The sequence below is a fragment of the Martes martes genome (assembly GCF_963455335.1).
Source record: "Martes martes genome assembly, chromosome: 11".
Taxonomy (NCBI): Eukaryota; Metazoa; Chordata; class Mammalia; order Carnivora; family Mustelidae; genus Martes; species Martes martes.
The window spans coordinates 15,459,598-15,526,782 of record NC_137899.1 but is presented as its reverse complement, the minus strand read 5'-3'; positions in this window follow the sequence as shown (position 1 = coordinate 15,526,782).

Below are 67,185 nucleotides of genomic sequence, written 5' to 3'. Positions count from 1 at the left end.
TGGCCTCACTTGCCCCAGCGCAATGCCAACGGCTCGGCTGCCCTGCCGGGGCGGCGTGCTGCGCTCTCCCCAGACATGCTCCTGGGGACCGAGGGGACAGGCGTGTCCCTTTTCTGAAGGCCGGTCCCCCAGGCGCGACCGGGCTCCTGTCTGGGGCAGGCGGGATGTCCCGGCAAGGAGGCGTTCACTCCGGGGTAGTTTCTGCCAGAGCGCTGCTGAGCACTCGGCTGCGGCACCCAGCAGCAGCTCACAGACATGACCCTGATTCCCCAGCGAAGGCAGAGCTTTCGCCTAGGTTTTTCGCACGAAGCGGACCGCGCCTCGCTGCTGCTTCCTCGCTCCGGCTTTGGGCGTTCGCTCTCTCGCTACAGGGGAGAAGTGTTGCGGGAGAGTCGGTGCTTCTGGGGCCTCGCTTCCCGGGGCCCAGGTGCGGACCCTGGGCTCCCAGGGCCTCGCCGATGTCGGGAGACGTGGCGTCCTCGTGCAGCAGCGTGTGTCGCCCGGGGTGGCCCCTCTGCGCAGACGGCCTTCTCCCGGGCTCGCCGGGGCCTGGCCTCTTCCTTTCGCGTTCAGGCCGACTCGGGAAGAGGCCTGCGGCTTCCCGCGCAGCGAGGAGAGGCTCCAGGAGCACTGCGCACCGCCCGGGCCCTGGGACGGGGAGCCTGTGGGGGGACTGTCCCCGCACCTTCCCCGGCCGCCCCTGCCACCCAGAACGCTGCCCCACCCTGGAGGGAGACGGGGGCCGACGGCCGGCTGCTCCAGGGAGCGGTTTCTGCGCGTTCAGGGGCTGGCGCCTGGGAGCCCCCCCAAGGCTGCCCCAGGGACTGGTGGCCGAGGCCCTGCTGTCGCCCTGGGCCTCGAAGCCCAGGACAGGCCGGCCTTCTGCCCAGACTGCTGGCTCAGACCGGGGCCCGCGCCCCTGCCCACGTCGTCCTCCCGTGTCTCCTTAGCAGGCAGGCTTCCGGCGCCGCGCCCCGTGAGTGGGTGACACTTGTCCCCACCCCCCGACCCACTCGGGCTCAGACGGCAGGCTCTCCTGCTTGGCCTCACTTGCCCCAGCGCAATGCCAACGGCTCGGCTGCCCTGCCGGGGCGGCGTGCTGCGCTCTCCCCGGACAGGCTCCTGGGGACCGAGGGGACAGGCGTGTCCCTTTTCTGAAGGCTGATACCCTAGGCGCGGCCGGGCTCCAGTCTGGGGCAGGCGGGATGTCCCGGCAAGGAGGCATTCACTCCGGGGTAGTTTCTGCCAGAGCGCTGCAGAGCGCTCGGCTGCGGCAACCAGCAGCAGACCACAGGCCCGACCCTGATTCCCCAGCGAAGGAAGAGCTTTCCCGGAGGTTTTCCGCACGAAGCGGACCGCGCCTCGCTGCTGCTTCCTCGCTCCGGCTTTGGGCGTTCGCTCTCTCGCGTCAGGGGAGAAGTGTTGCGGGAGAGTCGGTGCTTCTGGGGCCTCGCTTCCCGGGGCCCAGGTGCGGACCCTGGGCTCCCAGGGCCTCGCCGATGTCGGGAGACGCGGCCTCCTCCGTGCAGCAGCGTGTGTCGCCCGGGGTGGCCCCTCTGAGCAGACGGCCTTCTCCCGGGCTCGCCGGGGCCTGGCCTCTTCCTCTCGCGTTCAGGCCGACTCGGGAAGAGGCCCGCGTCTTCCCGTGCAGAGAGGAGAGGCTCCAGGAGCACTGCGCACCGCCCGGGCCCTGGGACGGGGAGCCTGTGGGGGGACTGTCCCCGCGCCTTCCCCGGCCGCCCCTGCCACCCAGAAAGCTGCCCCACCCTGGAGGGACACGGGGGCCGACGGCCCGCTGCTCCAAGGAGCGGTTTCTGCGCGTTCAGGGGCTGGCGCCTGGGAGCCCCCGCAAGGCTCCCCCAGGGACTGGTGGCCGAGGCCCTGCTGTCGCCCTGGGCCTCGAGGCCCAGGACAGACCTGCCTTCTGCCCAGACTGCTGGCTCAGACCGGAGCACGCGCCCCTGCCCTCGTCGTCCCCCCGTGTCTCCTTAGCAGCCAGGCTTCCGGCGCCGGGCCCCTTGAGTGGGTGACACTTGTCCCCACCCCCCGACCCACTCGGGCTCAGACGGCAGGCTCTCCTGCTTGGCTTCACTTGCCCCAGCGCCATGCCAACGGCTCGGCTGCCCTGCCGGGGCGGCGTGCTTCGCTCTCCCCAGACATGCTCCTGGGGACCGAGGGGACAGGCGTGTCCCTTTTCTGAAGGCCGGTCCCCCAGGCGCGACCGGGCTCCTGTCTGGGGCAGGCGGGATGTCCCGGCAAGGAGGCGTTCACTCCGGGGTAGTTTCTGCCAGAGCGCTGCAGAGCGCTCGGCTGCGGCAACCAGCAGCAGCCCACAGACCCGACCCTGATTCCCCAGCGAAGGCATAGCTTTCGCCTAGGTTTTCCGCACGAAGCGGACCGCGCCTCGCTGCTGCTTCCTCGCTCCGGCTTTGGGCGTTCGCTCTCTCGCGTCAGGGGAGATGTGTGGCGGGAGAGTCGGTGCTTCTGGGGCCTCGCTTCCCGGGGCCCCGGTGCGGACCCTGGGCTCCCAGGGCCTCGCCGATGTCGGGAGACGCGGCCTCCTCCGTGCAGCAGCGTGTGTCGCCCGGGGTGGCCCCTCTGCGCAGACGGCCTTCTCCCGGGCTCGCCGGGGCCTGGCGTCTTCCTCTCGCGTTCAGGCCGACTCGGGAAGAGGCCTGCGGCTTCCCGCGCAGCGAGGAGAGGCTCCAGGAGCACTGCGCACCGCCCGGGCCCTGGGACGGGGAGCCTGTGGGGGGACTGTCCCCGCGCCGTCCCCGGCCACGCCTGCCACCCAGAACGCTGCCCCACCATGGAGGGAGACGGGGGCCGACGGCCGGCTGCTCCAGGGAGCGGTTTCTGCGCGTTCAGGGGCTGGCGCCTGGGAGCCCCCCCAAGGCTGCCCCAGGGACTGCTGGCCGAGGCCCTGCTGTCGCCCTGGGCCTCGAGGCCCAGGACGGGCCTGCCTTCTGCCCAGACTGCTGGCTCAGACCGGAGCACGCGCCCCTGCCCTCGTCGTCCCCCCGTGTCTCCTTAGCAGCCAGGCTTCCGGCGCCGGGCCCCGTGAGTGGGTGACACTTGTCCCCACCCCCCGACCCACTCGGGCTCAGACGGCAGGCTCTCCTGCTTGGCCTCACTTGCCCCAGCGCAATGCCAACGGCTCGGCTGCCCTGCCGGGGCGGCGTGCTGCGCTCTCCCCAGACATGCTCCTGGGGACCGAGGGGACAGGCGTGTCCCTTTTCTGAAGGCCGGTCCCCCAGGCGCGACCGGGCTCCTGTCTGGGGCAGGCGGGATGTCCCGGCAAGGAGGCGTTCACTCCGGGGTAGTTTCTGCCAGAGCGCTGCTGAGCACTCGGCTGCGGCACCCAGCAGCAGCTCACAGACACGACCCTGATTCCCCAGCGAAGGCAGAGCTTTCGCCTAGGTTTTTCGCACGAAGCGGACCGCGCCTCGCTGCTGCTTCCTCGCTCCGGCTTTGGGCGTTCGCTCTCTCGCGACAGGGGAGAAGTGTTGCGGGAGAGTCGGTGCTTCTGGGGCCTCGCTTCCCGGGGCCCCGGTGCGGACCCTGGGCTCCCAGGGCCTCGCCGATGTCGGGAGACGCGGCCTCCTCCTTGCAGCAGCGTGTGTCGCCCGGGGTGGCCCCTCTGCGCAGACGGCCTTCTCCCGGGCTCGCCGGGGCCTGGCCTCTTCCTCTCGCGTTCAGGCCGACTCGGGAAGAGGCCCGCGTATTCCCGCGCAGAGAGGAGAGGCTCCAGGAGCACTGCGCACCGCCCGGGCCCTGGGACGGGGAGCCTGTGGGGGGACTGTCCCCGCGCCTTCCCCGGCCGCCCCTGCCACCCATAACGCTGCCCCACCCTGGAGGGAGACGGGGGCCGACGGCCCGCTGCTCCAGGGAGCGGTTTCTGCGCGTTCAGGGGCTGGCGCCTGGGAGCCCCCCCAAGGCTGCCCCAGGGACTGGTGGCCGAGGCCCTGCTGTCGCCCTGGGCCTCGAAGCCCAGGACAGGCCGGCCTTCTGCCCAGACTGCTGGCTCAGACCGGGGCCCGTGCCCCTGCCCACGTCGTCCTCCCGTGTCTCCTTAGCAGGCAGTCTTCCGGCGCCGCGCCCCGTGAGTGGGTGACACTTGTCCCCACCCCCCGACCCACTCGGGCTCAGACGGCAGGCTCTCCTGCTTGGCCTCACTTGCCCCAGCGCAATGCCAACGGCTCGGCTGCCCTGCCGGGGCGGCGTGCTGCGCTCTCCCCGGACAGGCTCCTGGGGACCGAGGGGACAGGCGTGTCCCTTTTCTGAAGGCTGATACCCTAGGCGCGGCCGGGCTCCAGTCTGGGGCAGGCGGGATGTCCCGGCAAGGAGGCATTCACTCCGGGGTAGTTTCTGCCAGAGCGCTGCAGAGCGCTCGGCTGCGGCAACCAGCAGCAGACCACAGGCCCGACCCTGATTCCCCAGCGAAGGAAGAGCTTTCCCCGAGGTTTTCGGCACGAAGCGGACCGCGCCTCGCTGCTGCTTCCTCGCTCCGGCTTTGGGCGTTCGCTCTCTCGCGTCAGGGGAGAAGTGCTGCGGGAGAGTCGGTGCTTCTGGGGCCTCGCTTCCCGGGGCCCAGGTGCGGACCCTGGGCTCCCAGGGCCTCGCCGATGTCGGGAGACGCGGCCTCCTCCGTGCAGCAGCGTGTGTCGCCCGGGGTGGCCCCTCTGCGCAGACGGCCTTCTCCCGGGCTCGCCGGGGCCTGGCCTCTTCCTCTCGCGTTCAGGCCGACTCGGGAAGAGGCCCGCGTCTTCCCGCGCAGAGAGGAGAGGCTCCAGGAGCACTGCGCACCGCCCGGGCCCTGGGACGGGGAGCCTGTGGGGGGACTGTCCCCGCGCCTTCCCCGGCCGCCCCTGCCACCCAGAAAGCTGCCCCACCCTGGAGGGAGACGGGGGCCGACGGCCCGCTGCTCCAAGGAGCGGTTTCTGCGCGTTCAGGGGCTGGCGCCTGGGAGCCCCCCCAAGGCTGCCCCAGGGACTGCTGGCCGAGCCCTGCTGTCGCCCTGGGCCTCGAGGCCCAGGACAGGCCTGCCTTCTGCCCAGACTGCTGGCTCAGACCGGAGCACGCGCCCCTGCCCTCGTCGTCCCCCCGTGTCTCCTTAGCAGCCAGGCTTCCGGCGCCGGGCCCCGTGAGTGGGTGACACTTGTCCCCACCGCCCGACCCACTCGGGCTCAGACGGCAGGCTCTCCTGCTTGGCCTCACTTGCACCAGCGCAATGCCAACGGCTCGGCTGCACTGCCGGGGCGGCGTGCTGCGCTCTCCCCAGACATGCTCCTGGGGACCGAGGGGACAGGCGTGTCCCTTTTCTGAAGGCCGGTCCCCCAGGCGCGACCGGGCTCCTGTCTGGGGCAGGCGGGATGTCCCGTCAAGGAGGCGTTCACTCCGGGGTAGTTTCTGCCAGAGCGCTGCAGAGCACTCGGCTGCGGCACCCAGCAGCAGCCCACAGACCCGACCCTGATTCCCCAGCGAAGGCAGAGCTTTCGCCTAGGTTTTCCGCACGAAGCGGACCGCGCCTCGCTGCTGCTTCCTCGCTCCGGCTTTGGGCGTTCGCTCTCTCGCGACAGGGGAGAAGTGTTGCGGGAGAGTCGGTGCTTCTGGGGCCTCGCTTCCCGGGGCCCAGGTGCGGACCCTGGGCTCCCAGGGCCTCGCCGATGTCGGGAGACGCGGCCTCCTCCTTGCAGCAGCGTGTGTCGCCCGGGGTGGCCCCTCTGCGCAGACGGCCTTCTCCCGGGCTCGCCGGGGCCTGGCCTCTTCCTCTCGCGTTCAGGCCGACTCGGGAAGAGGCCTGGGGCTTCCCGCGCAGAGAGGAGAGGCTCCAGGAGCACTGCGCACCGCCCGGGCCCTGGGACGGGGAGCCTGTGGGGGGACTGTCCCCGCGCCTTCCCCGGCCGCCCCTGCCACCCAGAACGCTGCCCCACCCTGGAGGGAGACGGGGGCCGACGGCCCGCTGCTCCAGGGAGTGGTTTCTGCGCTTTCAGGGGCTGGCGCCTGGGAGCCCCCCCAAGGCTGCCCCAGGGACTGCTGGCCGAGGCCCTGCTGTCGCCCTGGGCCTCGAGGCCCAGGACGGGCCTGCCTTCTGCCCAGACTGCTGGCTCAGACCGGAGCACGCGCCCCTGCCCTCATCATCCCCCCGTGTCTCCTTGGCAGCCAGGCTTCCGGCGCCGGGCCCCGTGAGTGGGTGACACTTGTCCCCACCCCCCGACCCACTCGGGCTCAGACGGCAGGCTCTCCTGCTTGGCCTCACTTGCCCCAGCGCAATGCCAACGGCTCTGCTGCCCTGCCGGGTTGGCGTGCTGCGCTCTCCCCAGACATGCTCCTGGGGACCGAGGGGACAGGCGTGTCCCTTTTCTGAAGGCCGGTCCCCCAGGCGCGACCGGGCTCCTGTCTGGGGCAGGCGGGATGTCCCGGCAAGGAGGCGTTCACTCCGGGGTAGTTTCTGCCAGAGCGCTGCTGAGCACTCGGCTGCGGCACCCAGCAGCAGCTCACAGACACGACCCTGATTCCCCAGCGAAGGCAGAGCTTTCGCCTAGGTTTTTCGCACGAAGCGGACCGCTCCTCGCTGCTGCTTCCTGGCTCCGGCTTTGGGCGTTCGCTCTCTCGCGACAGGGGAGAAGTGTTGCGGGAGAGTCGGTGCTTCTGGGGCCTCGCTTCCCGGGGCCCCGGTGCGGACCCTGGGCTCCCAGGGCCTCGCCGATGTCGGGAGACGCGGCCTCCTCCTTGCAGCAGCGTGTGTCGCCCGGGGTGGCCCCTCTGCGCAGACGGCCTTCTCCCGGGCTCGCCGGGGCCTGGCCTCTTCCTCTCGCGTTCAGGCCGACTCGGGAAGAGGCCCGCGTATTCCCGCGCAGAGAGGAGAGGCTCCAGGAGCACTGCGCACCGCCCGGGCCCTGGGACGGGGAGCCTGTGGGGGGACTGTCCCCGCGACTTCCCCGGCCGCCCCTGCCACCCATAACGCTGCCCCACCCTGGAGGGAGACGGGGGCCGACGGCCCGCTGCTCCAGGGAGCGGTTTCTGCGCGTTCAGGGGCTGGCGCCTGGGAGCCCCCCCAAGGCTGCCCCAGGGACTGGTGGCCGAGGCCCTGCTGTCGCCCTGGGCCTCGAAGCCCAGGACAGGCCGGCCTTCTGCCCAGACTGCTGGCTCAGACCGGGGCCCGTGCCCCTGCCCACGTCGCCCTCCCGTGTCTCCTTAGCAGGCAGGCTTCCGGCGCCGCGCCCCGTGAGTGGGTGACACTTGTCCACACCCCCCGACCCACTCGGGCTCAGACGGCAGGCTCTCCTGCTTGGCCTCACTTGCCCCAGCGCAATGCCAACGGCTCGGCTGCCCTGCCGGGGCGGCGTGCTGCTCTCTCCCCGGACAGGCTCCTGGGGACCGAGGGGACAGGCGTGTCCCTTTTCTGAAGGCTGATACCCTAGGCGCGGCCGGGCTCCAGTCTGGGGCAGGCGGGATGTCCCGGCAAGGAGGCGTTCACTCCGGGGTAGTTTCTGCCAGAGCGCTGCAGAGCGCTCGGCTGCGGCAACCAGCAGCAACCACAGGCCCGACCCTGATTCCCCAGCGAAGGAAGAGCTTTCCCCGAGGTTTTCGGCACGAAGCGGACCGCGCCTCGCTGCTGCTTCCTCGCTCCGGCTTTGGGCGTTCGCTCTCTCGCGTCAGGGGAGAAGTGCTGCGGGAGAGTCGGTGCTTCTGGGGCCTCGCTTCCCGGGGCCCAGGTGCGGACCCTGGGCTCCCAGGGCCTCGCCGATGTCGGGAGACGCGGCCTCCTCCATGCAGCAGCGTGTGTCGCCCGGGGTGGCCCCTCTGCGCAGACGGCCTTCTCCCGGGCTCGCCGGGGCCTGGCCTCTTCCTCTCGCGTTCAGGCCGACTCGGGAAGAGGCCCGCGTCTTCCCGCGCAGAGAGGAGAGGCTCCAGGAGCACTGCGCACCGCCCGGGCCCTGGGACGGGGAGCCTCTGGGGGGAATGTCCCCGCGCCTTCCCCGGCCGCCCCTGCCACCCAGAAAGCTGCCCCACCCTGGAGGGAGACGGGGGCCGACGGCCCGCTGCTCCAAGGAGCGGTTTCTGCGCGTTCAGGGGCTGGCGCCTGGGAGCCCCCCCAAGGCTGCCCCAGGGACTGGTGGCCGAGGCCTTGCTGTCGCCCTGGACCTCGAGGCCCAGGACAGGCCTGCCTTCTGCCCAGACTGCTGGCTCAGACCGGAGCACGCGCCCCTGCCCTCGTCGTCCCCCCGTGTCTCCTTAGCAGCCAGGCTTCCGGTGCCGGGCCCCGTGAGTGGGTGACACTTGTCCCCACCCCCCGACCCACTCGGGCTCAGACGGCAGGCTCTCCTGCTTGGCCTCACTTGCCCCAGTGCAATGCCAACGGCTCGGCTGCCCTGCCGGGGCGGCGTGCTGCGCTCTCCCCAGACATGCTCCTGGGGACCGAGGGGACAGGCGTGTCCCTTTTCTGAAGGCCGGTCCCCCAGGCGCGACCGGGCTCCTGTCTGGGGCAGGCGGGATGTCCCGGCAAGGAGGCGTTCACTCCGGGGTAGTTTCTGCCAGAGCGCTGCTGAGCACTCGGCTGCGGCACCCAGCAGCAGCTCACAGACACGACCCTGATTCCCCAGCGAAGGCAGAGCTTTCGCCTAGGTTTTCCGCACGAAGCGGACCGCGCCTCGCTGCTGCTTCCTCGCTCCGGCTTTGGGCGTTCGCTCTCTCGCGACAGGGGAGAAGTGTTGCGGGAGAGTCGGTGCTTCTGGGGCCTCGCTTCCCGGGGCCCAGGTGCGGACCCTGGGCTCCCAGGGCCTCGCCGATGTCGGGAGACGCGGCCTCCTCCTTGCAGCAGCGTGTGTCGCCCGGGGTGGCCCCTCTGCGCAGACGGCCTTCTCCCGGGCTCGCCGGGGCCTGGCCTCTTCCTCTCGCGTTCAGGCCGACTCGGGAAGAGGCCCGCGTATTCCCGCGCAGAGAGGAGAGGCTCCAGGAGCACTGCGCACCGCCCGGGCCCTGGGACGGGGAGCCTGTGGGGGGACTGTCCCCGCGCCGTCCCCGGCCGCCCCTGCCACCCAGAACGCTGCCCCACCCTGGAGGGAGACGGGGGCCGACGGCCCGCTGCTCCAGGGAGCGGTTTCTGCGCGTTCAGGCGTTGGCGCCTGGGAGCCCCCCCAAGGCTGCCCCAGGGACTGCTGGCCGAGGCCCTGCTGTCGCCCTGGGCCTCGAGGCCCAGGACGGGCCTGCCTTCTGCCCAGACTGCTGGCTCAGACCGGAGCACGCGCCCCTGCCCTCGTCGTCCCCCCGTGTCTCCTTAGCAGCCAGGCTTCCGGCGCCGGGCCCCGTGAGTGGGTGACACTTGTCCCCACCCCCCGACCCACTCGGGCTCAGACGGCAGGCTCTCCTGCTTGGCCTCACTTGCCCCAGCGCAATGCCAACGGCTCGGCTGCCCTGCCGGGGCGGCGTGCTGCGCTCTCCCCGGACAGGCTCCTGGGGACCGAGGGGACAGGCGTGTCCCTTTTCTGAAGGCTGATACCCTAGGCGCGGCCGGGCTCCAGTCTGGGGCAGGCGGGATGTCCCGGCAAGGAGGCATTCACTCCGGGGTAGTTTCTGCCAGAGCGCTGCAGAGCGCTCGGCTGCAGCAACCAGCAGCAGACCACAGGCCCGACCCTGATTCCCCAGCGAAGGAAGAGCTTTCCCCGAGGTTTTCGTCACGAAGCGGACCGCGCCTCGCTGCTGCTTCCTCGCTCCGGCTTTGGGCGTTCGCTCTCTCGCGTCAGAGGAGAAGTGCTGCGGGAGAGTCGGTGCTTCTGGGGCCTCGCTTCCCGGGGCCCAGGTGCGGACCCTGGGCTCCCAGGGCCTCGCCGATGTCGGGAGACGCGGCCTCCTCCGTGCAGCAGCGTGTGTCGCCCGGGGTGGCCCCTCTGCGCAGACGGCCTTCTCCCGGGCTCGCCGGGGCCTGGCCTCTTCCTCTCGCGTTCAGGCCGACTCGGGAAGAGGCCCGCGTCTTCCCGCGCAGAGAGGAGAGGCTCCAGGAGCACTGCGCACCGCCCGGGCCCTGGGACGGGGAGCCTCTGGGGGGAATGTCCCCGCGCCTTCCCCGGCCGCCCCTGCCACCCAGAAAGCTGCCCCACCCTGGAGGGAGACGGGGGCCGACGGCCCGCTGCTCCAAGGAGCGGTTTCTGCACGTTCAGGGGCTGGCGCCTGGGAGCCCCCCCAAGGCTGCCCCAGGGACTGCTGGCCGAGCCCTGCTGTCGCCCTGGGCCTCGAGGCCCAGGACAGGCCTGCCTTCTGAGCAGACTGCTGGCTCAGACCGGAGCACGCGCCCCTGCCCTCGTCGTCCCCCCGTGTCTCCTTAGCAGCCAGGCTTCCGGCGCCGGGCCCCGTGAGTGGGTGACACTTGTCCCCACCGCCCGACCCACTCGGGCTCAGACGGCAGGCTCTCCTGCTTGGCCTCACTTGCCCCAGCGCAATGCCAACGGCTCGGCTGCACTGCCGGGGCGGCGTGCTGCGCTCTCCCCAGACATGCTCCTGGGGACCGAGGGGACAGGCGTGTCCCTTTTCTGAAGGCCGGTCCCCCAGGCGCGACCGGGCTCCTGTCTGGGGCAGGCGGGATGTCCCGTCAAGGAGGCGTTCACTCCGGGGTAGTTTCTGCCAGAGCGCTGCAGAGCACTCGGCTGCGGCACCCAGCAGCAGCCCACAGACCCGACCCTGATTCCCCAGCGAAGGAAGAGCTTTCCCCGAGGTTTTCGGCACGAAGCGGACCGCGCCTCGCTGCTGCTTCCTCGCTCCGGCTTTGGGCGTTCGCTCTCTCGCGTCAGGGGAGAAGTGCTGCGGGAGAGTCGGTGCTTCTGGGGCCTCGCTTCCCGGGGCCCAGGTGCGGACCCTGGGCTCCCAGGGCCTCGCCGATGTCGGGAGACGCGGCCTCCTCCGTGCAGCAGCGTGTGTCGCCCGGGGTGGCCCCTCTGCGCAGACAGCCTTCTCCCGGGCTCGCCGGGGCCTGGCCTCTTCCTCTCGCGTTCAGGCCGACTCGGGAAGAGGCCCGCGTCTTCCCGCGCAGAGAGGAGAGGCTCCAGGAGCACTGCGCACCGCCCGGGCCCTGGGACGGGGAGCCTCTGGGGGGAATGTCCCCGCGCCTTCCCCGGCCGCCCCTGCCACCCAGAAAGCTGCCCCACCCTGGAGGGAGACGGGGGCCGACGGCCCGCTGCTCCAAGGAGCGGTTTCTGCGCGTTCAGGGGCTGGCGCCTGGGAGCCCCCCCAAGGCTGCCCCAGGGACTGGTGGCCGAGGCCCTGCTGTCGCCCTGGGCCTCGAGGCCCAGGACGGGCCTGCCTTCTGCCCAGACTGCTGGCTCAGACCGGAGCACGCGCCCCTGCCCTCGTCGCCCCCCGTGTCTCCTTAGCAGCCAGGCTTCTGGCGCCGGGCCCCGTGAGTGGGTGACACTTGTCCCCACCCCCCGACCCACTCGGGCTCAGACGGCAGGCTCTCCTGCTTGGCCTCACTTGCCCCAGCGCAATGCCAACGGCTCGGCTGCCCTGCCGGGGCGGCGTGCTGCGCTCTCCCCAGACAGGCTCCTGGGGACCGAGGGGACAGGCGTGTCCCTTTTCTGAAGGCCGGTCCCCCAGGCGCGACCGGGCTCCTGTCTGGGGCAGGCGGGATGTCCCGGCAAGGAGGCGTTCACTCCGGGGTAGTTTCTGCCAGAGCGCTGCTGAGCACTCGGCTGCGGCACCCAGCAGCAGCTCACAGACACGACCCTGATTCCCCAGCGAAGGCAGAGCTTTCGCCTAGGTTTTCCGCACGAAGCGGACCGCGCCTCGCTGCTGCTTCCTCGCTCCGGCTTTGGGCGTTCGCTCTCTCGCGACAGGGGAGAAGTGTTGCGGGAGAGTCGGTGCTTCTGGGGCCTCGCTTCCCGGGGCCCAGGTGCGGACCCTGGGCTCCCAGGGCCTCGCCGATGTCGGGAGACGCGGCCTCCTCCTTGCAGCAGCGTGTGTAGCCCGGGGTGGCCCCACTGCGCAGACGGCCTTCTCCCGGGCTCGCCGGGGCCTGGCCTCTTCCTCTCGCGTTCAGGCCGACTCGGGAAGAGGCCCGCGTCTTCCCGCGCAGAGAGGAGAGGCTCCAGGAGCACTGCGCACCGCCCGGGCCCTGGGACGGGGAGCGTGTGGGGGGACTGTCCCCGCGCCTTCCCCGGCCGCCCCTGCCACCCAGAAAGCTGCCCCACCCTGGAGGGAGACGGGGGCCGACGGCCCGCTGCTCCAGGGAGCGGTTTCTGCGCGTTCAGGTGCTGGCGCCTGGGAGCCCCCCCAAGGCTGCCCCAGGGACTGGTGGCTGAGGCCCTGCTGTCGCCCTGGGCCTCGAAGCCCAGGACAGGCCGGCCTTCTGCCCAGCCTGCTGGCTCAGACCGGGGCCCGCGCCCCTGCCCACGTCGTCCTCCCGTGTCTCCTTAGCAGGCAGGCTTCCGGCGCCGCGCCCCGTGAGTGGGTGACACTTGTCCCCACCCCCCGACCCACTCGGGCTCAGACGGCAGGCTCTCCTGCTTGGCCTCACTTGCCCCAGCGCAATGCCAACGGCTCGGCTGCCCTGCCGGGGCGGCGTGCTGCGCTCTCCCCAGACAGGCTCCTGGGGACCGAGGGGACAGGCGTGTCCCTTTTCTGAAGGCCGGTCCCCCAGGCGCAACCGGGCTCCTGTCTGGGGCAGGCGGGATGTCCCGGCAAGGAGGCGTTCACTCCGGGGTAGTTTCTGCCAGAGCGCTGCTGAGCACTCGGCTGCGGCACCCAGCAGCAGCTCACAGACACGACCCTGATTCCCCAGCGAAGGCAGAGCTTTCGCCTAGGTTTTCCGCACGAAGCGGACCGCGCCTCGCTGCTGCTTCCTCGCTCCGGCTTTGGGCGTTCGCTCTCTCGCGACAGGGGAGAAGTGTTGCGGGAGAGTCGGTGCTTCTGGGGCCTCGCTTCCCGGGGCCCAGGTGCGGACCCTGGGCTCCCAGGGCCTCGCCGATGTCGGGAGACGCGGCCTCCTCCTTGCAGCAGCGTGTGTCGCCCGGGGTGGCCCCACTGCGCAGACGGCCTTCTCCCGGGCTCGCCGGGGCCTGGCCTCTTCCTCTCGCGTTCAGGCCGACTCGGGAAGAGGCCCGCGTCTTCCCGCGCAGAGAGGAGAGGCTCCAGGAGCACTGCGCACCGCCCGGGCCCTGGGACGGGGAGCGTGTGGGGGGACTGTCCCCGCGCCTTCCCCGGCCGCCCCTGCCACCCAGAAAGCTGCCCCACCCTGGAGGGAGACGGGGGCCGACGGCCCGCTGCTCCAGGGAGCGGTTTCTGCGCGTTCAGGTGCTGGCGCCTGGGAGCCCCCCCAAGGCTGCCCCAGGGACTGGTGGCCGAGGCCCTGCTGTCGCCCTGGGCCTCGAAGCCCAGGACAGGCCGGCCTTCTGCCCAGCCTGCTGGCTCAGACCGGGGCCCGCGCCCCTGCCCACGTCGTCCTCCCGTGTCTCCTTAGCAGGCAGGCTTCCGGCGCCGCGCCCCGTGAGTGGGTGACACTTGTCCCCACCCCCCGACCCACTCGGGCTCAGACGGCAGGCTCTCCTGCTTGGCCTCACTTGCCCCAGCGCAATGCCAACGGCTCGGCTGCCCTGCCGGGGCGGCGTGCTGCGCTCTCCCCGGACAGGCTCCTGGGGACCGAGGGGACAGGCGTGTCCCGTTTCTGAAGGCTGATCCCCTAGGCGTGCCGGGCTCCAGTCTGGGGCAGGCGGGATGTCCCGGCAAGGAGGCGTTCACTCCGGGGTAGTTTCTGCCAGAGCGCTGCAGAGCGCTCGGCTGCGGCAACCAGCAGCAGACCACAGGCCCGACCCTGATTCCCCAGCGAAGGAAGAGCTTTCCCGGAGGTTTTCCGCACGAAGCGGACCGCGCCTCGCTGCTGCTTCCTCGCTCCGGCTTTGGGCGTTCGCTCTCTCGCGTCAGGGGAGAAGTGTTGCGGGAGAGTCGGTGCTTCTGGGGCCTCGCTTCCCGGGGCCCAGGTGCGGACCCTGGGCTCCCAGGGCCTCGCCGATATCGGGAGACGCGGCCTCCTCCGTGCAGCAGCGTGTGTCGCCCGGGGTGGCCCCTCTGAGCAGACGGCCTTCTCCCGGGCTCGCCGGGGCCTGGCCTCTTCCTCTCGCGTTCAGGCCGACTCGGGAAGAGGCCCGCGTCTTCCCGTGCAGAGAGGAGAGGCTCCAGGAGCACTGCGCACCGCCCGGGCCCTGGGACGGGGATCCTGTGGGGGGACTGTCCCCGCGCCTTCCCCGGCCGCCCCTGCCACCCAGAACGCTGCCCCACCCTGGAGGGACACGGGGGCCGACGGCCCGCTGCTCAAAGGAGCGGTTTCTGCGCGTTCAGGGGCTGGCGCCTGGGAGCCCCCGCAAGGCTCCCCCAGGGACTGGTGGCCGAGGCCCTGCTGTCGCCCTGGGCCTCGAGGCCCAGGACAGACCTGCCTTCTGCCCAGACTGCTGGCTCAGACCGGAGCACGCGCCCCTGCCCTCGTCGTCCCCCCGTGTCTCCTTAGCAGCCAGGCTTCCGGCGCCGGGCCCCGTGAGTGGGTGACACTTGTCCCCACCCCCCGACCCACTCGGGCTCAGACGGCAGGCTCTCCTGCTTGGCTTCACTTGCCCCAGCGCCATGCCAACGGCTCGGCTGCCCTGCCGGGGCAAGGTGCTGCGCTCTACCCAGACAGGCTCCTGGGGACCAAGGGGACAGGCGTGTCCCTTTTCTGCAGGCTGGTCCCCCAGGCGCGACCGGGCTCCAATCTGGGGGAGGCGGGATGTCCCGGCAAGGAGGCGTTCACTCCGGGGTAGTTTCTGCCAGAGCGCTGCAGAGCGCTCGGCTGCGGCAACCAGCAGCAGACCACAGGCCCGACCCTGATTCCCCAGTGAAGGCAGAGCTTTCCCCGAGGTTTTCGGCACGAAGCGGACCGCGCCTCGCTGCTGTTTCCTCGCTCTGACTTTGGGCGTTCGCTCTCTCGCGTCAGGGGAGATGTGTGGCGGGAGAGTCGGTGCTTCTGGGGCCTCGCTTCCCGGGGCCCCGGTGCGGACCCTGGGCTCCCAGGGCCTCGCCGATGTCGGGAGACGCGGCCTCCTCCTTGCAGCAGCGTGTGTCGCCCGGGGTGGCCCCTCTGCGCAGACGGCCTTCTCCCGGGCTCGCCGGGGCCTGGCCTCTTCCTCTCGCGTTCAGGCCGACTCGGGAAGAGGCCTGCGGCTTCCCGCGCAGCGAGGAGAGGCTCCAGGAGCACTGCGCACCGCCCGGGCCCTGGGACGGGGAGCCTGTGGGGGGACTGTCCCCGCGCCGTCCCCGGCCACGCCTGCCACCCAGAACGCTGCCCCACCCTGGAGGGAGACGGGGGCCGACGGCCGGCTGCTCCAGGGAGCGGTTTCTGCGCGTTCAGGGGCTGGCGCCTGGGAGCCCCCCCAAGGCTGCCCCAGGGACTGGTGGCCGAGGCCCTGCTGTCGCCCTGGGCCTCGAGGCCCAGGACGGGCCTGCCTTCTGCCCAGACTGCTGGCTCAGACCGGAGCACGCGCCCCTGCCCTCGTCGTCCCCCCGTGTCTCCTTAGCAGCCAGGCTTCTGGCGCCGGGCCCCGTGAGTGGGTGACACTTGTCCCCACCCCCCGACCCACTCGGGCTCAGACGGCAGGCTCTCCTGCTTGGCCTCACTTGCCCCAGCGCAATGCCAACGGCTCGGCTGCCCTGCCGGGGCGGCGTGCTGCGCTCTCCCCAGACATGCTCCTGGGGACCGAGGGGACAGGCGTGTCCCTTTTCTGAAGGCCGGTCCCCCAGGCGCGACCGGGCTCCTGTCTGGGGCAGGCGGGATGTCCCGGCAAGGAGGCGTTCACTCCGGGGTAGTTTCTGCCAGAGCGCTGCTGAGCACTCGGCTGCGGCACCCAGCAGCAGCTCACAGACACGACCCTGATTCCCCAGCGAAGGCAGAGCTTTCGCCTAGGTTTTCCGCACGAAGCGGACCGCGCCTCGCTGCTGCTTCCTCGCTCCGGCTTTGGGCGTTCGCTCTCTCGCGACAGGGGAGAAGTGTTGCGGGAGAGTCGGTGCTTCTGGGGCCTCGCTTCCCGGGGCCCAGGTGCGGACCCTGGGCTCCCAGGGCCTCGCCGATGTCGGGAGACGCGGCCTCCTCCTTGCAGCAGCGTGTGTCGCCCGGGGTGGCCCCTCTGCGCAGACGGCCTTCTCCCGGGCTCGCCGGGGCCTGGCCTCTTCCTCTCGCGTTCAGGCCGACTCGGGAAGAGGCCTGCGGCGTCCCGCGCAGAGAGGAGAGGCTCCAGGAGCACTGCGCACCGCCCGGGCCCTGGGACGGGGAGCCTGTGGGGGGACTGTCCCCGCGCCGTCCCCGGCCGCCCCTGCCACCCAGAACGCTGCCCACCCTGGAGGGAGACGGGGGCCGACGGCCCGCTGCTCCAGGGAGCGGTTTCTGCGCGTTCAGGCGTTGGCGCCTGGGAGCCCCCCCAAGGCTGCCCCAGGGACTGCTGGCCGAGGCCCTGCTGTCGCCCTGGGCCTCGAGGCCCAGGACGGGCCTGCCTTCTGCCCAGACTGCTGGCTCAGACCGGAGCACGCGCCCCTGCCCTCGTCGTCCCCCCGTGTCTCCTTAGCAGCCAGGCTTCCGGCGCCGGGCCCCGTGAGTGGGTGACACTTGTCCCCACCCCCCGACCCACTCGGGCTCAGACGGCAGGCTCTCCTGCTTGGCCTCACTTGCCCCAGCGCAATGCCAACGGCTCGGCTGCCCTGCCGGGGCGGCGTGCTGCGCTCTCCCCGGACAGGCTCCTGGGGACCGAGGGGACAGGCGTGTCCCTTTTCTGAAGGCTGATACCCTAGGCGCGGCCGGGCTCCAGTCTGGGGCAGGCGGGATGTCCCGGCAAGGAGGCATTCACTCCGGGGTAGTTTCTGCCAGAGCGCTGCAGAGCGCTCGGCTGCGGCAACCAGCAGCAGACCACAGGCCCGACCCTGATTCCCCAGCGAAGGAAGAGCATTCCCCGAGGTTTTCGGCACGAAGCGGACCGCGCCTCGCTGCTGCTTCCTCGCTCCGGCTTTGGGCGTTCGCTCTCTCGCGTCAGGGGAGAAGTGCTGCGGGAGAGTCGGTGCTTCTGGGGCCTCGCTTCCCGGGGCCCAGGTGCGGACCCTGGGCTCCCAGGGCCTCGCCGATGTCGGGAGACGCGGCCTCCTCCGTGCAGCAGCGTGTGTCGCCCGGGGTGGCCCCTCTGCGCAGACGGCCTTCTCCCGGGCTCGCCGGGGCCTGGCCTCTTCCTCTCGCGTTCAGGCCGACTCGGGAAGAGGCCTGGGGCTTCCCGCGCAGAGAGGAGAGGCTCCAGGAGCACTGCGCACCGCCCGGGCCCTGGGACGGGGAGCCTGTGGGGGGACTGTCCCCGCGCCTTCCCCGGCCGCCCCTGCCACCCAGAACGCTGCCCCACCCTGGAGGGAGACGGGGGCCGACGGCCCGCTGCTCCAGGGAGTGGTTTCTGCGCTTTCAGGGGCTGGCGCCTGGGAGCCCCCCCAAGGCTGCCCCAGGGACTGCTGGCCGAGGCCCTGCTGTCGCCCTGGGCCTCGAGGCCCAGGACGGGCCTGCCTTCTGCCCAGACTGCTGGCTCAGACCGGAGCACGCGCCCCTGCCCTCATCATCCCCCCGTGTCTCCTTGGCAGCCAGGCTTCCGGCGCCGGGCCCCGTGAGTGGGTGACACTTGTCCCCACCCCCCGACCCACTCGGGCTCAGACGGCAGGCTCTCCTGCTTGGCCTCACTTGCCCCAGCGCAATGCCAACGGCTCTGCTGCCCTGCCGGGTTGGCGTGCTGCGCTCTCCCCAGACATGCTCCTGGGGACCGAGGGGACAGGCGTGTCCCTTTTCTGAAGGCCGGTCCCCCAGGCGCGACCGGGCTCCTGTCTGGGGCAGGCGGGATGTCCCGGCAAGGAGGCGTTCACTCCGGGGTAGTTTCTGCCAGAGCGCTGCTGAGCACTCGGCTGCGGCACCCAGCAGCAGCTCACAGACACGACCCTGATTCCCCAGCGAAGGCAGAGCTTTCGCCTAGGTTTTTCGCACGAAGCGGACCGCGCCTCGCTGCTGCTTCCTGGCTCCGGCTTTGGGCGTTCGCTCTCTCGCGACAGGGGAGAAGTGTTGCGGGAGAGTCGGTGCTTCTGGGGCCTCGCTTCCCGGGGCCCCGGTGCGGACCCTGGGCTCCCAGGGCCTCGCCGATGTCGGGAGACGCGGCCTCCTCCTTGCAGCAGCGTGTGTCGCCCGGGGTGGCCCCTCTGCGCAGACGGCCTTCTCCCGGGCTCGCCGGGGCCTGGCCTCTTCCTCTCGCGTTCAGGCCGACTCGGGAAGAGGCCCGCGTATTCCCGCGCAGAGAGGAGAGGCTCCAGGAGCACTGCGCACCGCCCGGGCCCTGGGACGGGGAGCCTGTGGGGGGACTGTCCCCGCGACTTCCCCGGCCGCCCCTGCCACCCATAACGCTGCCCCACCCTGGAGGGAGACGGGGGCCGACGGCCCGCTGCTCCAGGGAGCGGTTTCTGCGCGTTCAGGGGCTGGCGCCTGGGAGCCCCCCCAAGGCTGCCCCAGGGACTGGTGGCCGAGGCCCTGCTGTCGCCCTGGGCCTCGAAGCCCAGGACAGGCCGGCCTTCTGCCCAGACTGCTGGCTCAGACCGGGGCCCGTGCCCCTGCCCACGTCGTCCTCCCGTGTCTCCTTAGCAGGCAGGCTTCCGGCGCCGCGCCCCGTGAGTGGGTGACACTTGTCCCCACCCCCCGACCCACTCGGGCTCAGACGGCAGGCTCTCCTGCTTGGCCTCACTTGCCCCAGCGCAATGCCAACGGCTCGGCTGCCCTGCCGGGGCGGCGTGCTGCGCTCTCCCCGGACAGGCTCCTGGGGACCGAGGGGACAGGCGTGTCCCTTTTCTGAAGGCTGATACCCTAGGCGCGGCCGGGCTCCAGTCTGGGGCAGGCGGGATGTCCCGGCAAGGAGGCGTTCACTCCGGGGTAGTTTCTGCCAGAGCGCTGCAGAGCGCTCGGCTGCGGCAACCAGCAGCAACCACAGGCCCGACCCTGATTCCCCAGCGAAGGAAGAGCTTTCCCCGAGGTTTTCCGCACGAAGCGGACCGCGCCTCGCTGCTGCTTCCTCGCTCCGGCTTTGGGCGTTCGCTCTCTCGCGTCAGGGGAGAAGTGCTGCGGGAGAGTCGGTGCTTCTGGGGCCTCGCTTCCCGGGGCCCAGGTGCGGACCCTGGGCTCCCAGGGCCTCGCCGATGTCGGGAGACGCGGCCTCCTCCTTGCAGCAGCGTGTGTCGCCCGGGGTGGCCCCTCTGCGCAGACGGCCTTCTCCCGGGCTCGCCGGGGCCTGGCCTCTTCCTCTCGCGTTCAGGCCGACTCGGGAAGAGGCCCGCGTCTTCCCGCGCAGAGAGGAGAGGCTCCAGGAGCACTGCGCACCGCCCGGGCCCTGGGACGGGGAGCCTCTGGGGGGAATGTCCCCGCGCCTTCCCCGGCCGCCCCTGCCACCCAGAAAGCTGCCCCACCCTGGAGGGAGACGGGGGCCGACGGCCCGCTGCTCCAAGGAGCGGTTTCTGCGCGTTCAGGGGCTGGCGCCTGGGAGCCCCCCCAAGGCTGCCCCAGGGACTGGTGGCCGAGGCCTTGCTGTCGCCCTGGGCCTCGAGGCCCAGGACAGGCCTGCCTTCTGCCCAGACTGCTGGCTCAGACCGGAGCACGCGCCCCTGCCCTCGTCGTCCCCCCGTGTCTCCTTAGCAGCCAGGCTTCCGGTGCCGGGCCCCGTGAGTGGGTGACACTTGTCCCCACCCCCCGACCCACTCGGGCTCAGACGGCAGGCTCTCCTGCTTGGCCTCACTTGCCCCAGTGCAATGCCAACGGCTCGGCTGCCCTGCCAGGGCGGCGTGCTGCGCCCTCCCCAGACATGCTTCTGGGGACCGAGGGGACAGGCGTGTCCCTTTTCTGAAGGCCGGTCCCCCAGGCGCGACCGGGCTCCTGTCTGGGGCAGGCGGGATGTCCCGGCAAGGAGGCGTTCACTCCGGGGTAGTTTCTGCCAGAGCGCTGCTGAGCACTCGGCTGCGGCACCCAGCAGCAGCTCACAGACACGACCCTGATTCCCCAGCGAAGGCAGAGCTTTCGCCTAGGTTTTCCGCACGAAGCGGACCGCGCCTCGCTGCTGCTTCCTCGCTCCGGCTTTGGGCGTTCGCTCTCTCGCGACAGGGGAGAAGTGTTGCGGGAGAGTCGGTGCTTCTGGGGCCTCGCTTCCCGGGGCCCAGGTGCGGACCCTGGGCTCCCAGGGCCTCGCCGATGTCGGGAGACGCGGCCTCCTCCTTGCAGCAGCGTGTGTCGCCCGGGGTGGCCCCTCTGCGCAGACGGCCTTCTCCCGGGCTCGCCGGGGCCTGGCCTCTTCCTCTCGCGTTCAGGCCGACTCGGGAAGAGGCCTGCGGCGTCCCGCGCAGAGAGGAGAGGCTCCAGGAGCACTGCGCACCGCCCGGGCCCTGGGACGGGGAGCCTGTGGGGGGACTGTCCCCGCGCCGTCCCCGGCCGCCCCTGCCACCCAGAACGCTGCCCCACCCTGGAGGGAGACGGGGGCCGACGGCCCGCTGCTCCAGGGAGCGGTTTCTGCGCGTTCAGGCGTTGGCGCCTGGGAGCCCCCCCAAGGCTGCCCCAGGGACTGCTGGCCGAGGCCCTGCTGTCGCCCTGGGCCTCGAGGCCCAGGACGGGCCTGCCTTCTGCCCAGACTGCTGGCTCAGACCGGAGCACGCGCCCCTGCCCTCGTCGTCCCCCCGTGTCTCCTTAGCAGCCAGGCTTCCGGCGCCGGGCCCCGTGAGTGGGTGACACTTGTCCCCACCCCCCGACCCACTCGGGCTCAGACGGCAGGCTCTCCTGCTTGGCCTCACTTGCCCAAGCGCAATGCCAACGGCTCGGCTGCCCTGCCAGGGCGGCGTGCTGCGCTCTCCCCGGACAGGCTCCTGGGGACCGAGGGGACAGGCGTGTCCCTTTTCTGAAGGCTGATACCCTAGGCGCGGCCTGGCTCCAGTCTGGGGCAGGCGGGATGTCCCGGCAAGGAGGCATTCACTCCGGGGTAGTTTCTGCCAGAGCGCTGCAGAGCGCTCGGCTGCGGCAACCAGCAGCAGACCACAGGCCCGACCCTGATTCCCCAGCGAAGGAAGAGCTTTCCCCGAGGTTTTCGGCACGAAGCGGACCGCGCCTCGCTGCTGCTTCCTCGCTCCGGCTTTGGGCGTTCGCTCTCTCGCGTCAGGGGAGAAGTGCTGCGGGAGAGTCGGTGCTTCTGGGGCCTCGCTTCCCGGGGCCCAGGTGCGGACCCTGGGCTCCCAGGGCCTCGCCGATGTCGGGAGACGCGGCCTCCTCCGTGCAGCAGCGTGTGTCGCCCGGGGTGGCCCCTCTGCGCAGACAGCCTTCTCCCGGGCTCGCCGGGGCCTGGCCTCTTCCTCTCGCGTTCAGGCCGACTCGGGAAGAGGCCCGCGTCTTCCCGCGCAGAGAGGAGAGGCTCCAGGAGCACTGCGCACCGCCCGGGCCCTGGGACGGGGAGCCTCTGGGGGGAATGTCCCCGCGCCTTCCCCGGCCGCCCCTGCCACCCAGAAAGCTGCCCCACCCTGGAGGGAGACGGGGGCCGACGGCCCGCTGCTCCAAGGAGCGGTTTCTGCGCGTTCAGGGGCTGGCGCCTGGGAGCCCCCCCAAGGCTGCCCCAGGGACTGGTGGCCGAGGCCCTGCTGTCGCCCTGGGCCTCGAGGCCCAGGACGGGCCTGCCTTCTGCCCAGACTGCTGGCTCAGACCGGAGCACGCGCCCCTGCCCTCGTCGCCCCCCGTGTCTCCTTAGCAGCCAGGCTTCTGGCGCCGGGCCCCGTGAGTGGGTGACACTTGTCCCCACCCCCCGACCCACTCGGGCTCAGACGGCAGGCTCTCCTGCTTGGCCTCACTTGCCCCAGCGCAATGCCAACGGCTCGGCTGCCCTGCCGGGGCGGCGTGCTGCGCTCTCCCCAGACAGGCTCCTGGGGACCGAGGGGACAGGCGTGTCCCTTTTCTGAAGGCCGGTCCCCCAGGCGCGACCGGGCTCCTGTCTGGGGCAGGCGGGATGTCCCGGCAAGGAGGCGTTCACTCCGGGGTAGTTTCTGCCAGAGCGCTGCTGAGCACTCGGCTGCGGCACCCAGCAGCAGCTCACAGACACGACCCTGATTCCCCAGCGAAGGCAGAGCTTTCGCCTAGGTTTTCCGCACGAAGCGGACCGCGCCTCGCTGCTGCTTCCTCGCTCCGGCTTTGGGCGTTCGCTCTCTCGCGACAGGGGAGAAGTGTTGCGGGAGAGTCGGTGCTTCTGGGGCCTCGCTTCCCGGGGCCCAGGTGCGGACCCTGGGCTCCCAGGGCCTCGCCGATGTCGGGAGACGCGGCCTCCTCCTTGCAGCAGCGTGTGTAGCCCGGGGTGGCCCCACTGCGCAGACGGCCTTCTCCCGGGCTCGCCGGGGCCTGGCCTCTTCCTCTCGCGTTCAGGCCGACTCGGGAAGAGGCCCGCGTCTTCCCGCGCAGAGAGGAGAGGCTCCAGGAGCACTGCGCACCGCCCGGGCCCTGGGACGGGGAGCGTGTGGGGGGACTGTCCCCGCGCCTTCCCCGGCCGCCCCTGCCACCCAGAAAGCTGCCCCACCCTGGAGGGAGACGGGGGCCGACGGCCCGCTGCTCCAGGGAGCGGTTTCTGCGCGTTCAGGTGCTGGCGCCTGGGAGCCCCCCCAAGGCTGCCCCAGGGACTGGTGGCTGAGGCCCTGCTGTCGCCCTGGGCCTCGAAGCCCAGGACAGGCCGGCCTTCTGCCCAGCCTGCTGGCTCAGACCGGGGCCCGCGCCCCTGCCCACGTCGTCCTCCCGTGTCTCCTTAGCAGGCAGGCTTCCGGCGCCGCGCCCCGTGAGTGGGTGACACTTGTCCCCACCCCCCGACCCACTCGGGCTCAGACGGCAGGCTCTCCTGCTTGGCCTCACTTGCCCCAGCGCAATGCCAACGGCTCGGCTGCCCTGCCGGGGCGGCGTGCTGCGCTCTCCCCAGACAGGCTCCTGGGGACCGAGGGGACAGGCGTGTCCCTTTTCTGAAGGCCGGTCCCCCAGGCGCGACCGGGCTCCTGTCTGGGGCAGGCGGGATGTCCCGGCAAGGAGGCGTTCACTCCGGGGTAGTTTCTGCCAGAGCGCTGCTGAGCACTCGGCTGCGGCACCCAGCAGCAGCTCACAGACACGACCCTGATTCCCCAGCGAAGGCAGAGCTTTCGCCTAGGTTTTCCGCACGAAGCGGACCGCGCCTCGCTGCTGCTTCCTCGCTCCGGCTTTGGGCGTTCGCTCTCTCGCGACAGGGGAGAAGTGTTGCGGGAGAGTCGGTGCTTCTGGGGCCTCGCTTCCCGGGGCCCAGGTGCGGACCCTGGGCTCCCAGGGCCTCGCCGATGTCGGGAGATGCGGCCTCCTCCTTGCAGCAGCGTGTGTCGCCCGGGGTGGCCCCACTGCGCAGACGGCCTTCTCCCGGGCTCGCCGGGGCCTGGCCTCTTCCTCTCGCGTTCAGGCCGACTCGGGAAGAGGCCCGCGTCTTCCCGCGCAGAGAGGAGAGGCTCCAGGAGCACTGCGCACCGCCCGGGCCCTGGGACGGGGAGCGTGTGGGGGGACTGTCCCCGCGCCTTCCCCGGCCGCCCCTGCCACCCAGAAAGCTGCCCCACCCTGGAGGGAGACGGGGGCCGACGGCCCGCTGCTCCAGGGAGCGGTTTCTGCGCGTTCAGGTGCTGGCGCCTGGGAGCCCCCCCAAGGCTGCCCCAGGGACTGGTGGCCGAGGCCCTGCTGTCGCCCTGGGCCTCGAAGCCCAGGACAGGCCGGCCTTCTGCCCAGCCTGCTGGCTCAGACCGGGGCCCGCGCCCCTGCCCACGTCGTCCTCCCGTGTCTCCTTAGCAGGCAGGCTTCCGGCGCCGCGCCCCGTGAGTGGGTGACACTTGTCCCCACCCCCCGACCCACTCGGGCTCAGACGGCAGGCTCTCCTGCTTGGCCTCACTTGCCCCAGCGCAATGCCAACGGCTCGGCTGCCCTGCCGGGGCGGCGTGCTGCGCTCTCCCCGGACAGGCTCCTGGGGACCGAGGGGACAGGCGTGTCCCGTTTCTGAAGGCTGATCCCCTAGGCGTGCCGGGCTCCAGTCTGGGGCAGGCGGGATGTCCCGGCAAGGAGGCGTTCACTCCGGGGTAGTTTCTGCCAGAGCGCTGCAGAGCGCTCGGCTGCGGCAACCAGCAGCAGACCACAGGCCCGACCCTGATTCCCCAGCGAAGGAAGAGCTTTCCCGGAGGTTTTCCGCACGAAGCGGACCGCGCCTCGCTGCTGCTTCCTCGCTCCGGCTTTGGGCGTTCGCTCTCTCGCGTCAGGGGAGAAGTGTTGCGGGAGAGTCGGTGCTTCTGGGGCCTCGCTTCCCGGGGCCCAGGTGCGGACCCTGGGCTCCCAGGGCCTCGCCGATATCGGGAGACGCGGCCTCCTCCGTGCAGCAGCGTGTGTCGCCCGGGGTGGCCCCTCTGAGCAGACGGCCTTCTCCCGGGCTCGCCGGGGCCTGGCCTCTTCCTCTCGCGTTCAGGCCGACTCGGGAAGAGGCCTGCGGCTTCCCGCGCAGCGAGGAGAGGCTCCAGGAGCACTGCGCACCGCCCGGGCCCTGGGACGGGGAGCCTGTGGGGGGACTGTCCCCGCGCCGTCCCCGGCCACGCCTGCCACCCAGAACGCTGCCCCACCCTGGAGGGAGACGGGGGCCGACGGCCGGCTGCTCCAGGGAGCGGTTTCTGCGCGTTCAGGGGCTGGCGCCTGGGAGCCCCCCCAAGGCTGCCCCAGGGACTGGTGGCCGAGGCCCTGCTGTCGCCCTGGGCCTCGAGGCCCAGGACGGGCCTGCCTTCTGCCCAGACTGCTGGCTCAGACCGGAGCACGCGCCCCTGCCCTCGTCGCCCCCCGTGTCTCCTTAGCAGCCAGGCTTCTGGCGCCGGGCCCCGTGAGTGGGTGACACTTGTCCCCACCCCCCGACCCACTCGGGCTCAGACGGCAGGCTCTCCTGCTTGGCCTCACTTGCCCCAGCGCAATGCCAACGGCTCGGCTGCCCTGCCGGGGCGGCGTGCTGCGCTCTCCCCAGACATGCTCCTGGGGACCGAGGGGACAGGCGTGTCCCTTTTCTGAAGGCCGGTCCCCCAGGCGCGACCGGGCTCCTGTCTGGGGCAGGCGGGATGTCCCGGCAAGGAGGCGTTCACTCCGGGGTAGTTTCTGCCAGAGCGCTGCTGAGCACTCGGCTGCGGCACCCAGCAGCAGCTCACAGACACGACCCTGATTCCCCAGCGAAGGCAGAGCTTTCGCCTAGGTTTTCCGCACGAAGCGGACCGCGCCTCGCTGCTGCTTCCTCGCTCCGGCTTTGGGCGTTCGCTCTCTCGCGACAGGGGAGAAGTGTTGCGGGAGAGTCGGTGCTTCTGGGGCCTCGCTTCCCGGGGCCCAGGTGCGGACCCTGGGCTCCCAGGGCCTCGCCGATGTCGGGAGACGCGGCCTCCTCCTTGCAGCAGCGTGTGTCGCCCGGGGTGGCCCCACTGCGCAGACGGCCTTCTCCCGGACTCGCCGGGGCCTGGCCTCTTCCTCTCGCGTTCAGGCCGACTCGGGAAGAGGCCCGCGTCTTCCCGCGCAGAGAGGAGAGGCTCCAGGAGCACTGCGCACCGCCCGGGCCCTGGGACGGGGAGCGTGTGGGGGGACTGTCCCCGCGCCTTCCCCGGCCGCCCCTGCCACCCAGAAAGCTGCCCCACCCTGGAGGGAGACGGGGGCCGACGGCCCGCTGCTCCAGGGAGCGGTTTCTGCGCGTTCAGGTGCTGGCGCCTGGGAGCCCCCCCAAGGCTGCCCCAGGGACTGGTGGCCGAGGCCCTGCTGTCGCCCTGGGCCTCGAAGCCCAGGACAGGCCGGCCTTCTGCCCAGCCTGCTGGCTCAGACCGGGGCCCGCGCCCCTGCCCACGTCGTCCTCCCGTGTCTCCTTAGCAGGCAGGCTTCCGGCGCCGCGCCCCGTGAGTGGGTGACACTTGTCCCCACCCCCCGACCCACTCGGGCTCAGACGGCAGGCTCTCCTGCTTGGCCTCACTTGCCCCAGCGCAATGCCAACGGCTCGGCTGCCCTGCCGGGGCGGCGTGCTGCGCTCTCCCCGGACAGGCTCCTGGGGACCGAGGGGACAGGCGTGTCCCGTTTCTGAAGGCTGATCCCCTAGGCGTGCCGGGCTCCAGTCTGGGGCAGGCGGGATGTCCCGGCAAGGAGGCGTTCACTCCGGGGTAGTTTCTGCCAGAGCGCTGCAGAGCGCTCGGCTGCGGCAACCAGCAGCAGACCACAGGCCCGACCCTGATTCCCCAGCGAAGGAAGAGCTTTCCCGGAGGTTTTCCGCACGAAGCGGACCGCGCCTCGCTGCTGCTTCCTCGCTCCGGCTTTGGGCGTTCGCTCTCTCGCGTCAGGGGAGAAGTGTTGCGGGAGAGTCGGTGCTTCTGGGGCCTCGCTTCCCGGGGCCCAGGTGCGGACCCTGGGCTCCCAGGGCCTCGCCGATATCGGGAGACGCGGCCTCCTCCGTGCAGCAGCGTGTGTCGCCCGGGGTGGCCCCTCTGAGCAGACGGCCTTCTCCCGGGCTCGCCGGGGCCTGGCCTCTTCCTCTCGCGTTCAGGCCGACTCGGGAAGAGGCCTGCGGCTTCCCGCGCAGCGAGGAGAGGCTCCAGGAGCACTGCGCACCGCCCGGGCCCTGGGACGGGGAGCCTGTGGGGGGACTGTCCCCGCGCCGTCCCCGGCCACGCCTGCCACCCAGAACGCTGCCCCACCCTGGAGGGAGACGGGGGCCGACGGCCGGCTGCTCCAGGGAGCGGTTTCTGCGCGTTCAGGGGCTGGCGCCTGGGAGCCCCCCCAAGGCTGCCCCAGGGACTGGTGGCCGAGGCCCTGCTGTCGCCCTGGGCCTCGAAGCCCAGGACAGGCCGGCCTTCTGCCCAGACTGCTGGCTCAGACCGGGGCCCGTGCCCCTGCCCACGTCGTCCTCCCGTGTCTCCTTAGCAGGCAGGCTTCCGGCGCCGCGCCCCGTGAGTGGGTGACACTTGTCCCCACCCCCCGACCCACTCGGGCTCAGACGGCAGGCTCTCCTGCTTGGCCTCACTTGCCCCAGCGCAATGCCAACGGCTCGGCTGCCCTGCCGGGGCGGCGTGCTGCGCTCTCCCCGGACAGGCTCCTGGGGACCGAGGGGACAGGCGTGTCCCTTTTCTGAAGGCTGATACCCTAGGCGCGGCCGGGCTCCAGTCTGGGGCAGGCGGGATGTCCCGGCAAGGAGGCGTTCACTCCGGGGTAGTTTCTGCCAGAGCGCTGCAGAGCGCTCGGCTGCGGCAACCAGCAGCAACCACAGGCCCGACCCTGATTCCCCAGCGAAGGAAGAGCTTTCCCCGAGGTTTTCCGCACGAAGCGGACCGCGCCTCGCTGCTGCTTCCTCGCTCCGGCTTTGGGCGTTCGCTCTCTCGCGTCAGGGGAGAAGTGCTGCGGGAGAGTCGGTGCTTCTGGGGCCTCGCTTCCCGGGGCCCAGGTGCGGACCCTGGGCTCCCAGGGCCTCGCCGATGTCGGGAGACGCGGCCTCCTCCTTGCAGCAGCGTGTGTCGCCCGGGGTGGCCCCTCTGCGCAGACGGCCTTCTCCCGGGCTCGCCGGGGCCTGGCCTCTTCCTCTCGCGTTCAGGCCGACTCGGGAAGAGGCCCGCGTCTTCCCGCGCAGAGAGGAGAGGCTCCAGGAGCACTGCGCACCGCCCGGGCCCTGGGACGGGGAGCCTCTGGGGGGAATGTCCCCGCGCCTTCCCCGGCCGCCCCTGCCACCCAGAAAGCTGCCCCACCCTGGAGGGAGACGGGGGCCGACGGCCCGCTGCTCCAAGGAGCGGTTTCTGCGCGTTCAGGGGCTGGCGCCTGGGAGCCCCCCCAAGGCTGCCCCAGGGACTGGTGGCCGAGGCCTTGCTGTCGCCCTGGGCCTCGAGGCCCAGGACAGGCCTGCCTTCTGCCCAGACTGCTGGCTCAGACCGGAGCACGCGCCCCTGCCCTCGTCGTCCCCCCGTGTCTCCTTAGCAGCCAGGCTTCCGGTGCCGGGCCCCGTGAGTGGGTGACACTTGTCCCCACCCCCCGACCCACTCGGGCTCAGACGGCAGGCTCTCCTGCTTGGCCTCACTTGCCCCAGTGCAATGCCAACGGCTCGGCTGCCCTGCCAGGGCGGCGTGCTGCGCCCTCCCCAGACATGCTTCTGGGGACCGAGGGGACAGGCGTGTCCCTTTTCTGAAGGCCGGTCCCCCAGGCGCGACCGGGCTCCTGTCTGGGGCAGGCGGGATGTCCCGGCAAGGAGGCGTTCACTCCGGGGTAGTTTCTGCCAGAGCGCTGCTGAGCACTCGGCTGCGGCACCCAGCAGCAGCTCACAGACACGACCCTGATTCCCCAGCGAAGGCAGAGCTTTCGCCTAGGTTTTCCGCACGAAGCGGACCGCGCCTCGCTGCTGCTTCCTCGCTCCGGCTTTGGGCGTTCGCTCTCTCGCGACAGGGGAGAAGTGTTGCGGGAGAGTCGGTGCTTCTGGGGCCTCGCTTCCCGGGGCCCAGGTGCGGACCCTGGGCTCCCAGGGCCTCGCCGATGTCGGGAGACGCGGCCTCCTCCTTGCAGCAGCGTGTGTCGCCCGGGGTGGCCCCTCTGCGCAGACGGCCTTCTCCCGGGCTCGCCGGGGCCTGGCCTCTTCCTCTCGCGTTCAGGCCGACTCGGGAAGAGGCCTGCGGCGTCCCGCGCAGAGAGGAGAGGCTCCAGGAGCACTGCGCACCGCCCGGGCCCTGGGACGGGGAGCCTGTGGGGGGACTGTCCTCGCGCCGTCCCCGGCCGCCCCTGCCACCCAGAACGCTGCCCCACCCTGGAGGGAGACGGGGGCCGACGGCCCGCTGCTCCAGGGAGCGGTTTCTGCGCGTTCAGGCGTTGGCGCCTGGGAGCCCCCCCAAGGCTGCCCCAGGGACTGCTGGCCGAGGCCCTGCTGTCGCCCTGGGCCTCGAGGCCCAGGACGGGCCTGCCTTCTGCCCAGACTGCTGGCTCAGACCGGAGCACGCGCCCCTGCCCTCGTCGTCCCCCCGTGTCTCCTTAGCAGCCAGGCTTCCGGCGCCGGGCCCCGTGAGTGGGTGACACTTGTCCCCACCCCCCGACCCACTCGGGCTCAGACGGCAGGCTCTCCTGCTTGGCCTCACTTGCCCAAGCGCAATGCCAACGGCTCGGCTGCCCTGCCGGGGCGGCGTGCTGCGCTCTCCCCGGACAGGCTCCTGGGGACCGAGGGGACAGGCGTGTCCCTTTTCTGAAGGCTGATACCCTAGGCGCGGCCTGGCTCCAGTCTGGGGCAGGCGGGATGTCCCGGCAAGGAGGCATTCACTCCGGGGTAGTTTCTGCCAGAGCGCTGCAGAGCGCTCGGCTGCGGCAACCAGCAGCAGACCACAGGCCCGACCCTGATTCCCCAGCGAAGGAAGAGCTTTCCCCGAGGTTTTCGGCACGAAGCGGACCGCGCCTCGCTGCTGCTTCCTCGCTCCGGCTTTGGGCGTTCGCTCTCTCGCGTCAGGGGAGAAGTGCTGCGGGAGAGTCGGTGCTTCTGGGGCCTCGCTTCCCGGGGCCCAGGTGCGGACCCTGGGCTCCCAGGGCCTCGCCGATGTCGGGAGACGCGGCCTCCTCCGTGCAGCAGCGTGTGTCGCCCGGGGTGGCCCCTCTGCGCAGACGGCCTTCTCCCGGGCTCGCCGCGGCCTGGCCTCTTCCTCTCGCGTTCAGGCCGACTCGGGAAGAGGCCTGGGGCTTCCCGCGCAGAGAGGAGAGGCTCCAGGAGCACTGCGCACCGCCCGGGCCCTGGGACGGGGAGCCTGTGGGGGGACTGTCCCCGCGCCTTCCCCGGCCGCCCCTGCCACCCAGAACGCTGCCCCACCCTGGAGGGAGACGGGGGCCGACGGCCCGCTGCTCCAGGGAGTGGTTTCTGCGCTTTCAGGGGCTGGCGCCTGGGAGCCCCCCCAAGGCTGCCCCAGGGACTGCTGGCCGAGGCCCTGCTGTCGCCCTGGGCCTCGAGGCCCAGGACGGGCCTGCCTTCTGCCCAGACTGCTGGCTCAGACCGGAGCACGCGCCCCTGCCCTCATCATCCCCCCGTGTCTCCTTGGCAGCCAGGCTTCCGGCGCCGGGCCCCGTGAGTGGGTGACACTTGTCCCCACCCCCCGACCCACTCGGGCTCAGACGGCAGGCTCTCCTGCTTGGCCTCACTTGCCCCAGCGCAATGCCAACGGCTCTGCTGCCCTGCCGGGTTGGCGTGCTGCGCTCTCCCCAGACATGCTCCTGGGGACCGAGGGGACAGGCGTGTCCCTTTTCTGAAGGCCGGTCCCCCAGGCGCGACCGGGCTCCTGTCTGGGGCAGGCGGGATGTCCCGGCAAGGAGGCGTTCACTCCGGGGTAGTTTCTGCCAGAGCGCTGCTGAGCACTCGGCTGCGGCACCCAGCAGCAGCTCACAGACACGACCCTGATTCCCCAGCGAAGGCAGAGCTTTCGCCTAGGTTTTTCGCACGAAGCGGACCGCGCCTCGCTGCTGCTTCCTGGCTCCGGCTTTGGGCGTTCGCTCTCTCGCGACAGGGGAGAAGTGTTGCGGGAGAGTCGGTGCTTCTGGGGCCTCGCTTCCCGGGGCCCCGGTGCGGACCCTGGGCTCCCAGGGCCTCGCCGATGTCGGGAGACGCGGCCTCCTCCTTGCAGCAGCGTGTGTCGCCCGGGGTGGCCCCTCTGCGCAGACGGCCTTCTCCCGGGCTCGCCGGGGCCTGGCCTCTTCCTCTCGCGTTCAGGCCGACTCGGGAAGAGGCCCGCGTATTCCCGCGCAGAGAGGAGAGGCTCCAGGAGCACTGCGCACCGCCCGGGCCCTGGGACGGGGAGCCTGTGGGGGGACTGTCCCCGCGACTTCCCCGGCCGCCCCTGCCACCCATAACGCTGCCCCACCCTGGAGGGAGACGGGGGCCGACGGCCCGCTGCTCCAGGGAGCGGTTTCTGCGCGTTCAGGGGCTGGCGCCTGGGAGCCCCCCCAAGGCTGCCCCAGGGACTGGTGGCCGAGGCCCTGCTGTCGCCCTGGGCCTCGAAGCCCAGGACAGGCCGGCCTTCTGCCCAGACTGCTGGCTCAGACCGGGGCCCGTGCCCCTGCCCACGTCGTCCTCCCGTGTCTCCTTAGCAGGCAGGCTTCCGGCGCCGCGCCCCGTGAGTGGGTGACACTTGTCCCCACCCCCCGACCCACTCGGGCTCAGACGGCAGGCTCTCCTGCTTGGCCTCACTTGCCCCAGCGCAATGCCAACGGCTCGGCTGCCCTGCCGGGGCGGCGTGCTGCGCTCTCCCCGGACAGGCTCCTGGGGACCGAGGGGACAGGCGTGTCCCTTTTCTGAAGGCTGATACCCTAGGCGCGGCCGGGCTCCAGTCTGGGGCAGGCGGGATGTCCCGGCAAGGAGGCGTTCACTCCGGGGTAGTTTCTGCCAGAGCGCTGCAGAGCGCTCGGCTGCGGCAACCAGCAGCAACCACAGGCCCGACCCTGATTCCCCAGCGAAGGAAGAGCTTTCCCCGAGGTTTTCCGCACGAAGCGGACCGCGCCTCGCTGCTGCTTCCTCGCTCCGGCTTTGGGCGTTCGCTCTCTCGCGTCAGGGGAGAAGTGCTGCGGGAGAGTCGGTGCTTCTGGGGCCTCGCTTCCCGGGGCCCAGGTGCGGACCCTGGGCTCCCAGGGCCTCGCCGATGTCGGGAGACGCGGCCTCCTCCTTGCAGCAGCGTGTGTCGCCCGGGGTGGCCCCTCTGCGCAGACGGCCTTCTCCCGGGCTCGCCGGGGCCTGGCCTCTTCCTCTCGCGTTCAGGCCGACTCGGGAAGAGGCCCGCGTCTTCCCGCGCAGAGAGGAGAGGCTCCAGGAGCACTGCGCACCGCCCGGGCCCTGGGACGGGGAGCCTCTGGGGGGAATGTCCCCGCGCCTTCCCCGGCCGCCCCTGCCACCCAGAAAGCTGCCCCACCCTGGAGGGAGACGGGGGCCGACGGCCCGCTGCTCCAAGGAGCGGTTTCTGCGCGTTCAGGGGCTGGCGCCTGGGAGCCCCCCCAAGGCTGCCCCAGGGACTGGTGGCCGAGGCCTTGCTGTCGCCCTGGGCCTCGAGGCCCAGGACAGGCCTGCCTTCTGCCCAGACTGCTGGCTCAGACCGGAGCACGCGCCCCTGCCCTCGTCGTCCCCCCGTGTCTCCTTAGCAGCCAGGCTTCCGGTGCCGGGCCCCGTGAGTGGGTGACACTTGTCCCCACCCCCCGACCCACTCGGGCTCAGACGGCAGGCTCTCCTGCTTGGCCTCACTTGCCCCAGTGCAATGCCAACGGCTCGGCTGCCCTGCCAGGGCGGCGTGCTGCGCCCTCCCCAGACATGCTTCTGGGGACCGAGGGGACAGGCGTGTCCCTTTTCTGAAGGCCGGTCCCCCAGGCGCGACCGGGCTCCTGTCTGGGGCAGGCGGGATGTCCCGGCAAGGAGGCGTTCACTCCGGGGTAGTTTCTGCCAGAGCGCTGCTGAGCACTCGGCTGCGGCACCCAGCAGCAGCTCACAGACACGACCCTGATTCCCCAGCGAAGGCAGAGCTTTCGCCTAGGTTTTCCGCACGAAGCGGACCGCGCCTCGCTGCTGCTTCCTCGCTCCGGCTTTGGGCGTTCGCTCTCTCGCGACAGGGGAGAAGTGTTGCGGGAGAGTCGGTGCTTCTGGGGCCTCGCTTCCCGGGGCCCAGGTGCGGACCCTGGGCTCCCAGGGCCTCGCCGATGTCGGGAGACGCGGCCTCCTCCTTGCAGCAGCGTGTGTCGCCCGGGGTGGCCCCTCTGCGCAGACGGCCTTCTCCCGGGCTCGCCGGGGCCTGGCCTCTTCCTCTCGCGTTCAGGCCGACTCGGGAAGAGGCCTGCGGCGTCCCGCGCAGAGAGGAGAGGCTCCAGGAGCACTGCGCACCGCCCGGGCCCTGGGACGGGGAGCCTGTGGGGGGACTGTCCCCGCGCCGTCCCCGGCCGCCCCTGCCACCCAGAACGCTGCCCCACCCTGGAGGGAGACGGGGGCCGACGGCCCGCTGCTCCAGGGAGCGGTTTCTGCGCGTTCAGGCGTTGGCGCCTGGGAGCCCCCCCAAGGCTGCCCCAGGGACTGCTGGCCGAGGCCCTGCTGTCGCCCTGGGCCTCGAGGCCCAGGACGGGCCTGCCTTCTGCCCAGACTGCTGGCTCAGACCGGAGCACGCGCCCCTGCCCTCGTCGTCCCCCCGTGTCTCCTTAGCAGCCAGGCTTCCGGCGCCGGGCCCCGTGAGTGGGTGACACTTGTCCCCACCCCCCGACCCACTCGGGCTCAGACGGCAGGCTCTCCTGCTTGGCCTCACTTGCCCAAGCGCAATGCCAACGGCTCGGCTGCCCTGCCAGGGCGGCGTGCTGCGCTCTCCCCGGACAGGCTCCTGGGGACCGAGGGGACAGGCGTGTCCCTTTTCTGAAGGCTGATACCCTAGGCGCGGCCTGGCTCCAGTCTGGGGCAGGCGGGATGTCCCGGCAAGGAGGCATTCACTCCGGGGTAGTTTCTGCCAGAGCGCTGCAGAGCGCTCGGCTGCGGCAACCAGCAGCAGACCACAGGCCCGACCCTGATTCCCCAGCGAAGGAAGAGCTTTCCCCGAGGTTTTCGGCACGAAGCGGACCGCGCCTCGCTGCTGCTTCCTCGCTCCGGCTTTGGGCGTTCGCTCTCTCGCGTCAGGGGAGAAGTGCTGCGGGAGAGTCGGTGCTTCTGGGGCCTCGCTTCCCGGGGCCCAGGTGCGGACCCTGGGCTCCCAGGGCCTCGCCGATGTCGGGAGACGCGGCCTCCTCCGTGCAGCAGCGTGTGTCGCCCGGGGTGGCCCCTCTGCGCAGACAGCCTTCTCCCGGGCTCGCCGGGGCCTGGCCTCTTCCTCTCGCGTTCAGGCCGACTCGGGAAGAGGCCCGCGTCTTCCCGCGCAGAGAGGAGAGGCTCCAGGAGCACTGCGCACCGCCCGGGCCCTGGGACGGGGAGCCTCTGGGGGGAATGTCCCCGGCCTTCCCCGGCCGCCCCTGCCACCCAGAAAGCTGCCCCACCCTGGAGGGAGACGGGGGCCGACGGCCCGCTGCTCCAAGGAGCGGTTTCTGCGCGTTCAGGGGCTGGCGCCTGGGAGCCCCCCCAAGGCTGCCCCAGGGACTGGTGGCCGAGGCCCTGCTGTCGCCCTGGGCCTCGAGGCCCAGGACGGGCCTGCCTTCTGCCCAGACTGCTGGCTCAGACCGGAGCACGCGCCCCTGCCCTCGTCGCCCCCCGTGTCTCCTTAGCAGCCAGGCTTCTGGCGCCGGGCCCCGTGAGTGGGTGACACTTGTCCCCACCCCCCGACCCACTCGGGCTCAGACGGCAGGCTCTCCTGCTTGGCCTCACTTGCCCCAGCGCAATGCCAACGGCTCGGCTGCCCTGCCGGGGCGGCGTGCTGCGCTCTCCCCAGACAGGCTCCTGGGGACCGAGGGGACAGGCGTGTCCCTTTTCTGAAGGCCGGTCCCCCAGGCGCGACCGGGCTCCTGTCTGGGGCAGGCGGGATGTCCCGGCAAGGAGGCGTTCACTCCGGGGTAGTTTCTGCCAGAGCGCTGCTGAGCACTCGGCTGCGGCACCCAGCAGCAGCTCACAGACACGACCCTGATTCCCCAGCGAAGGCAGAGCTTTCGCCTAGGTTTTCCGCACGAAGCGGACCGCGCCTCGCTGCTGCTTCCTCGCTCCGGCTTTGGGCGTTCGCTCTCTCGCGACAGGGGAGAAGTGTTGCGGGAGAGTCGGTGCTTCTGGGGCCTCGCTTCCCGGGGCCCAGGTGCGGACCCTGGGCTCCCAGGGCCTCGCCGATGTCGGGAGACGCGGCCTCCTCCTTGCAGCAGCGTGTGTAGCCCGGGGTGGCCCCACTGCGCAGACGGCCTTCTCCCGGGCTCGCCGGGGCCTGGCCTCTTCCTCTCGCGTTCAGGCCGACTCGGGAAGAGGCCCGCGTCTTCCCGCGCAGAGAGGAGAGGCTCCAGGAGCACTGCGCACCGCCCGGGCCCTGGGACGGGGAGCGTGTGGGGGGACTGTCCCCGCGCCTTCCCCGGCCGCCCCTGCCACCCAGAAAGCTGCCCCACCCTGGAGGGAGACGGGGGCCGACGGCCCGCTGCTCCAGGGAGCGGTTTCTGCGCGTTCAGGTGCTGGCGCCTGGGAGCCCCCCCAAGGCTGCCCCAGGGACTGGTGGCTGAGGCCCTGCTGTCGCCCTGGGCCTCGAAGCCCAGGACAGGCCGGCCTTCTGCCCAGCCTGCTGGCTCAGACCGGGGCCCGCGCCCCTGCCCACGTCGTCCTCCCGTGTCTCCTTAGCAGGCAGGCTTCCGGCGCCGCGCCCCGTGAGTGGGTGACACTTGTCCCCACCCCCCGACCCACTCGGGCTCAGACGGCAGGCTCTCCTGCTTGGCCTCACTTGCCCCAGCGCAATGCCAACGGCTCGGCTGCCCTGCCGGGGCGGCGTGCTGCGCTCTCCCCAGACAGGCTCCTGGGGACCGAGGGGACAGGCGTGTCCCTTTTCTGAAGGCCGGTCCCCCAGGCGCGACCGGGCTCCTGTCTGGGGCAGGCGGGATGTCCCGGCAAGGAGGCGTTCACTCCGGGGTAGTTTCTGCCAGAGCGCTGCTGAGCACTCGGCTGCGGCACCCAGCAGCAGCTCACAGACACGACCCTGATTCCCCAGCGAAGGCAGAGCTTTCGCCTAGGTTTTCCGCACGAAGCGGACCGCGCCTCGCTGCTGCTTCCTCGCTCCGGCTTTGGGCGTTCGCTCTCTCGCGACAGGGGAGAAGTGTTGCGGGAGAGTCGGTGCTTCTGGGGCCTCGCTTCCCGGGGCCCAGGTGCGGACCCTGGGCTCCCAGGGCCTCGCCGATGTCGGGAGACGCGGCCTCCTCCTTGCAGCAGCGTGTGTCGCCCGGGGTGGCCCCACTGCGCAGACGGCCTTCTCCCGGGCTCGCCGGGGCCTGGCCTCTTCCTCTCGCGTTCAGGCCGACTCGGGAAGAGGCCCGCGTCTTCCCGCGCAGAGAGGAGAGGCTCCAGGAGCACTGCGCACCGCCCGGGCCCTGGGACGGGGAGCGTGTGGGGGGACTGTCCCCGCGCCTTCCCCGGCCGCCCCTGCCACCCAGAAAGCTGCCCCACCCTGGAGGGAGACGGGGGCCGACGGCCCGCTGCTCCAGGGAGCGGTTTCTGCGCGTTCAGGTGCTGGCGCCTGGGAGCCCCCCCAAGGCTGCCCCAGGGACTGGTGGCCGAGGCCCTGCTGTCGCCCTGGGCCTCGAAGCCCAGGACAGGCCGGCCTTCTGCCCAGCCTGCTGGCTCAGACCGGGGCCCGCGCCCCTGCCCACGTCGTCCTCCCGTGTCTCCTTAGCAGGCAGGCTTCCGGCGCCGCGCCCCGTGAGTGGGTGACACTTGTCCCCACCCCCCGACCCACTCGGGCTCAGACGGCAGGCTCTCCTGCTTGGCCTCACTTGCCCCAGCGCAATGCCAACGGCTCGGCTGCCCTGCCGGGGCGGCGTGCTGCGCTCTCCCCGGACAGGCTCCTGGGGACCGAGGGGACAGGCGTGTCCCGTTTCTGAAGGCTGATCCCCTAGGCGTGCCGGGCTCCAGTCTGGGGCAGGCGGGATGTCCCGGCAAGGAGGCGTTCACTCCGGGGTAGTTTCTGCCAGAGCGCTGCAGAGCGCTCGGCTGCGGCAACCAGCAGCAGACCACAGGCCCGACCCTGATTCCCCAGCGAAGGAAGAGCTTTCCCGGAGGTTTTCCGCACGAAGCGGACCGCGCCTCGCTGCTGCTTCCTCGCTCCGGCTTTGGGCGTTCGCTCTCTCGCGTCAGGGGAGAAGTGTTGCGGGAGAGTCGGTGCTTCTGGGGCCTCGCTTCCCGGGGCCCAGGTGCGGACCCTGGGCTCCCAGGGCCTCGCCGATATCGGGAGACGCGGCCTCCTCCGTGCAGCAGCGTGTGTCGCCCGGGGTGGCCCCTCTGAGCAGACGGCCTTCTCCCGGGCTCGCCGGGGCCTGGCCTCTTCCTCTCGCGTTCAGGCCGACTCGGGAAGAGGCCTGCGGCTTCCCGCGCAGCGAGGAGAGGCTCCAGGAGCACTGCGCACCGCCCGGGCCCTGGGACGGGGAGCCTGTGGGGGGACTGTCCCCGCGCCGTCCCCGGCCACGCCTGCCACCCAGAACGCTGCCCCACCCTGGAGGGAGACGGGGGCCGACGGCCGGCTGCTCCAGGGAGCGGTTTCTGCGCGTTCAGGGGCTGGCGCCTGGGAGCCCCCCCAAGGCTGCCCCAGGGACTGGTGGCCGAGGCCCTGCTGTCGCCCTGGGCCTCGAGGCCCAGGACGGGCCTGCCTTCTGCCCAGACTGCTGGCTCAGACCGGAGCACGCGCCCCTGCCCTCGTCGCCCCCCGTGTCTCCTTAGCAGCCAGGCTTCTGGCGCCGGGCCCCGTGAGTGGGTGACACTTGTCCCCACCCCCCGACCCACTCGGGCTCAGACGGCAGGCTCTCCTGCTTGGCCTCACTTGCCCCAGCGCAATGCCAACGGCTCGGCTGCCCTGCCGGGGCGGCGTGCTGCGCTCTCCCCAGACATGCTCCTGGGGACCGAGGGGACAGGCGTGTCCCTTTTCTGAAGGCCGGTCCCCCAGGCGCGACCGGGCTCCTGTCTGGGGCAGGCGGGATGTCCCGGCAAGGAGGCGTTCACTCCGGGGTAGTTTCTGCCAGAGCGCTGCTGAGCACTCGGCTGCGGCACCCAGCAGCAGCTCACAGACACGACCCTGATTCCCCAGCGAAGGCAGAGCTTTCGCCTAGGTTTTCCGCACGAAGCGGACCGCGCCTCGCTGCTGCTTCCTCGCTCCGGCTTTGGGCGTTCGCTCTCTCGCGACAGGGGAGAAGTGTTGCGGGAGAGTCGGTGCTTCTGGGGCCTCGCTTCCCGGGGCCCAGGTGCGGACCCTGGGCTCCCAGGGCCTCGCCGATGTCGGGAGACGCGGCCTCCTCCTTGCAGCAGCGTGTGTCGCCCGGGGTGGCCCCACTGCGCAGACGGCCTTCTCCCGGACTCGCCGGGGCCTGGCCTCTTCCTCTCGCGTTCAGGCCGACTCGGGAAGAGGCCCGCGTCTTCCCGCGCAGAGAGGAGAGGCTCCAGGAGCACTGCGCACCGCCCGGGCCCTGGGACGGGGAGCGTGTGGGGGGACTGTCCCCGCGCCTTCCCCGGCCGCCCCTGCCACCCAGAAAGCTGCCCCACCCTGGAGGGAGACGGGGGCCGACGGCCCGCTGCTCCAGGGAGCGGTTTCTGCGCGTTCAGGTGCTGGCGCCTGGGAGCCCCCCCAAGGCTGCCCCAGGGACTGGTGGCCGAGGCCCTGCTGTCGCCCTGGGCCTCGAAGCCCAGGACAGGCCGGCCTTCTGCCCAGCCTGCTGGCTCAGACCGGGGCCCGCGCCCCTGCCCACGTCGTCCTCCCGTGTCTCCTTAGCAGGCAGGCTTCCGGCGCCGCGCCCCGTGAGTGGGTGACACTTGTCCCCACCCCCCGACCCACTCGGGCTCAGACGGCAGGCTCTCCTGCTTGGCCTCACTTGCCCCAGCGCAATGCCAACGGCTCGGCTGCCCTGCCGGGGCGGCGTGCTGCGCTCTCCCCGGACAGGCTCCTGGGGACCGAGGGGACAGGCGTGTCCCGTTTCTGAAGGCTGATCCCCTAGGCGTGCCGGGCTCCAGTCTGGGGCAGGCGGGATGTCCCGGCAAGGAGGCGTTCACTCCGGGGTAGTTTCTGCCAGAGCGCTGCAGAGCGCTCGGCTGCGGCAACCAGCAGCAGACCACAGGCCCGACCCTGATTCCCCAGCGAAGGAAGAGCTTTCCCGGAGGTTTTCCGCACGAAGCGGACCGCGCCTCGCTGCTGCTTCCTCGCTCCGGCTTTGGGCGTTCGCTCTCTCGCGTCAGGGGAGAAGTGTTGCGGGAGAGTCGGTGCTTCTGGGGCCTCGCTTCCCGGGGCCCAGGTGCGGACCCTGGGCTCCCAGGGCCTCGCCGATATCGGGAGACGCGGCCTCCTCCGTGCAGCAGCGTGTGTCGCCCGGGGTGGCCCCTCTGAGCAGACGGCCTTCTCCCGGGCTCGCCGGGGCCTGGCCTCTTCCTCTCGCGTTCAGGCCGACTCGGGAAGAGGCCTGCGGCTTCCCGCGCAGCGAGGAGAGGCTCCAGGAGCACTGCGCACCGCCCGGGCCCTGGGACGGGGAGCCTGTGGGGGGACTGTCCCCGCGCCGTCCCCGGCCACGCCTGCCACCCAGAACGCTGCCCCACCCTGGAGGGAGACGGGGGCCGACGGCCGGCTGCTCCAGGGAGCGGTTTCTGCGCGTTCAGGGGCTGGCGCCTGGGAGCCCCCCCAAGGCTGCCCCAGGGACTGGTGGCCGAGGCCCTGCTGTCGCCCTGGGCCTCGAGGCCCAGGACGGGCCTGCCTTCTGCCCAGACTGCTGGCTCAGACCGGAGCACGCGCCCCTGCCCTCGTCGCCCCCCGTGTCTCCTTAGCAGCCAGGCTTCTGGCGCCGGGCCCCGTGAGTGGGTGACACTTGTCCCCACCCCCCGACCCACTCGGGCTCAGACGGCAGGCTCTCCTGCTTGGCCTCACTTGCCCCAGCGCAATGCCAACGGCTCGGCTGCCCTGCCGGGGCGGCGTGCTGCGCTCTCCCCAGACATGCTCCTGGGGACCGAGGGGACAGGCGTGTCCCTTTTCTGAAGGCCGGTCCCCCAGGCGCGACCGGGCTCCTGTCTGGGGCAGGCGGGATGTCCCGGCAAGGAGGCGTTCACTCCGGGGTAGTTTCTGCCAGAGCGCTGCTGAGCACTCGGCTGCGGCACCCAGCAGCAGCTCACAGACACGACCCTGATTCCCCAGCGAAGGCAGAGCTTTCGCCTAGGTTTTCCGCACGAAGCGGACCGCGCCTCGCTGCTGCTTCCTCGCTCCGGCTTTGGGCGTTCGCTCTCTCGCGACAGGGGAGAAGTGTTGCGGGAGAGTCGGTGCTTCTGGGGCCTCGCTTCCCGGGGCCCAGGTGCGGACCCTGGGCTCCCAGGGCCTCGCCGATGTCGGGAGACGCGGCCTCCTCCTTGCAGCAGCGTGTGTCGCCCGGGGTGGCCCCACTGCGCAGACGGCCTTCTCCCGGGCTCGCCGGGGCCTGGCCTCTTCCTCTCGCGTTCAGGCCGACTCGGGAAGAGGCCCGCGTCTTCCCGCGCAGAGAGGAGAGGCTCCAGGAGCACTGCGCACCGCCCGGGCCCTGGGACGGGGAGCGTGTGGGGGGACTGTCCCCGCGCCTTCCCCGGCCGCCCCTGCCACCCAGAAAGCTGCCCCACCCTGGAGGGAGACGGGGGCCGACGGCCCGCTGCTCCAGGGAGCGGTTTCTGCGCGTTCAGGTGCTGGCGCCTGGGAGCCCCCCCAAGGCTGCCCCAGGGACTGGTGGCCGAGGCCCTGCTGTCGCCCTGGGCCTCGAAGCCCAGGACAGGCCGGCCTTCTGCCCAGCCTGCTGGCTCAGACCGGGGCCCGCGCCCCTGCCCACGTCGTCCTCCCGTGTCTCCTTAGCAGGCAGGCTTCCGGCGCCGCGCCCCGTGAGTGGGTGACACTTGTCCCCACCCCCCGACCCACTCGGGCTCAGACGGCAGGCTCTCCTGCTTGGCCTCACTTGCCCCAGCGCAATGCCAACGGCTCGGCTGCCCTGCCGGGGCGGCGTGCTGCGCTCTCCCCGGACAGGCTCCTGGGGACCGAGGGGACAGGCGTGTCCCGTTTCTGAAGGCTGATCCCCTAGGCGTGCCGGGCTCCAGTCTGGGGCAGGCGGGATGTCCCGGCAAGGAGGCGTTCACTCCGGGGTAGTTTCTGCCAGAGCGCTGCAGAGCGCTCGGCTGCGGCAACCAGCAGCAGACCACAGGCCCGACCCTGATTCCCCAGCGAAGGAAGAGCTTTCCCGGAGGTTTTCCGCACGAAGCGGACCGCGCCTCGCTGCTGCTTCCTCGCTCCGGCTTTGGGCGTTCGCTCTCTCGCGTCAGGGGAGAAGTGTTGCGGGAGAGTCGGTGCTTCTGGGGCCTCGCTTCCCGGGGCCCAGGTGCGGACCCTGGGCTCCCAGGGCCTCGCCGATATCGGGAGACGCGGCCTCCTCCGTGCAGCAGCGTGTGTCGCCCGGGGTGGCCCCTCTGAGCAGACGGCCTTCTCCCGGGCTCGCCGGGGCCTGGCCTCTTCCTCTCGCGTTCAGGCCGACTCGGGAAGAGGCCCGCGTCTTCCCGTGCAGAGAGGAGAGGCTCCAGGAGCACTGCGCACCGCCCGGGCCCTGGGACGGGGATCCTGTGGGGGGACTGTCCCCGCGCCTTCCCCGGCCGCCCCTGCCACCCAGAAAGCTGCCCCACCCTGGAGGGACACGGGGGCCGACGGCCCGCTGCTCAAAGGAGCGGTTTCTGCGCGTTCAGGGGCTGGCGCCTGGGAGCCCCCGCAAGGCTCCCCCAGGGACTGGTGGCCGAGGCCCTGCTGTCGCCCTGGGCCTCGAGGCCCAGGACAGACCTGCCTTCTGCCCAGACTGCTGGCTCAGACCAGAGCACGCGCCCCTGCCCTCGTCGTCCCCCCGTGTCTCCTTAGCAGCCAGGCTTCCGGCGCCGGGCCCCGTGAGTGGGTGACACTTGTCCCCACCCCCCGACCCACTCGGGCTCAGACGGCAGGCTCTCCTGCTTGGCTTCACTTGCCCCAGCGCCATGCCAACGGCTCGGCTGCCCTGCCGGGGCAAGGTGCTGCGCTCTACCCAGACAGGCTCCTGGGGACCAAGGGGACAGGCGTGTCCCTTTTCTGCAGGCTGGTCCCCCAGGCGCGACCGGGCTCCAGTCTGGGGGAGGCGGGATGTCCCGGCAAGGAGGCGTTCACTCCGGGGTAGTTTCTGCCAGAGCGCTGCAGAGCGCTCGGCTGCGGCAACCAGCAGCAGACCACAGGCCCGACCCTGATTCCCCAGTGAAGGCAGAGCTTTCCCCGAGGTTTTCGGCACGAAGCGGACCGCGCCTCGCTGCTGTTTCCTCGCTCTGACTTTGGGCGTTCGCTCTCTCGCGTCAGGGGAGAAGTGCTGCGGGAGAGTCGGTGCTTCTGGGGCCTCGCTTCCCGGGGCCCAGGTGCGGACCCTGGGCTCCCAGGGCCTCGCCATGTCGGGAGACGCGGCCTCCCCCATGCAGCAGCGTGTGTCGCCCGGGGTGGCCCCTCTGCGCAGACGGCCTTCTCCCAGGCTCGCCGGGGCCTGGCCTCTTCCTCTCGCGTTCAGGCCGACTCGGGAAGAGGCCCGCGTCTTCCCGCGCAGAGAGGAGAGGCTCCAGGAGCACTGCGCACCGCCCGGGCCCTGGGACGGGGAGCCTGTGGGGGGACTGTCCCCGTGTCTTCCCCGGCCGCCCCTGCCACCCAGAATGCTGCCCCACCCTGGAGGGAGACAGGGGCCGACGGCCCGCTGCTCCAAGGAGCGGTTTCTGCGCGTTCAGGGGCTGGCGCCTGGGAGCCCCCCCAAGGCTGCCCCAGGGACTGGTGGCCGAGGCCCTGCTGTCGTCCTGGGCCTCGAGGCCCAGGACAGGCCTGCCTTCTTCCCAGACTGCTGGCTCAGACCGGGGCCCGCGCCCCTGCCCACGTCGTCCTCCCGTGTCTCCTTAGCAGCCAGGCTTCTGGCGCCGGGCCCCGTGAGTGGGTGACACTTGTCCCCACCCCCCGACCCACTCGGGCTCAGACGGCAGGCTCTCCTGCTTGGCCTCACTTGCCCCAGCGCAATGCCAACGGCTCGGCTGCCCTGCCGGGGCGGCGTGCTGCGCTCTCCCCAGACATGCTCCTGGGGACCGAGGGGACAGGCGTGTCCCTTTTCTGAAGGCCGGTCCCCCAGGCGCGACCGGGCTCCTGTCTGGGGCAGGCGGGATGTCCCGGCAAGGAGGCGTTCACTCCGGGGTAGTTTCTGCCAGAGCGCTGCAGAGCGCTCGGCTGCGGCAACCAGCAGCAGCCCACAGACCCGACCCTGATTCCCCAGCGAAGGCATAGCTTTCGCCTAGGTTTTCCGCACGAAGCGGACCGCGCCTCGCTGCTGCTTCCTCGCTCCGGCTTTGGGCGTTCGCTCTCTCGCGTCAGGGGAGATGTGTGGCGGGAGAGTCGGTGCTTCTGGGGCCTCGCTTCCCGGGGCCCCGGTGCGGACCCTGGGCTCCCAGGGCCTCGCCGATGTCGGGAGACGCGGCCTCCTCCTTGCAGCAGCGTGTGTCGCCCGGGGTGGCCCCTCTGCGCAGACGGCCTTCTCCCGGGCTCGCCGGGGCCTGGCCTCTTCCTCTCGCGTTCAGGCCGACTCGGGAAGAGGCCTGCGGCTTCCCGCGCAGCGAGGAGAGGCTCCAGGAGCACTGCGCACCGCCCGGGCCCTGGGACGGGGAGCCTGTGGGGGGACTGTCCCCGCGCCGTCCCCGGCCACGCCTGCCACCCAGAACGCTGCCCCACCCTGGAGGGAGACGGGGGCCGACGGCCGGCTGCTCCAGGGAGCGGTTTCTGCGCGTTCAGGGGCTGGCGCCTGGGAGCCCCCCCAAGGCTGCCCCAGGGACTGGTGGCCGAGGCCCTGCTGTCGCCCTGGGCCTCGAGGCCCAGGACGGGCCTGCCTTCTGCCCAGACTGCTGGCTCAGACCGGAGCACGCGCCCCTGCCCTCGTCGTCCCCCCGTGTCTCCTTAGCAGCCAGGCTTCTGGCGCCGGGCCCCGTGAGTGGGTGACACTTGTCCCCACCCCCCGACCCACTCGGGCTCAGACGGCAGGCTCTCCTGCTTGGCCTCACTTGCCCCAGCGCAATGCCAACGGCTCGGCTGCCCTGCCGGGGCGGCGTGCTGCGCTCTCCCCAGACATGCTCCTGGGGACCGAGGGGACAGGCGTGTCCCTTTTCTGAAGGCCGGTCCCCCAGGCGCGACCGGGCTCCTGTCTGGGGCAGGCGGGATGTCCCGGCAAGGAGGCGTTCACTCCGGGGTAGTTTCTGCCAGAGCGCTGCTGAGCACTCGGCTGCGGCACCCAGCAGCAGCTCACAGACACGACCCTGATTCCCCAGCGAAGGCAGAGCTTTCGCCTAGGTTTTCCGCACGAAGCGGACCGCGCCTCGCTGCTGCTTCCTCGCTCCGGCTTTGGGCGTTCGCTCTCTCGCGACAGGGGAGAAGTGTTGCGGGAGAGTCGGTGCTTCTGGGGCCTCGCTTCCCGGGGCCCAGGTGCGGACCCTGGGCTCCCAGGGCCTCGCCGATGTCGGGAGACGCGGCCTCCTCCTTGCAGCAGCGTGTGTCGCCCGGGGTGGCCCCTCTGCGCAGACGGCCTTCTCCCGGGCTCGCCGGGGCCTGGCCTCTTCCTCTCGCGTTCAGGCCGACTCGGGAAGAGGCCTGCGGCGTCCCGCGCAGAGAGGAGAGGCTCCAGGAGCACTGCGCACCGCCCGGGCCCTGGGACGGGGAGCCTGTGGGGGGACTGTCCCCGCGCCGTCCCCGGCCGCCCCTGCCACCCAGAACGCTGCCCCACCCTGGAGGGAGACGGGGGCCGACGGCCCGCTGCTCCAGGGAGCGGTTTCTGCGCGTTCAGGCGTTGGCGCCTAGGAGCCCCCCCAAGGCTGCCCCAGGGACTGCTGGCCGAGGCCCTGCTGTCGCCCTGGGCCTCGAGGCCCAGGACGGGCCTGCCTTCTGCCCAGACTGCTGGCTCAGACCGGAGCACGCGCCCCTGCCCTCGTCGTCCCCCCGTGTCTCCTTAGCAGCCAGGCTTCCGGCGCCGGGCCCCGTGAGTGGGTGACACTTGTCCCCACCCCCCGACCCACTCGGGCTCAGACGGCAGGCTCTCCTGCTTGGCCTCACTTGCCCCAGCGCAATGCCAACGGCTCGGCTGCCCTGCCGGGGCGGCGTGCTGCGCTCTCCCCGGACAGGCTCCTGGGGACCGAGGGGACAGGCGTGTCCCTTTTCTGAAGGCTGATACCCTAGGCGCGGCCGGGCTCCAGTCTGGGGCAGGCGGGATGTCCCGGCAAGGAGGCATTCACTCCGGGGTAGTTTCTGCCAGAGCGCTGCAGAGCGCTCGGCTGCGGCAACCAGCAGCAGACCACAGGCCCGACCCTGATTCCCCAGCGAAGGAAGAGCTTTCCCCGAGGTTTTCGGCACGAAGCGGACCGCGCCTCGCTGCTGCTTCCTCGCTCCGGCTTTGGGCGTTCGCTCTCTCGCGTCAGGGGAGAAGTGCTGCGGGAGAGTCGGTGCTTCTGGGGCCTCGCTTCCCGGGGCCCAGGTGCGGACCCTGGGCTCCCAGGGCCTCGCCGATGTCGGGAGACGCGGCCTCCTCCGTGCAGCAGCGTGTGTCGCCCGGGGTGGCCCCTCTGCGCAGACGGCCTTCTCCCGGGCTCGCCGGGGCCTGGCCTCTTCCTCTCGCGTTCAGGCCGACTCGGGAAGAGGCCTGGGGCTTCCCGCGCAGAGAGGAGAGGCTCCAGGAGCACTGCGCACCGCCCGGGCCCTGGGACGGGGAGCCTGTGGGGGGACTGTCCCCGCGCCTTCCCCGGCCGCCCCTGCCACCCAGAACGCTGCCCCACCCTGGAGGGAGACGGGGGCCGACGGCCCGCTGCTCCAGGGAGTGGTTTCTGCGCTTTCAGGGGCTGGCGCCTGGGAGCCCCCCCAAGGCTGCCCCAGGGACTGCTGGCCGAGGCCCTGCTGTCGCCCTGGGCCTCGAGGCCCAGGACGGGCCTGCCTTCTGCCCAGACTGCTGGCTCAGACCGGAGCACGCGCCCCTGCCCTCATCATCCCCCCGTGTCTCCTTGGCAGCCAGGCTTCCGGCGCTGGGCCCCGTGAGTGGGTGACACTTGTCCCCACCCCCCGACCCACTCGGGCTCAGACGGCAGGCTCTCCTGCTTGGCCTCACTTGCCCCAGCGCAATGCCAACGGCTCGGCTGCCCTGCCGGGGCGGCGTGCTGCGCTCTCCCCAGACATGCTCCTGGGGACCGAGGGGACAGGCGTGTCCCTTTTCTGAAGGCCGGTCCCCCAGGCGCGACCGGGCTCCTGTCTGGGGCAGGCGGGATGTCCCGGCAAGGAGGCGTTCACTCCGGGGTAGTTTCTGCCAGAGCGCTGCTGAGCACTCGGCTGCGGCACCCAGCAGCAGCTCACAGACACGACCCTGATTCCCCAGCGAAGGCAGAGCTTTCGCCTAGGTTTTCCGCACGAAGCGGACCGCGCCTCGCTGCTGCTTCCTCGCTCCGGCTTTGGGCGTTCGCTCTCTCGCGACAGGGGAGAAGTGTTGCGGGAGAGTCGGTGCTTCTGGGGCCTCGCTTCCCGGGGCCCAGGTGCGGACCCTGGGCTCCCAGGGCCTCGCCGATGTCGGGAGACGCGGCCTCCTCCTTGCAGCAGCGTGTGTCGCCCGGGGTGGCCCCTCTGCGCAGACGGCCTTCTCCCGGGCTCGCCGGGGCCTGGCCTCTTCCTCTCGCGTTCAGGCCGACTCGGGAAGAGGCCTGCGGCGTCCCGCGCAGAGAGGAGAGGCTCCAGGAGCACTGCGCACCGCCCGGGCCCTGGGACGGGGAGCCTGTGGGGGGACTGTCCCCGCGCCGTCCCCGGCCGCCCCTGCCACCCAGAACGCTGCCCCACCCTGGAGGGAGACGGGGGCCGACGGCCCGCTGCTCCAGGGAGCGGTTTCTGCGCGTTCAGGCGTTGGCGCCTAGGAGCCCCCCCAAGGCTGCCCCAGGGACTGCTGGCCGAGGCCCTGCTGTCGCCCTGGGCCTCGAGGCCCAGGACGGGCCTGCCTTCTGCCCAGACTGCTGGCTCAGACCGGAGCACGCGCCCCTGCCCTCGTCGTCCCCCCGTGTCTCCTTAGCAGCCAGGCTTCCGGCGCCGGGCCCCGTGAGTGGGTGACACTTGTCCCCACCCCCCGACCCACTCGGGCTCAGACGGCAGGCTCTCCTGCTTGGCCTCACTTGCCCCAGCGCAATGCCAACGGCTCGGCTGCCCTGCCGGGGCGGCGTGCTGCGCTCTCCCCGGACAGGCTCCTGGGGACCGAGGGGACAGGCGTGTCCCTTTTCTGAAGGCTGATACCCTAGGCGCGGCCGGGCTCCAGTCTGGGGCAGGCGGGATGTCCCGGCAAGGAGGCATTCACTCCGGGGTAGTTTCTGCCAGAGCGCTGCAGAGCGCTCGGCTGCGGCAACCAGCAGCAGACCACAGGCCCGACCCTGATTCCCCAGCGAAGGAAGAGCTTTCCCCGAGGTTTTCGGCACGAAGCGGACCGCGCCTCGCTGCTGCTTCCTCGCTCCGGCTTTGGGCGTTCGCTCTCTCGCGTCAGGGGAGAAGTGCTGCGGGAGAGTCGGTGCTTCTGGGGCCTCGCTTCCCGGGGCCCAGGTGCGGACCCTGGGCTCCCAGGGCCTCGCCGATGTCGGGAGACGCGGCCTCCTCCGTGCAGCAGCGTGTGTCGCCCGGGGTGGCCCCTCTGCGCAGACGGCCTTCTCCCGGGCTCGCCGGGGCCTGGCCTCTTCCTCTCGCGTTCAGGCCGACTCGGGAAGAGGCCTGGGGCTTCCCGCGCAGAGAGGAGAGGCTCCAGGAGCACTGCGCACCGCCCGGGCCCTGGGACGGGGAGCCTGTGGGGGGACTGTCCCCGCGCCTTCCCCGGCCGCCCCTGCCACCCAGAACGCTGCCCCACCCTGGAGGGAGACGGGGGCCGACGGCCCGCTGCTCCAGGGAGTGGTTTCTGCGCTTTCAGGGGCTGGCGCCTGGGAGCCCCCCCAAGGCTGCCCCAGGGACTGCTGGCCGAGGCCCTGCTGTCGCCCTGGGCCTCGAGGCCCAGGACGGGCCTGCCTTCTGCCCAGACTGCTGGCTCAGACCGGAGCACGCGCCCCTGCCCTCATCATCCCCCCGTGTCTCCTTGGCAGCCAGGCTTCCGGCGCTGGGCCCCGTGAGTGGGTGACACTTGTCCCCACCCCCCGACCCACTCGGGCTCAGACGGCAGGCTCTCCTGCTTGGCCTCACTTGCCCCAGCGCAATGCCAACGGCTCGGCTGCCCTGCCGGGGCGGCGTGCTGCGCTCTCCCCAGACATGCTCCTGGGGACCGAGGGGACAGGCGTGTCCCTTTTCTGAAGGCCGGTCCCCCAGGCGCGACCGGGCTCCTGTCTGGGGCAGGCGGGATGTCCCGGCAAGGAGGCGTTCACTCCGGGGTAGTTTCTGCCAGAGCGCTGCTGAGCACTCGGCTGCGGCACCCAGCAGCAGCTCACAGACACGACCCTGATTCCCCAGCGAAGGCAGAGCTTTCGCCTAGGTTTTCCGCACGAAGCGGACCGCGCCTCGCTGCTGCTTCCTCGCTCCGGCTTTGGGCGTTCGCTCTCTCGCGACAGGGGAGAAGTGTTGCGGGAGAGTCGGTGCTTCTGGGGCCTCGCTTCCCGGGGCCCAGGTGCGGACCCTGGGCTCCCAGGGCCTCGCCGATGTCGGGAGACGCGGCCTCCTCCTTGCAGCAGCGTGTGTCGCCCGGGGTGGCCCCTCTGCGCAGACGGCCTTCTCCCGGGCTCGCCGGGGCCTGGCCTCTTCCTCTCGCGTTCAGGCCGACTCGGGAAGAGGCCTGCGGCGTCCCGCGCAGAGAGGAGAGGCTCCAGGAGCACTGCGCACCGCCCGGGCCCTGGGACGGGGAGCCTGTGGGGGGACTGTCCCCGCGCCGTCCCCGGCCGCCCCTGCCACCCAGAACGCTGCCCCACCCTGGAGGGAGACGGGGGCCGACGGCCCGCTGCTCCAGGGAGCGGTTTCTGCGCGTTCAGGCGTTGGCGCCTAGGAGCCCCCCCAAGGCTGCCCCAGGGACTGCTGGCCGAGGCCCTGCTGTCGCCCTGGGCCTCGAGGCCCAGGACGGGCCTGCCTTCTGCCCAGACTGCTGGCTCAGACCGGAGCACGCGCCCCTGCCCTCGTCGTCCCCCCGTGTCTCCTTAGCAGCCAGGCTTCCGGCGCCGGGCCCCGTGAGTGGGTGACACTTGTCCCCACCCCCCGACCCACTCGGGCTCAGACGGCAGGCTCTCCTGCTTGGCCTCACTTGCCCCAGCGCAATGCCAACGGCTCGGCTGCCCTGCCGGGGCGGCGTGCTGCGCTCTCCCCGGACAGGCTCCTGGGGACCGAGGGGACAGGCGTGTCCCTTTTCTGAAGGCTGATACCCTAGGCGCGGCCGGGCTCCAGTCTGGGGCAGGCGGGATGTCCCGGCAAGGAGGCATTCACTCCGGGGTAGTTTCTGCCAGAGCGCTGCAGAGCGCTCGGCTGCGGCAACCAGCAGCAGACCACAGGCCCGACCCTGATTCCCCAGCGAAGGAAGAGCTTTCCCCGAGGTTTTCGGCACGAAGCGGACCGCGCCTCGCTGCTGCTTCCTCGCTCCGGCTTTGGGCGTTCGCTCTCTCGCGTCAGGGGAGAAGTGCTGCGGGAGAGTCGGTGCTTCTGGGGCCTCGCTTCCCGGGGCCCAGGTGCGGACCCTGGGCTCCCAGGGCCTCGCCGATGTCGGGAGACGCGGCCTCCTCCGTGCAGCAGCGTGTGTCGCCCGGGGTGGCCCCTCTGCGCAGACGGCCTTCTCCCGGGCTCGCCGGGGCCTGGCCTCTTCCTCTCGCGTTCAGGCCGACTCGGGAAGAGGCCTGGGGCTTCCCGCGCAGAGAGGAGAGGCTCCAGGAGCACTGCGCACCGCCCGGGCCCTGGGACGGGGAGCCTGTGGGGGGACTGTCCCCGCGCCTTCCCCGGCCGCCCCTGCCACCCAGAACGCTGCCCCACCCTGGAGGGAGACGGGGGCCGACGGCCCGCTGCTCCAGGGAGTGGTTTCTGCGCTTTCAGGGGCTGGCGCCTGGGAGCCCCCCCAAGGCTGCCCCAGGGACTGCTGGCCGAGGCCCTGCTGTCGCCCTGGGCCTCGAGGCCCAGGACGGGCCTGCCTTCTGCCCAGACTGCTGGCTCAGACCGGAGCACGCGCCCCTGCCCTCATCATCCCCCCGTGTCTCCTTGGCAGCCAGGCTTCCGGCGCTGGGCCCCGTGAGTGGGTGACACTTGTCCCCACCCCCCGACCCACTCGGGCTCAGACGGCAGGCTCTCCTGCTTGGCCTCACTTGCCCCAGCGCAATGCCAACGGCTCTGCTGCCCTGCCGGGTTGGCGTGCTGCGCTCTCCCCAGACATGCTCCTGGGGACCGAGGGGACAGGCGTGTCCCTTTTCTGAAGGCCGGTCCCCCAGGCGCGACCGGGCTCCTGTCTGGGGCAGGCGGGATGTCCCGGCAAGGAGGCGTTCACTCCGGGGTAGTTTCTGCCAGAGCGCTGCTGAGCACTCGGCTGCGGCACCCAGCAGCAGCTCACAGACACGACCCTGATTCCCCAGCGAAGGCAGAGCTTTCGCCTAGGTTTTTCGCACGAAGCGGACCGCGCCTCGCTGCTGCTTCCTGGCTCCGGCTTTGGGCGTTCGCTCTCTCGCGTCAGGGGAGAAGTGCTGCGGGAGAGTCGGTGCTTCTGGGGCCTCGCTTCCCGGGGCCCAGGTGCGGACCCTGGGCTCCCAGGGCCTCGCCATGTCGGGAGACGCGGCCTCCCCCATGCAGCAGCGTGTGTCGCCCGGGGTGGCCCCTCTGCGCAGACGGCCTTCTCCCAGGCTCGCCGGGGCCTGGCCTCTTCCTCTCGCGTTCAGGCCGACTCGGGAAGAGGCCCGCGTCTTCCCGCGCAGAGAGGAGAGGCTCCAGGAGCACTGCGCACCGCCCGGGCCCTGGGACGGGGAGCCTGTGGGGGGACTGTCCCCGTGTCTTCCCCGGCCGCCCCTGCCACCCAGAATGCTGCCCCACCCTGGAGGGAGACAGGGGCCGACGGCCCGCTGCTCCAAGTAGCGGTTTCTGCGCGTTCAGGGGCTGGCGCCTGGGAGCCCTCCCAAGGCTGCCCCAGGGACTGGTGGCCGAGGCCCTGCTGTCGTCCTGGGCCTCGAGGCCCAGGACAGGCCTGCCTTCTTCCCAGACTGCTGGCTCAGACCGGAGCACGCGCCCCTGCCCACGTCGTCCTCCCGTGTCTCCTTAGCAGCCAGGCTTCTGGCGCCGGGCCCCGTGAGTGGGTGACACTTGTCCCCACCCCCCGACCCACTCGGGCTCAGACGGCAGGCTCTCCTGCTTGGCCTCACTTGCCCCAGCGCAATGCCAACGGCTCGGCTGCCCTGCCGGGGCGGCGTGCTGCGCTCTCCCCAGACATGCTCCTGGGGACCGAGGGGACAGGCGTGTCCCTTTTCTGAAGGCCGGTCCCCCAGGCGCGACCGGGCTCCTGTCTGGGGCAGGCGGGATGTCCCGGCAAGGAGGCGTTCACTCCGGGGTAGTTTCTGCCAGAGCGCTGCAGAGCGCTCGGCTGCGGCAACCAGCAGCAGCCCACAGACCCGACCCTGATTCCCCAGCGAAGGCATAGCTTTCGCCTAGGTTTTCCGCACGAAGCGGACCGCGCCTCGCTGCTGCTTCCTCGCTCCGGCTTTGGGCGTTCGCTCTCTCGCGTCAGGGGAGATGTGTGGCGGGAGAGTCGGTGCTTCTGGGGCCTCGCTTCCCGGGGCCCCGGTGCGGACCCTGGGCTCCCAGGGCCTCGCCGATGTCGGGAGACGCGGCCTCCTCCTTGCAGCAGCGTGTGTCGCCCGGGGTGGCCCCTCTGCGCAGACGGCCTTCTCCCGGGCTCGCCGGGGCCTGGCCTCTTCCTCTCGCGTTCAGGCCGACTCGGGAAGAGGCCTGCGGCTTCCCGCGCAGCGAGGAGAGGCTCCAGGAGCACTGCGCACCGCCCGGGCCCTGGGACGGGGAGCCTGTGGGGGGACTGTCCCCGCGCCGTCCCCGGCCACGCCTGCCACCCAGAACGCTGCCCCACCCTGGAGGGAGACGGGGGCCGACGGCCGGCTGCTCCAGGGAGCGGTTTCTGCGCGTTCAGGGGCTGGCGCCTGGGAGCCCCCCCAAGGCTGCCCCAGGGACTGGTGGCCGAGGCCCTGCTGTCGCCCTGGGCCTCGAGGCCCAGGACGGGCCTGCCTTCTGCCCAGACTGCTGGCTCAGACCGGAGCACGCGCCCCTGCCCTCGTCGTCCCCCCGTGTCTCCTTAGCAGCCAGGCTTCTGGCGCCGGGCCCCGTGAGTGGGTGACACTTGTCCCCACCCCCCGACCCACTCGGGCTCAGACGGCAGGCTCTCCTGCTTGGCCTCACTTGCCCCAGCGCAATGCCAACGGCTCGGCTGCCCTGCCGGGGCGGCGTGCTGCGCTCTCCCCAGACATGCTCCTGGGGACCGAGGGGACAGGCGTGTCCCTTTTCTGAAGGCCGGTCCCCCAGGCGCGACCGGGCTCCTGTCTGGGGCAGGCGGGATGTCCCGGCAAGGAGGCGTTCACTCCGGGGTAGTTTCTGCCAGAGCGCTGCTGAGCACTCGGCTGCGGCACCCAGCAGCAGCTCACAGACACGACCCTGATTCCCCAGCGAAGGCAGAGCTTTCGCCTAGGTTTTCCGCACGAAGCGGACCGCGCCTCGCTGCTGCTTCCTCGCTCCGGCTTTGGGCGTTCGCTCTCTCGCGACAGGGGAGAAGTGTTGCGGGAGAGTCGGTGCTTCTGGGGCCTCGCTTCCCGGGGCCCAGGTGCGGACCCTGGGCTCCCAGGGCCTCGCCGATGTCGGGAGACGCGGCCTCCTCCTTGCAGCAGCGTGTGTCGCCCGGGGTGGCCCCTCTGCGCAGACGGCCTTCTCCCGGGCTCGCCGGGGCCTGGCCTCTTCCTCTCGCGTTCAGGCCGACTCGGGAAGAGGCCTGCGGCGTCCCGCGCAGAGAGGAGAGGCTCCAGGAGCACTGCGCACCGCCCGGGCCCTGGGACGGGGAGCCTGTGGGGGGACTGTCCCCGCGCCGTCCCCGGCCGCCCCTGCCACCCAGAACGCTGCCCCACCCTGGAGGGAGACGGGGGCCGACGGCCCGCTGCTCCAGGGAGCGGTTTCTGCGCGTTCAGGCGTTGGCGCCTAGGAGCCCCCCCAAGGCTGCCCCAGGGACTGCTGGCCGAGGCCCTGCTGTCGCCCTGGGCCTCGAGGCCCAGGACGGGCCTGCCTTCTGCCCAGACTGCTGGCTCAGACCGGAGCACGCGCCCCTGCCCTCGTCGTCCCCCCGTGTCTCCTTAGCAGCCAGGCTTCCGGCGCCGGGCCCCGTGAGTGGGTGACACTTGTCCCCACCCCCCGACCCACTCGGGCTCAGACGGCAGGCTCTCCTGCTTGGCCTCACTTGCCCCAGCGCAATGCCAACGGCTCGGCTGCCCTGCCGGGGCGGCGTGCTGCGCTCTCCCCGGACAGGCTCCTGGGGACCGAGGGGACAGGCGTGTCCCTTTTCTGAAGGCTGATACCCTAGGCGCGGCCGGGCTCCAGTCTGGGGCAGGCGGGATGTCCCGGCAAGGAGGCATTCACTCCGGGGTAGTTTCTGCCAGAGCGCTGCAGAGCGCTCGGCTGCGGCAACCAGCAGCAGACCACAGGCCCGACCCTGATTCCCCAGCGAAGGAAGAGCTTTCCCCGAGGTTTTCGGCACGAAGCGGACCGCGCCTCGCTGCTGCTTCCTCGCTCCGGCTTTGGGCGTTCGCTCTCTCGCGTCAGGGGAGAAGTGCTGCGGGAGAGTCGGTGCTTCTGGGGCCTCGCTTCCCGGGGCCCAGGTGCGGACCCTGGGCTCCCAGGGCCTCGCCGATGTCGGGAGACGCGGCCTCCTCCGTGCAGCAGCGTGTGTCGCCCGGGGTGGCCCCTCTGCGCAGACGGCCTTCTCCCGGGCTCGCCGGGGCCTGGCCTCTTCCTCTCGCGTTCAGGCCGACTCGGGAAGAGGCCTGGGGCTTCCCGCGCAGAGAGGAGAGTCTCCAGGAGCACTGCGCACCGCCCGGGCCCTGGGACGGGGAGCCTGTGGGGGGACTGTCCCCGCGCCTTCCCCGGCCGCCCCTGCCACCCAGAACGCTGCCCCACCCTGGAGGGAGACGGGGGCCGACGGCCCGCTGCTCCAGGGAGTGGTTTCTGCGCTTTCAGGGGCTGGCGCCTGGGAGCCCCCCCAAGGCTGCCCCAGGGACTGCTGGCCGAGGCCCTGCTGTCGCCCTGGGCCTCGAGGCCCAGGACGGGCCTGCCTTCTGCCCAGACTGCTGGCTCAGACCGGAGCACGCGCCCCTGCCCTCATCATCCCCCCGTGTCTCCTTGGCAGCCAGGCTTCCGGCGCCGGGCCCCGTGAGTGGGTGACACTTGTCCCCACCCCCCGACCCACTCGGGCTCAGACGGCAGGCTCTCCTGCTTGGCCTCACTTGCCCCAGCGCAATGCCAACGGCTCTGCTGCCCTGCCGGGTTGGCGTGCTGCGCTCTCCCCAGACATGCTCCTGGGGACCGAGGGGACAGGCGTGTCCCTTTTCTGAAGGCCGGTCCCCCAGGCGCGACCGGGCTCCTGTCTGGGGCAGGCGGGATGTCCCGGCAAGGAGGCGTTCACTCCGGGGTAGTTTCTGCCAGAGCGCTGCTGAGCACTCGGCTGCGGCACCCAGCAGCAGCTCACAGACACGACCCTGATTCCCCAGCGAAGGCAGAGCTTTCGCCTAGGTTTTCCGCACGAAGCGGACCGCGCCTCGCTGCTGCTTCCTCGCTCCGGCTTTGGGCGTTCGCTCTCTCGCGACAGGGGAGAAGTGTTGCGGGAGAGTCGGTGCTTCTGGGGCCTCGCTTCCCGGGGCCCAGGTGCGGACCCTGGGCTCCCAGGGCCTCGCCGATGTCGGGAGACGCGGCCTCCTCCTTGCAGCAGCGTGTGTCGCCCGGGGTGGCCCCTCTGCGCAGACGGCCTTCTCCCGGGCTCGCCGGGGCCTGGCCTCTTCCTCTCGCGTTCAGGCCGACTCGGGAAGAGGCCTGCGGCGTCCCGCGCAGAGAGGAGAGGCTCCAGGAGCACTGCGCACCGCCCGGGCCCTGGGACGGGGAGCCTGTGGGGGGACTGTCCCCGCGCCGTCCCCGGCCGCCCCTGCCACCCAGAACGCTGCCCCACCCTGGAGGGAGACGGGGGCCGACGGCCCGCTGCTCCAGGGAGCGGTTTCTGCGCGTTCAGGCGTTGGCGCCTAGGAGCCCCCCCAAGGCTGCCCCAGGGACTGCTGGCCGAGGCCCTGCTGTCGCCCTGGGCCTCGAGGCCCAGGACGGGCCTGCCTTCTGCCCAGACTGCTGGCTCAGACCGGAGCACGCGCCCCTGCCCTCGTCGTCCCCCCGTGTCTCCTTAGCAGCCAGGCTTCCGGCGCCGGGCCCCGTGAGTGGGTGACACTTGTCCCCACCCCCCGACCCACTCGGGCTCAGACGGCAGGCTCTCCTGCTTGGCCTCACTTGCCCCAGCGCAATGCCAACGGCTCGGCTGCCCTGCCGGGGCGGCGTGCTGCGCTCTCCCCGGACAGGCTCCTCGGGACCGAGGGGACAGGCGTGTCCCTTTTCTGAAGGCTGATACCCTAGGCGCGGCCGGGCTCCAGTCTGGGGCAGGCGGGATGTCCCGGCAAGGAGGCATTCACTCCGGGGTAGTTTCTGCCAGAGCGCTGCAGAGCGCTCGGCTGCGGCAACCAGCAGCAGACCACAGGCCCGACCCTGATTCCCCAGCGAAGGAAGAGCTTTCCCCGAGGTTTTCGGCACGAAGCGGACCGCGCCTCGCTGCTGCTTCCTCGCTCCGGCTTTGGGCGTTCGCTCTCTCGCGTCAGGGGAGAAGTGCTGCGGGAGAGTCGGTGCTTCTGGGGCCTCGCTTCCCGGGGCCCAGGTGCGGACCCTGGGCTCCCAGGGCCTCGCCGATGTCGGGAGACGCGGCCTCCTCCGTGCAGCAGCGTGTGTCGCCCGGGGTGGCCCCTCTGCGCAGACGGCCTTCTCCCGGGCTCGCCGGGGCCTGGCCTCTTCCTCTCGCGTTCAGGCCGACTCGGGAAGAGGCCTGGGGCTTCCCGCGCAGAGAGGAGAGGCTCCAGGAGCACTGCGCACCGCCCGGGCCCTGGGACGGGGAGCCTGTGGGGGGACTGTCCCCGCGCCTTCCCCGGCCGCCCCTGCCACCCAGAACGCTGCCCCACCCTGGAGGGAGACGGGGGCCGACGGCCCGCTGCTCCAGGGAGTGGTTTCTGCGCTTTCAGGGGCTGGCGCCTGGGAGCCCCCCCAAGGCTGCCCCAGGGACTGCTGGCCGAGGCCCTGCTGTCGCCCTGGGCCTCGAGGCCCAGGACGGGCCTGCCTTCTGCCCAGACTGCTGGCTCAGACCGGAGCACGCGCCCCTGCCCTCATCATCCCCCCGTGTCTCCTTGGCAGCCAGGCTTCCGGCGCCGGGCCCCGTGAGTGGGTGACACTTGTCCCCACCCCCCGACCCACTCGGGCTCAGACGGCAGGCTCTCCTGCTTGGCCTCACTTGCCCCAGCGCAATGCCAACGGCTCTGCTGCCCTGCCGGGTTGGCGTGCTGCGCTCTCCCCAGACATGCTCCTGGGGACCGAGGGGACAGGCGTGTCCCTTTTCTGAAGGCCGGTCCCCCAGGCGCGACCGGGCTCCTGTCTGGGGCAGGCGGGATGTCCCGGCAAGGAGGCGTTCACTCCGGGGTAGTTTCTGCCAGAGCGCTGCTGAGAACTCGGCTGCGGCACCCAGCAGCAGCTCACAGACACGACCCTGATTCCCCAGCGAAGGCAGAGCTTTCGCCTAGGTTTTTCGCACGAAGCGGACCGCGCCTCGCTGCTGCTTCCTGGCTCCGGCTTTGGGCGTTCGCTCTCTCGCGACAGGGGAGAAGTGTTGCGGGAGAGTCGGTGCTTCTGGGGCCTCGCTTCCCGGGGCCCCGGTGCGGACCCTGGGCTCCCAGGGCCTCGCCGATGTCGGGAGACGCGGCCTCCTCCTTGCAGCAGCGTGTGTCGCCCGGGGTGGCCCCTCTGCGCAGACGGCCTTCTCCCGGGCTCGCCGGGGCCTGGCCTCTTCCTCTCGCGTTCAGGCCGACTCGGGAAGAGGCCCGCGTATTCCCGCGCAGAGAGGAGAGGCTCCAGGAGCACTGCGCACCGCCCGGGCCCTGGGACGGGGAGCCTGTGGGGGGACTGTCCCCGCGACTTCCCCGGCCGCCCCTGCCACCCATAACGCTGCCCCACCCTGGAGGGAGACGGGGGCCGACGGCCCGCTGCTCCAGGGAGCGGTTTCTGCGCGTTCAGGGGCTGGCGCCTGGGAGCCCCCCCAAGGCTGCCCCAGGGACTGGTGGCCGAGGCCCTGCTGTCGCCCTGGGCCTCGAAGCCCAGGACAGGCCGGCCTTCTGCCCAGACTGCTGGCTCAGACCGGGGCCCGTGCCCCTGCCCACGTCGTCCTCCCGTGTCTCCTTAGCAGGCAGGCTTCCGGCGCCGCGCCCCGTGAGTGGGTGACACTTGTCCCCACCCCCCGACCCACTCGGGCTCAGACGGCAGGCTCTCCTGCTTGGCCTCACTTGCCCCAGCGCAATGCCAACGGCTCGGCTGCCCTGCCGGGGCGGCGTGCTGCGCTCTCCCCGGACAGGCTCCTGGGGACCGAGGGGACAGGCGTGTCCCGTTTCTGAAGGCTGATCCCCTAGGCGTGCCGGGCTCCAGTCTGGGGCAGGCGGGATGTCCCGGCAAGGAGGCGTTCACTCCGGGGTAGTTTCTGCCAGAGCGCTGCAGAGCGCTCGGCTGCGGCAACCAGCAGCAGACCACAGGCCCGACCCTGATTCCCCAGCGAAGGAAGAGCTTTCCCGGAGGTTTTCCGCACGAAGCGGACCGCGCCTCGCTGCTGCTTCCTCGCTCCGGCTTTGGGCGTTCGCTCTCTCGCGTCAGGGGAGAAGTGTTGCGGGAGAGTCGGTGCTTCTGGGGCCTCGCTTCCCGGGGCCCAGGTGCGGACCCTGGGCTCCCAGGGCCTCGCCGATATCGGGAGACGCGGCCTCCTCCGTGCAGCAGCGTGTGTCGCCCGGGGTGGCCCCTCTGAGCAGACGGCCTTCTCCCGGGCTCGCCGGGTCCTGGCCTCTTCCTCTCGCGTTCAGGCCGACTCGGGAAGAGGCCCGCGTCTTCCCGTGCAGAGAGGAGAGGCTCCAGGAGCACTGCGCACCGCCCGGGCCCTGGGACGGGGATCCTGTGGGGGGACTGTCCCCGCGCCTTCCCCGGCCGCCCCTGCCACCCAGAAAGCTGCCCCACCCTGGAGGGACACGGGGGCCGACGGCCCGCTGCTCAAAGGAGCGGTTTCTGCGCGTTCAGGGGCTGGCGCCTGGGAGCCCCCGCAAGGCTCCCCCAGGGACTGGTGGCCGAGGCCCTGCTGTCGCCCTGGGCCTCGAGGCCCAGGACAGACCTGCCTTCTGCCCAGACTGCTGGCTCAGACCGGAGCACGCGCCCCTGCCCTCGTCGTCCCCCCGTGTCTCCTTAGCAGCCAGGCTTCCGGCGCCGGGCCCCGTGAGTGGGTGACACTTGTCCCCACCCCCCGACCCACTCGGGCTCAGACGGCAGGCTCTCCTGCTTGGCTTCACTTGCCCCAGCGCCATGCCAACGGCTCGGCTGCCCTGCCGGGGCAAGGTGCTGCGCTCTACCCACACAGGCTCCTGGGGACCAAGGGGACAGGCGTGTCCCTTTTCTGCAGGCTGGTCCCCCAGGCGCGACCGGGCTCCAGTCTGGGGGAGGCGGGATGTCCCGGCAAGGAGGCGTTCACTCCGGGGTAGTTTCTGCCAGAGCGCTGCAGAGCGCTCGGCTGCGGCAACCAGCAGCAGACCACAGGCCCGACCCTGATTCCCCAGTGAAGGCAGAGCTTTCCCCGAGGTTTTCGGCACGAAGCGGACCGCGCCTCGCTGCTGTTTCCTCGCTCTGACTTTGGGCGTTCGCTCTCTCGCGTCAGGGGAGAAGTGCTGCGGGAGAGTCGGTGCTTCTGGGGCCTCGCTTCCCGGGGCCCAGGTGCGGACCCTGGGCTCCCAGGGCCTCGCCATGTCGGGAGATGCGGCCTCCCCCATGCAGCAGCGTGTGTCGCCCGGGGTGGCCCCTCTGCGCAGACGGCCTTCTCCCAGGCTCGCCGGGGCCTGGCCTCTTCCTCTCGCGTTCAGGCCGACTCGGGAAGAGGCCTGGGGCTTCCCGCGCAGAGAGGAGAGGCTCCAGGAGCACTGCGCACCGCCCGGGCCCTGGGACGGGGAGCCTGTGGGGGGACTGTCCCCGCGCCTTCCCCGGCCGCCCCTGCCACCCAGAACGCTGCCCCACCCTGGAGGGAGACAGGGGCCGACGGCCCGCTGCTCCAAGGAGCGGTTTCTGCGCGTTCAGGGGCTGGCGCCTGGGAGCCCCCCCAAGGCTGCCCCAGGGACTGGTGGCCGAGGCCCTGCTGTCGTCCTGGGCCTCGAGGCCCAGGACAGGCCTGCCTTCTTCCCAGACTGCTGGCTCAGACCGGGGCCCGCGCCCCTGCCCACGTCGTCCTCCCGTGTCTCCTTAGCAGCCAGGCTTCTGGCGCCGGGCCCCGTGAGTGGGTGACACTTGTCCCCACCCCCCGACCCACTCGGGCTCAGACGGCAGGCTCTCCTGCTTGGCCTCACTTGCCCCAGCGCAATGCCAACGGCTCGGCTGCCCTGCCGGGGCGGCGTGCTGCGCTCTCCCCAGACATGCTCCTGGGGACCGAGGGGACAGGCGTGTCCCTTTTCTGAAGGCCGGTCCCCCAGGCGCGACCGGGCTCCTGTCTGGGGCAGGCGGGATGTCCCGGCAAGGAGGCGTTCACTCCGGGGTAGTTTCTGCCAGAGCGCTGCAGAGCGCTCGGCTGCGGCAACCAGCAGCAGCCCACAGACCCGACCCTGATTCCCCAGCGAAGGCATAGCTTTCGCCTAGGTTTTCCGCACGAAGCGGACCGCGCCTCGCTGCTGCTTCCTCGCTCCGGCTTTGGGCGTTCGCTCTCTCGCGTCAGGGGAGATGTGTGGCGGGAGAGTCGGTGCTTCTGGGGCCTCGCTTCCCGGGGCCCCGGTGCGGACCCTGGGCTCCCAGGGCCTCGCCGATGTCGGGAGACGCGGCCTCCTCCTTGCAGCAGCGTGTGTCGCCCGGGGTGGCCCCTCTGCGCAGACGGCCTTCTCCCGGGCTCGCCGGGGCCTGGCCTCTTCCTCTCGCGTTCAGGCCGACTCGGGAAGAGGCCTGCGGCTTCCCGCGCAGCGAGGAGAGGCTCCAGGAGCACTGCGCACCGCCCGGGCCCTGGGACGGGGAGCCTGTGGGGGGACTGTCCCCGCGCCGTCCCCGGCCACGCCTGCCACCCAGAACGCTGCCCCACCCTGGAGGGAGACGGGGGCCGACGGCCGGCTGCTCCAGGGAGCGGTTTCTGCGCGTTCAGGGGCTGGCGCCTGGGAGCCCCCCCAAGGCTGCCCCAGGGACTGGTGGCCGAGGCCCTGCTGTCGCCCTGGGCCTCGAGGCCCAGGACGGGCCTGCCTTCTGCCCAGACTGCTGGCTCAGACCGGAGCACGCGCCCCTGCCCTCGTCGTCCCCCCGTGTCTCCTTAGCAGCCAGGCTTCTGGCGCCGGGCCCCGTGAGTGGGTGACACTTGTCCCCACCCCCCGACCCACTCGGGCTCAGACGGCAGGCTCTCCTGCTTGGCCTCACTTGCCCCAGCGCAATGCCAACGGCTCGGCTGCCCTGCCGGGTTGGCGTGCTGCGCTCTCCCCAGACATGCTCCTGGGGACCGAGGGGACAGGCGTGTCCCTTTTCTGAAGGCCGGTCCCCCAGGCGCGACCGGGCTCCTGTCTGGGGCAGGCGGGATGTCCCGGCAAGGAGGCGTTCACTCCGGGGTAGTTTCTGCCAGAGCGCTGCTGAGCACTCGGCTGCGGCACCCAGCAGCAGCTCACAGACACGACCCTGATTCCCCAGCGAAGGCAGAGCTTTCGCCTAGGTTTTCCGCACGAAGCGGACCGCGCCTCGCTGCTGCTTCCTCGCTCCGGCTTTGGGCGTTCGCTCTCTCGCGACAGGGGAGAAGTGTTGCGGGAGAGTCGGTGCTTCTGGGGCCTCGCTTCCCGGGGCCCAGGTGCGGACCCTGGGCTCCCAGGGCCTCGCCGATGTCGGGAGACGCGGCCTCCTCCTTGCAGCAGCGTGTGTCGCCCGGGGTGGCCCCTCTGCGCAGACGGCCTTCTCCCGGGCTCGCCGGGGCCTGGCCTCTTCCTCTCGCGTTCAGGCCGACTCGGGAAGAGGCCTGCGGCGTCCCGCGCAGAGAGGAGAGGCTCCAGGAGCACTGCGCACCGCCCGGGCCCTGGGACGGGGAGCCTGTGGGGGGACTGTCCCCGCGCCGTCCCCGGCCGCCCCTGCCACCCAGAACGCTGCCCCACCCTGGAGGGAGACGGGGGCCGACGGCCCGCTGCTCCAGGGAGCGGTTTCTGCGCGTTCAGGCGTTGGCGCCTAGGAGCCCCCCCAAGGCTGCCCCAGGGACTGCTGGCCGAGGCCCTGCTGTCGCCCTGGGCCTCGAGGCCCAGGACGGGCCTGCCTTCTGCCCAGACTGCTGGCTCAGACCGGAGCACGCGCCCCTGCCCTCGTCGTCCCCCCGTGTCTCCTTAGCAGCCAGGCTTCCGGCGCCGGGCCCCGTGAGTGGGTGACACTTGTCCCCACCCCCCGACCCACTCGGGCTCAGACGGCAGGCTCTCCTGCTTGGCCTCACTTGCCCCAGCGCAATGCCAACGGCTCGGCTGCCCTGCCGGGGCGGCGTGCTGCGCTCTCCCCGGACAGGCTCCTGGGGACCGAGGGGACAGGCGTGTCCCTTTTCTGAAGGCTGATACCCTAGGCGCGGCCGGGCTCCAGTCTGGGGCAGGCGGGATGTCCCGGCAAGGAGGCATTCACTCCGGGGTAGTTTCTGCCAGAGCGCTGCAGAGCGCTCGGCTGCGGCAACCAGCAGCAGACCACAGGCCCGACCCTGATTCCCCAGCGAAGGAAGAGCTTTCCCCGAGGTTTTCGGCACGAAGCGGACCGCGCCTCGCTGCTGCTTCCTCGCTCCGGCTTTGGGCGTTCGCTCTCTCGCGTCAGGGGAGAAGTGCTGCGGGAGAGTCGGTGCTTCTGGGGCCTCGCTTCCCGGGGCCCAGGTGCGGACCCTGGGCTCCCAGGGCCTCGCCGATGTCGGGAGACGCGGCCTCCTCCGTGCAGCAGCGTGTGTCGCCCGGGGTGGCCCCTCTGCGCAGACGGCCTTCTCCCGGGCTCGCCGGGGCCTGGCCTCTTCCTCTCGCGTTCAGGCCGACTCGGGAAGAGGCCTGGGGCTTCCCGCGCAGAGAGGAGAGGCTCCAGGAGCACTGCGCACCGCCCGGGCCCTGGGACGGGGAGCCTGTGGGGGGACTGTCCCCGCGCCTTCCCCGGCCGCCCCTGCCACCCAGAACGCTGCCCCACCCTGGAGGGAGACGGGGGCCGACGGCCCGCTGCTCCAGGGAGTGGTTTCTGCGCTTTCAGGGGCTGGCGCCTGGGAGCCCCCCCAAGGCTGCCCCAGGGACTGCTGGCCGAGGCCCTGCTGTCGCCCTGGGCCTCGAGGCCCAGGACGGGCCTGCCTTCTGCCCAGACTGCTGGCTCAGACCGGAGCACGCGCCCCTGCCCTCATCATCCCCCCGTGTCTCCTTAGCAGCCAGGCTTCCGGTGCCGGGCCCCGTGAGTGGGTGACACTTGTCCCCACCCCCCGACCCACTCGGGCTCAGACGGCAGGCTCTCCTGCTTGGCCTCACTTGCCCCAGTGCAATGCCAACGGCTCGGCTGCCCTGCCGGGGCGGCGTGCTGCGCTCTCCCCAGACATGCTCCTGGGGACCGAGGGGACAGGCGTGTCCCTTTTCTGAAGGCCGGTCCCCCAGGCGCGACCGGGCTCCTGTCTGGGGCAGGCGGGATGTCCCGGCAAGGAGGCGTTCACTCCGGGGTAGTTTCTGCCAGAGCGCTGCTGAGCACTCGGCTGCGGCACCCAGCAGCAGCTCACAGACACGACCCTGATTCCCCAGCGAAGGCAGAGCTTTCGCCTAGGTTTTCCGCACGAAGCGGACCGCGCCTCGCTGCTGCTTCCTCGCTCCGGCTTTGGGCGTTCGCTCTCTCGCGACAGGGGAGAAGTGTTGCGGGAGAGTCGGTGCTTCTGGGGCCTCGCTTCCCGGGGCCCAGGTGCGGACCCTGGGCTCCCAGGGCCTCGCCGATGTCGGGAGACGCGGCCTCCTCCTTGCAGCAGCGTGTGTCGCCCGGGGTGGCCCCTCTGCGCAGACGGCCTTCTCCCGGGCTCGCCGGGGCCTGGCCTCTTCCTCTCGCATTCAGGCCGACCCGGGAAGAGGCCTGCGGCGTCCCGCGCAGAGAGGAGAGGCTCCAGGAGCACTGCGCACCGCCCGGGCCCTGGGACGGGGAGCCTGTGGGGGGACTGTCCCCGCGCCGTCCCCGGCCGCCCCTGCCACCCAGAACGCTGCCCCACCCTGGAGGGAGACGGGGGCCGACGGCCCGCTGCTCCAGGGAGCGGTTTCTGCGCGTTCAGGCGTTGGCGCCTGGGAGCCCCCCCAAGGCTGCCCCAGGGACTGCTGGCCGAGGCCCTGCTGTCGCCCTGGGCCTCGAGGCCCAGGACGGGCCTGCCTTCTGCCCAGACTGCTGGCTCAGACCGGAGCACGCGCCCCTGCCCTCGTCGTCCCCCCGTGTCTCCTTAGCAGCCAGGCTTCCGGCGCCGGGCCCCGTGAGTGGGTGACACTTGTCCCCACCCCCCGACCCACTCGGGCTCAGACGGCAGGCTCTCCTGCTTGGCCTCACTTGCCCCAGCGCAATGCCAACGGCTCGGCTGCCCTGCCGGGGCGGCGTGCTGCGCTCTCCCCGGACAGGCTCCTGGGGACCGAGGGGACAGGCGTGTCCCTTTTCTGAAGGCTGATACCCTAGGCGCGGCCGGGCTCCAGTCTGGGGCAGGCGGGATGTCCCGGCAAGGAGGCATTCACTCCGGGGTAGTTTCTGCCAGAGCGCTGCAGAGCGCTCGGCTGCGGCAACCAGCAGCAGACCACAGGCCCGACCCTGATTCCCCAGCGAAGGAAGAGCTTTCCCCGAGGTTTTCGGCACGAAGCGGACCGCGCCTCGCTGCTGCTTCCTCGCTCCGGCTTTGGGCGTTCGCTCTCTCGCGTCAGGGGAGAAGTGCTGCGGGAGAGTCGGTGCTTCTGGGGCCTCGCTTCCCGGGGCCCAGGTGCGGACCCTGGGCTCCCAGGGCCTCGCCGATGTCGGGAGACGCGGCCTCCTCCATGCAGCAGCGTGTGTCGCCCGGGGTGGCCCCTCTGCGCAGACGGCCTTCTCCCGGGCTCGCCGGGGCCTGGCCTCTTCCTCTCGCGTTCAGGCCGACTCGGGAAGAGGCCCGCGTCTTCCCGCGCAGAGAGGAGAGGCTCCAGGAGCACTGCGCACCGCCCGGGCCCTGGGACGGGGAGCCTCTGGGGGGAATGTCCCCGCGCCTTCCCCGGCCGCCCCTGCCACCCAGAAAGCTGCCCCACCCTGGAGGGAGACGGGGGCCGACGGCCCGCTGCTCCAAGGAGCGGTTTCTGCGCGTTCAGGGGCTGGCGCCTGGGAGCCCCCGCAAGGCTCCCCCAGGGACTGGTGGCCGAGGCCCTGCTGTCGCCCTGGGCCTCGAGGCCCAGGACAGACCTGTCTTCTGCCCAGACTGCTGGCTCAGACCGGAGCACGCGCCCCTGCCCTCGTCGTCCCCCCGTGTCTCCTTAGCAGCCAGGCTTCCGGCGCCGGGCCCCGTGAGTGGGTGACACTTGTCCCCACCCCCCGACCCACTCGGGCTCAGACGGCAGGCTCTCCTGCTTGGCTTCACTTGCCCCAGCGCCATGCCAACGGCTCGGCTGCCCTGCCGGGGCAAGGTGCTGCGCTCTACCCAGACAGGCTCCTGGGGACCAAGGGGACAGGCGTGTCCCTTTTCTGCAGGCTGGTCCCCCAGGCGCGACCGGGCTCCAGTCTGGGGGAGGCGGGATGTCCCGGCAAGGAGGCGTTCACTCCGGGGTAGTTTCTGCCAGAGCGCTGCAGAGCGCTCGGCTGCGGCAACCAGCAGCAGACCACAGGCCCGACCCTGATTCCCCAGTGAAGGCAGAGCTTTCCCCGAGGTTTTCGGCACGAAGCGGACCGCGCCTCGCTGCTGTTTCCTCGCTCTGACTTTGGGCGTTCGCTCTCTCGCGTCAGGGGAGAAGTGCTGCGGGAGAGTCGGTGCTTCTGGGGCCTCGCTTCCCGGGGCCCAGGTGCGGACCCTGGGCTCCCAGGGCCTCGCCATGTCGGGAGACGCGGCCTCCCCCGTGCAGCAGCGTGTGTCGCCCGGGGTGGCCCCTCTGCGCAGACGGCCTTCTACCAGGCTCGCCGGGGCCTGGCCTCTTCCTCTCGCGTTCAGGCCGACTCGGGAAGAGGCCCGCGTCTTCCCGCGCAGATAGGAGAGGCTCCAGGAGCACTGCGCACCGCCCGGGCCCTGGGACGGGGAGCCTGTGGGGGGACTGTCCCCGTGTCTTCCCCGGCCGCCCCTGCCACCCAGAATGCTGCCCCACCCTGGAGGGAGACAGGGGCCGACGGCCCGCTGCTCCAAGGAGCGGTTTCTGCACGTTCAGGGGCTGGCGCCTGGGAGCCCCCCCAAGGCTGCCCCAGGGACTGGTGGCCGAGGCCCTGCTGTCGTCCTGGGCCTCGAGGCCCAGGACAGGCCTGCCTTCTTCCCAGACTGCTGGCTCAGACCGGGGCCCGCGCCCCTGCCCACGTCGTCCTCCCGTGTCTCCTTAGCAGCCAGGCTTCTGGCGCCGGGCCCCGTGAGTGGGTGACACTTGTCCCCACCCCCCGACCCACTCGGGCTCAGACGGCAGGCTCTCCTGCTTGGCCTCACTTGCCCCAGCGCAATGCCAACGGCTCGGCTGCCCTGCCGGGGCGGCGTGCTGCGCTCTCCCCAGACATGCTCCTGGGGACCGAGGGGACAGGCGTGTCCCTTTTCTGAAGGCCGGTCCCCCAGGCGCGACCGGGCTCCTGTCTGGGGCAGGCGGGATGTCCCGGCAAGGAGGCGTTCACTCCGGGGTAGTTTCTGCCAGAGCGCTGCAGAGCGCTCGGCTGCGGCAACCAGCAGCAGCCCACAGACCCGACCCTGATTCCCCAGCGAAGGCATAGCTTTCGCCTAGGTTTTCCGCACGAAGCGGACCGCGCCTCGCTGCTGCTTCCTCGCTCCGGCTTTGGGCGTTCGCTCTCTCGCGTCAGGGGAGATGTGTGGTGGGAGAGTCGGTGCTTCTGGGGCCTCGCTTCCCGGGGCCCCGGTGCGGACCCTGGGCTCCCAGGGCCTCGCCGATGTCGGGAGACGCGGCCTCCTCCTTGCAGCAGCGTGTGTCGCCCGGGGTGGCCCCTCTGCGCAGACGGCCTTCTCCCGGGCTCGCCGGGGCCTGGCCTCTTCCTCTCGCGTTCAGGCCGACTCGGGAAGAGGCCTGCGGCTTCCCGCGCAGCGAGGAGAGGCTCCAGGAGCACTGCGCACCGCCCGGGCCCTGGGACGGGGAGCCTGTGGGGGGACTGTCCCCGCGCCGTCCCCGGCCACGCCTGCCACCCAGAACGCTGCCCCACCCTGGAGGGAGACGGGGGCCGACGGCCGGTTGCTCCAGGGAGCGGTTTCTGCGCGTTCAGGGGCTGGCGCCTGGGAGCCCCCCCAAGGCTGCCCCAGGGACTGGTGGCCGAGGCCCTGCTGTCGCCCTGGGCCTCGAGGCCCAGGACGGGCCTGCCTTCTGCCCAGACTGCTGGCTCAGACCGGAGCACGCGCCCCTGCCCTCGTCGTCCCCCCGTGTCTCCTTAGCAGCCAGGCTTCTGGCGCCGGGCCCCGTGAGTGGGTGACACTTGTCCCCACCCCCCGACCCACTCGGGCTCAGACGGCAGGCTCTCCTGCTTGGCCTCACTTGCCCCAGCGCAATGCCAACGGCTCGGCTGCCCTGCCGGGGCGGCGTGCTGCGCTCTCCCCAGACATGCTCCTGGGGACCGAGGGGACAGGCGTGTCCCTTTTCTGAAGGCCGGTCCCCCAGGCGCGACCGGGCTCCTGTCTGGGGCAGGCGGGATGTCCCGGCAAGGAGGCGTTCACTCCGGGGTAGTTTCTGCCAGAGCGCTGCTGAGCACTCGGCTGCGGCACCCAGCAGCAGCTCACAGACACGACCCTGATTCCCCAGCGAAGGCAGAGCTTTCGCCTAGGTTTTCCGCACGAAGCGGACCGCGCCTCGCTGCTGCTTCCTCGCTCCGGCTTTGGGCGTTCGCTCTCTCGCGACAGGGGAGAAGTGTTGCGGGAGAGTCGGTGCTTCTGGGGCCTCGCTTCCCGGGGCCCAGGTGCGGACCCTGGGCTCCCAGGGCCTCGCCGATGTCGGGAGACGCGGCCTCCTCCTTGCAGCAGCGTGTGTTGCCCGGGTTGGCCCCTCTGCGCAG